This window comes from Mercenaria mercenaria, chromosome 9 (assembly GCF_021730395.1).
Source record: "Mercenaria mercenaria strain notata chromosome 9, MADL_Memer_1, whole genome shotgun sequence".
Lineage (NCBI taxonomy): Eukaryota > Metazoa > Mollusca > Bivalvia > Venerida > Veneridae > Mercenaria > Mercenaria mercenaria.
This window is the reverse complement of record NC_069369.1, coordinates 46852259-46924347: the sequence shown is the minus strand read 5'-3', so window position 1 is coordinate 46924347 and position 72089 is coordinate 46852259. Positions and strand designations below refer to the sequence as shown.

The window sequence follows — 72089 nt, the reverse complement described above, 5'->3', positions numbered from 1 at the left end:
CAGAAAAGGGACATTGCTGATCTCGGACCTGAGAGAGACAATACATTTCAAGACAATCCGTCCTCCAGTATTTACAATGCTTTGATTAATATATGAAATGAGCATGCATTTGTACGCAATTATTTATTTGTTATTACGATTCGCAAATACTCGATTGAAAATAGGGTATATTACTAAACTCCGTCGACACAATGACTTTTAGTAAAGCCATTATTATTGGACAAAATAAACAGTACAATTTCGAATTAATTTATTATGTTCATAGCATAAGGCTACATAGATTTTGCAACTATTGTGTTGATTTATAGGTTTGAAGAATAATAATTATAATTATGGACCATGTTTATTTTCTGAATACAAAAAAAAAAACTGACTAATAATAGTATATAACTTCAAAGTTAATAAACTTTATAAGCAGCTGTTTATTAATGACGATTACAGAAATAAGGATTGACATAAATGCTTACACGAGTTTTCTGTGAAAATGGAAGAATGCCGAAATCGTAAACGAAGAATATGTTATTTGCTGATTGTCATTACGGGTCCACTATCTTATGTCAATACTTTATAGTTTGAAGTATTTATTGAAACAATACAAGTAATTCAGTCTGACGAGCTCAATTTGTGACATTGATCTATCGACCGGCTTTTGCGTTGTGCACTTTGTCTCATCACCACGTACATATGTGCCAAGTTTTAAGTCGACACCTTGTTTTTGAAAGTTATACTAACCTTTATCTTTCTGACATGCAATATCATATTTTACTTTTCAACTCAACTTGTGACCTCATTTCCGAAACTATTATTTAAAAGGAATATCCTGTTACTGTGTTATCGTCCCGCCGACCAGACAGAATAACACTTTTTTGGCGTGTTCTTTTTTTGAAGTGAAATGAAGCTGTTGCACCGACCTTTTTGGAACCGACGAAATATGAATGTTACATGATTGATTCTTTAATACTTGCTCTATTTACATGTTACTCTTTAACAGTTCGATAGGTTGTAGCGAAAAGAAAATATCGCGTTATTCATTATCGTAATCATCTTCATCATCATCATTGTTATTATTATTATTGTTATTATTATTATTATTATATGTGTAAGTGATTACCAATTTTTCTTTTCTTTTAGCGCGAGCTATACCTACTTGAGATTAGCTCTACGTACATACTAAATCAATGTCACATTATTCTGAGCTTAACTCTAATTAATACAGACAGGCAGACAGATTATTGACGTAAACTGTACATTTTTTATCAAACAATATAAACATAATCATAATTTTTTTATATTGCCATGTGATTTTCTGTAAGTAACGTAAAGAGAAAGCATGTTTGAAAGAAATATTTCTTTTCCATACAGATTGTGTAATACTATCTGACAGCATTTGTATTTAATTTGAAATATTCAGGAATTCGGGAGGAAGACCCCAGTTTTACCTCCGTGCTTTATTTCACCACGGGCGGGTACCTGGTAGAACACACAGAACTTCCGCTACGCAAGCAAGCTCGATGGCTTCTTGGCTTGAGGTATTCAACGCCCCGAGTGAAGCTCGAACCCACAGCGCGGAGGGGCAATTGATTCGACGACAGTGACGTCCTTCCCTGCACACACATCATGGATCCGCAAATGCGTAGTTGCACTTTTCTTAGTTATCATTACATGTATATGACATCTGGTGATTTTAACTTAAATACTATTTGCATTTTATTGAATAAATTAAGGGCAAAAACTCTGCATTTATCTAGTCAAGGGGGATAATACGTAAACGTATGTGATCAAATTTTACTTATCATGTTAAATAAGGCGATTCTAGCTTAAATACATTCCGCTTTATAAGCACCCGGACGGACAGCCAGATGGGAAACGCAAAACCAATATACTTCCGCTTTTGTCAGATGATAAAAATGAAACAGTTTGAGATATGTCCCAAATTCAGTAGAGATTCTCATGCAATTAACTTCTCACCTTGCTATAACAGTTATCATTCTCTTTCTTTAACTCCAACGTTGTATATCATATTGAATCTAAGGGTTAAGGAGATATACGATACATAATTTACTATTTTTTATCGCTTCTTTCTTCAAACAACTATTTCCCTTTGAAGACGTATTGCTCAAAATCTGTAATATAAATCATGAGGAGTTTGTTTCATCAGCGCAAAGATCAAGTTGCAAGAACTACCTAAAATACATTTGTGATTAAACATGCGCAGTAACAGTAATATAGTAGGCTACACGCATATGAATATAACGATTCTTCAAAAGTCTGACATACGATCTTGGAGTTTAAAGGGAAGTTGTCCATAATTTCAACATCACAATTCCAATAGGCATAGAGAATCACAATTACAATAGGCATAGAGAAGTACCACATTGTCCTTTATGACACATTACGTTGCTCAAGGCAACTTCCTTGTCCGTAATACTGGTGTTCTGACGTCAAAAAGTCCTGTTAAGGTAGTTGAAATCTTAGTTATGATTTTTCGGCATTGGATCACTGGATGTTGCTTGGGGAATCGTCCAATTTTTGGCTGAAGCCCACTTTTATCCATGCTCACTAGCTTAGTCCAAAATCAATGGTGAGAAGTTGATAGCGATAGCTTGAATGCTGTCGGCATACGCTTACTTTATAATGTACAAGCAGTTTTTTCGCTGTTTTCGTGCGAAAGTTGATAACTTATTTGATAATAGTATTTGTACCGCCTCGATAGCCTAGTGATAGAGCGTCCGCTTCGAGTGCGGGAGGTCGCGGGTTCGATCCCAAGCCGCGTCATACCAAAATGATACCAGTAGCTCCCTTGCGCTCAGTATTAAAAGGGAAAATGGCCTCTTCTCTTATACCTTCTTGGCGATGGATTCCATCAGGAATGGGGTGTCGAGAGTGATTTGTAGAACTTCCTTCACAATCAACCTAAAATTAATTATGACTATTATAAATAATGTATAAATTATTATTGTTTAGGCGGTAAAGTATTACATATGTGTTAGTATTTTGAGTTATCATTGACATACTACTATGCCTAAAAGGTAAAATTCTAATCGCTGTTATGCCATTTTGCATTAAAAAAATCCCTCGCTTAAATCATAGATACATGTCTAAAGTTCTGTCTGGTGTAGTGTTACCTGTGTGTATTTGAGTGTGGTCTCTGACCTAGGGGGGCATGTTTTTGTTTACTTCCGGAAATTTGTTTTTTTTAAAAAACGTATTTTAAACAGTTTAACAGTATCCTGGGGAATTTTTAGTATAAACGGAGTAATTATGGAGTTGATAAGAACCTTTTTATTGCTGACTTTTTATCTGGTACGTTCCAGAGTATGTATATTGGAAGAAAGATATGGGTATCCCACCCACCCGCTTCAACGATTTTCTGAACATTACGTATTGTCGGATAGTGCACTGAATTCGGACAACACTACAAGTATTTCGTACAGTCATCTGACATTTTATAACAAATATGTCACAAGCTTTATGAATATAACAAAGAAGCAGAAATCATCATATTCTTCAGTTAAATGTAATAACTGGTTACCAGTCAGTATTCTTCTATGTGGGGACATACATCAGAATATAAAGTTTTTAATAAACGTGGACTTCATTTTATTCATCTAAACGTAAGAAGCCTTTTACCCAAAATTGATGACATTCGTTTACTTGCTCATAAAACTAGAGCAGCATGTATTGGAATTTCTGAAACTTGGCTGGACGATTCCATCTTTGATACCGAAATTCACATTGAAAACTACAACATCTTACGAAAAGACAGAAACAGGAATGGTGGAGGTGTCTGTATCTACATAAGGAGTGATTTAGCTTTTAATCCACGGAAAGATCTTTTACATGATGAACTTGAAGCAATCTGGTGTGAACTTTTACTACCGAAGACGAAACCCATCATTTTTGGCGTTATCTACCGTCCTCCAAAACAGTCGAACTTTTATAATATTTTAGAATCAGTATGTTTGAATACATCACATTTTACCTCATTTGAAACAGTGATTTTAGGAGACTTCAACACTGATGTGTCTAAAAATAACAAAAAGTGTACTTTATCATCTACTTTGAGAACTTTTATTGACATGTTTCATTTTAAACAGTTAATTGTTGATTTTACAAGGATTGGTAAATTGTCATCTACTATAATTGATCTCATTCTAGTGTCTGACATTGACAAGATTATACAGTCTGTTGTGATAAATACATGTATAAGTGATCATCAAATGACATATTGTACAAGAAAAGTTAGTAAAAGTTTTATAGTTGTGCATAATAATGTTAAAGTAAGATCCATGAAAAATTATAATACAGAAGATTTTCAGAATATTTTATTGAATGCAGACTGGAGCTCTGTTATTTTGTGTGATAATGTTTCTTTTGCTTGGGAATCATTCAAATCTATATTTTTAACAGCTGTAAATAACGTAGCACCTGTCAAACAGGTTAGAATAAAACAACGCACTGAGCCCTGGATTACCCAAGAAATTCTACAAAGTATAAATGAACGAGATAAGTCGTTTCATGTGTATAAAAAGGACAGGTCAGATGTTAGTTTGGAAAATTTTAAGCAGCTCAGAAATAAAACTCAATACTTAATTCATAAGGCAAAACAGAATTTTTTTAAAGATAAAATAGAAGAAAACAAGTCTGATTCTAAGTCTCTTTGGGATGCACTCAAGAACCTTGGCCTACCATCTAAGAAGTCTAATACATCATCTCGTTCTAACATTGGTCTTAAAATGGATGATGATAATGAGATATGTTTTAATAAGCAAAAGGTTTCTGAGAAATTCAATGTTTTTTACACAACAGTTGCTTCTAAATTGGTAGATAAATTGCCTAGGTCCCTCCAAAGAAATGGAAGGAATTTTGTTTTTTCTTTTTACTCACAAAAAGGTGTTTTTCCTAATAATTTTTCTTTTTCAGTCATGTCTGAGAATAAAATTTTAAAATATTTAAGTAAACTCAGTGTAAGTAAGTCTACTGGACTGGATGGTATTCCTTGTAAGTTTGTTAGAGATAGTGCATCTATTATAGCTTGTCCTCTCACACATATCATAAATTTGTCTTTAATTCAAGGGGTAGTACCAGATGAGTTGAAATCTGCAAGAGTTGTTCCCCTTTTTAAGAAAAATGATAAAACAGATGTTGATAATTACCGCCCTATGTCCATACTTAGTATAATTTCCAAGATTTTTGAGAGGGTTGTTTATGACCAAGTTGATTCCTATCTCAATGACAAAAATTTATTGTACAAGTTTCAGTCTGGTTTCAGAAGAGGATTTTCAACTGATACATGTCTCATACATCTTTCTGATTATATCAAGTTTGAAATGGATAAAGGTCATCTCATAGGCATGATTTTACTTGATCTCCAGAAGGCATTTGACACTGTGGATCATTCTATCCTTCTTATGAAACTTTAAGACCTTGGTCTTGGCCCTGATGTATTACGTTGGTTCAGATCATATTTATCTGACAGACAACAACTTGTAGATGTCTCTGGAACCTTTTCTAAGCCTTGTAAAATTACTTGTGGTGTTCCGCAAGGGTCAATACTAGGACCTCTTTTTTTTAATTTATGTGAATGATATGTCTGCAGTGGTTAAAAATAAACTGTTACTCTATGCTGATGATTCTGCTATAATGGTCTCTGGTAAAACTAAGTCATCTATTGAAAATGATCTAGCTAAAGATCTTGAAATGGTTAGTCAATGGTTAATTGATAATAAATTGTCTCTACATCTGGGTAAAACTGAATCTATTATATTTGGTTCCAAGCCTAAACTTAGGACTAATAGGGACCTTAATATAAAGTGTAATGGTCAAAATATTAATCCTACCTCAGCTGTCAAATACTTGGGTGCAACCTTAGATCAGAGTTTAACTGGTGAATCTATGGCTAGTTCCATTATTAAGAAAGCTAATGCCAGGTTAAAATTTCTTTATAGAAAGAAGGCCTATCTTAATGAACATACTAAAAGACTTTTGGTTTTATCCCTTATTCAATGCCATTTTGACTATGCTTGTTCATTTTGGTATCCTGGTTTAACAAAATTTTGGAAGGACAAACTACAGGTTACACAAAATAAATTGATCCGATTTGTATTGAACTTGGAACACAGATGTCATATTGAACAACATTATTTTATTTCCCTAGACTGGTTACCCGTTTCCAGAAGAGTTGAACAAATTACTCTTTGTCATGTTTTTAAAATAAAAAATGGTCAATCCCCTGATTACATGGGTCATCATATCGTTAAACAGGATTCTGTTCACGCATACCAAACTAGATCTAGCCAAAATGGGTCATTTGTGCCACCGAAAGTTAAAGGTTTTGGCCTAAAGTCTTTTTCCTACTTGAGCTGCAAGTTATGGAACATGCTGCCTCCCCACATAAGACAATTGCCCAACATACCTAGTTTTAAAAGGGCGGTAAAGGACCACTTTCTTAACGATAAGCTTCATTGCTGAACTTATGTGTTCTTTCTGTTATCTAGTCCCTGGTTGTAATGCATTTTTTAAGAAATTATATTTTTACAATGTACTGTGATATTGATGTGATATTGGTGTCTATTTATTCAGATGTCTTTCGTTTAATTAAGAATCATAAATTGAGCAATTATAATTACATACGCATAACATATACGTTATTTTATAATAATGAACTCGGTAATTTTTTTTATATATATTCATGTTAATGTTTCATGCCTCTCTATGTCAGACCATTGGTACCAAGGACCACAATGGAAATAAGAGATTTTTTTTTCTCTTTCTTGTGTCATCCTTGATATTGATGTGACTGACATAGTTCATAACACATTACTTCATATGACAACTTTTATATGTGATTATAAATTTTATTATATGCATGTATTGTAACTATGTTATGTTTGCTCAATTATCGAAATAAATCTATCTATCTATCTATCTATCTGTGAGTCAGCCTTCAAGTAATTTCTTTACATTGTCGAAACAATACTGTTAAGTTATTAGAGTTTGTGAAGTTTATCATCTCTTTTTACTTATTGGTTTAGCTGACAAACTTTTTCTTACACTAAAACTTGTAAAAATGTTTATGTCTACCATACAGATCTATGCAGGCCACTGATGATGTGTAAAGTAAAGCATAAACATAACGTAACCGAAAGGTTATGAGCTGAAAACAACGTTTGAAGGCATTTTCCCATAGTTATTGGAAGGCATTTTCCCATAGTTATTGAACGATGAAAAGAAGGTAATCATTTTATATTTTTCAATTTATTTTTACATCTTCCTTACCATGTTTTAGTTTGTTAATCCAATCCGACTTGATTATATCGAAGCTGGAAAAATTCAAACTATGATCGCTATGGGACTGGGTGCTAAACAGATTCATCTACGTTGAGTTACAAAATTCATAGGATAAGATATTTCATTTTTAAGAATATTAAGTATTGGTATATCGATTTTTATTTTATGCTCTTCAGTGAAATACTGAAATTTATCAGTGTAATAAAATTGAGATTTTCACTGTTTCAAACAGTGAAAATATCATTAATATTTTCCACTGGTATGGAACTACACTTGAATGCGAAAAAATATGAATTATAAATAACGGAAAATTCCTTGCAAAATATACTTCAGTAAAGGTAGGCCTATAGATGAATAAAAATAATAAAAGAATATAAATATTTACGTTCTATCATAATAAAATGTAAAAGAAATCAAGAAAGGTAACAGAACTATTTACAGTTTTTCTACTAAGACATCCTGACGTCACGGCATTATGACGTCATGATGCGATGCACGTGATGTTGCGCGGACAAACTGGATATAATTTGGTTAAAATCATTAAAATGCATAAAATAAATAGAAAATTTGTTTGTTTCAGTGAACACCATAATTAACATTTTCACTCGTGAAAATATTGCCTTATAGAGTTCACTCGGTGAAATATATTTCGATCTTACACTAAAACAAACAAATATCCTCTAATACATGGATAATATTTACATTTGAATAGGCATAAGAGTTTTTAAATGAACAAGAATTGTGTTCTGTCGGAACCACGTTGTGTAAAGGCAGGATGTGGTGTAAAGCAAAAGGTTTCATTGTGTACCGATTACGTGCAAATCGAAGAAAAGAGGAGTAACATTTATTTCACATCTATCTGATATTAAAGAAATAATCATATGTCGAAAAATGCTGGCATATGTTCGCTCGACATATGTTAATTGTAAGGCCTCGAAATGCATAAATAAATCATGTGTCTATTACAACCTTTAAACGACAACTTCGATAGGCCAGTGTCAGCTGAATTCGATATTTCCAGTCCTGTAGTTGTGTTTTATGCAAGAATACCGATAAAACATATTTGTTCCGTAAAACAACATCTGCAGAATCCCTCGGGCTATGTTTCCCTACAGGCTCTTGCACAAACCAACCCATCGGGACTCGAAAAGGGTACTTACACACAAAGACGGGAGGTAACCCTAAATTATAGAAGGAAATATATCCTGGGATTACAAATTCTTACCTGACAGGTGCTGAAGTTTGATCAGGCAACAGAGCATGTTCTGTATCTGATGATGTACTGCAGGGAGCCGTCAGCGTGATTGTAAGATTGTTCCATCAAAACACAGTACATCACTATGGGTACGTTTTTCTTTTTGTTGTTGTATTTCGGTTCTTTCGCGTCAGCAGGCAGTGCACAAAGTGTATCTCTGCGGGTATACTATTTGGATGTATTCGGTTCTTTTGCTTCAGCAGGCAGACCTCAAAGTATATCATTGCGGGTATGGTGTTTGATTGTCTTCCGATTTTTTAACGTTAATAGACAGAGCACAAAGAACATCACTGTGGATATGGTGCTTGTTGTAAATTACTTTTGCGTTAGCACAATGTACATAAAAGCGGGTTCGTTGTTTGGTTGCTTGTCGTCAGCATCTTTGCGTCCGAAGAAAGTGTATACAATACATGACAGCAAATACATAATTTGTTTGTAGTTGTAATGTTTTGTAATTATCGGATCCTCCGCGTCGGCAATGCACATAGGAGATTACTGCAGGTACTTTTTGTTTGATCCTTCGTGTAGGCATGCAGTGTACATAGTACATTTTTGTAGGTACGTACTTTTGTTTATTTCTTGGCACCTTCACTGTAGGTATTACTATGTTGTTTGCGCGTTTGTCGGCTTCTTCATAACTGCAGGAATGACTTGAGGCGTTCAATAAATAATGATACTCAGTGTGTAGTTCCGTAACCGGTGGTTATTTTTAAGTGTGGTTTTCAGTACATAAAAAAGCAGTTTATTGGGAACAAAATGCCATATGAATGATAGATATATAATCATTTGAGTGAGGTGTACGGAGGTATACTGTACTATAGGAAAAATAATGATAACTTAGGTTTTGTCCTGGGCATCCAGGGTCTCAGATTAATAGAACAACTTGTAAAATCACAAATTCCACAGCAATTTGTGAAGTGTCTGAGTTTAATTTTAACTGCTTATTGCGTTTTTTTTTTCATTTTCCAACACAACTGAAACATTTAAGCTTTAGGTTGATTCCATCTGGAATAATTCTCGAGAGCAATTAATCTAAGTTGATAAAACTTGTTTCGCAATCGAGAATTAAGAAATTAGTATCAATTTATACAAGGATTTTTCAACGATGAACATCACACCAGACAAAATTGCAGAGGCTTATTGTACTCAACTTATCATTTTTCGAGTAAAAATATACATACTCTCGATTTTATACTGTTATCATTTTTCATTTTAGTTTTCATAATATTTATGTAAAGAAAATTATTTGTTTTAACTGTTTAAACTAAAAGTTGATTCAGAACAACAGTTCTAGTTGTTGAATAGTACAATCGATGAATAGCATGTTACAATCTCAATGTTTTTGACATAAAATGGTTCAGTATACCCGAGTACACCGCACTCAAATGATAATATTTTTGATTTGAATCTGTCGATATTTATCATTCTTATAGCATTTTGTTTCCAATAAATTGTTCTATAACGTGCTCAAAGCCGCAGCTAAAAGTAACCATAAGTTACGGAACTACAAACGGTGTATCATTACTTATTGAACGCACCTCATATACACAGTGTGTCGCTACGTGTATGTTGTTTGCCGGCTCCTTAACATCGGCTTGAAATAAAGAAATAGGAAATACACCACTGCGGGTACCTACTTTAGTTGTTTGCCGGTTACTTCTCGCCGACAGGCAATGTACACAGTATATCACTACGGGTACACTGTCTGGTTTTCGACCCCTTCACATCCGCGGGCAGTATACACATTCCATCACTGCGGGTATGCAGATTGGTTGTTTCTCTGCTTCTTCGTGTCGATATGGAATGTCGAAGTACATATAGATTTCCTGGAAGCATACAGCACAGTATCCACAGCCTAAGCAGTATATCGAACAGTAGCCCCGTCACAAATACAAACTGTTGCGGAAATATAAAGGATACGGAATGCTTCAAAATTCAACAACACGTAAATTCTATTTATATGCGAGGACGCAAAATAGCGTTGGCGTAGAAATAGGTGTGTTGACGCAAGGATGAATATCAAATAAAGGAAGTTCGAAAAACAGACTGCAGCAGTGCAAGTATTGACGCACACAAGACTAACACGAACGCATGCACGTACGCACGCATGTACGCGCGTTAAAATACACGTACACATACATGCACAAAACAAAATATACAGACAAGTAGGACAAAACGAACACACCAAGGAACACAGTTTAACACCGCTCAGAGACAGCCAATGTCAAATTACTTGTTTAGAGCTCCAACAGGTAAATGAAAGGTACCTGACCATGTTTATAGTAAAAATGGAGACTGGCCTAAATTAGGGGCCGGGATAGGTTGACAAGGAAAGTAACACCAACAACATACAAGACAATATAATAATTTACTGTGAAATCATTTAAATTCGCTGGCATGAAATTTCGCGCAAACGTGGAAAAGGACTGTTTCGCGCGGGCTTTAATTCGCGCATTCTCAAATTTAGAAAAGAAAAAATAATTAAAAAATAATAATAGCGCGGTCTTAAATTCGCGCATCGGTCCTAGCGCGAAATACGCTAAAATTCGTCCTGCGCGAATAAAAATGATTTCACAGTATGATAAGAAAGGGGCACCGCCTTGAAACGGCCAGTGACATTAAACAAGGAAACTCGGAGTCAATGCTCGTTTGAAGCATGCCAATCTTGCACTTACTCTATTTTCAACAAGTTAGACAAGACAGTGTAAATAAAATTGCATCGTCTAATTCAGACGAAACTAATGAATATTAAGATGTATTATATTATGTTAAGGGGCGTCAGGGGTGCTGCACTTCCCATTACCTCTCAAGAACAGACTCAATTACACATAGTCTACTATTATTCTGCTTGGTTGCATTCTTAACCTCCAATGGATATTTATACAGATTATATCAACTATAACAACAGCATTTTTCAAATGTTGTGCGGAGGCTGTAAAAAGTCTCCCCGAACTTAGTTTCTGTGTTGTTATATTTTCTGGTCCTTTGTGTTCAAGGAGTCCATTCAATACCTGCCAAATAGAGTTCCGCTTAAGCCGGTGCAAGAGGGCTTGAGAGGTGTTGCACTTTCCATTACCTCTCATGAAGAGACTCGGTCAAACCGAGTCTGCTATTATTCTACTTGGTGGCATTCTATGCTTTCATAGGACTTTTACAGATTTTATTTTTTGTTCATCTCTGTTATGAGGATTTTGAGTGTGATTCTAATAGCTTTTTTTAAACAAGAGCTGTCACTAATGGTAACAAAAGCCCCCGCAGCGCCTTGACTTTTGACCTGGTGACCTTGACCTTTGACCTGGTGACCCCAAAGTCAATAGGGGTCGTGTAACCAATAAGTACTATTAGCGTGTGAAGTTTGAAGGTCCTGGGTGCAGTGGTTCGCGAGTAAAGTGCCTTCATGCAAAAAGTTAACATTGGCCCCTGTGACCTTGACCTTTGACCTGGTGACTCCAAAGTCAATAGAGGTCGTGTACTAAATAAGTACTATCAGCATGTGAAGTTTGAAGGTCCTGATTGCAGCGGTTCGCGAGTAAAGTGCCTTCATGCAAAAAGTTAACATTGGCCCCTGTGATCTTGACCTTTGACGTGGTGATCCCAAAGTCAGTAGGGTTCGTGTACTCAATAAGTACTATCAGCACGTAAAGTTTGAAGGTCCTGGGTGTAGTGCTTCGCGAGTAAAGTGCCTTCATGCAAAAAGTTAACGTTGTGACGAACGGACTAACGAACGGATGGACAGTTGAAAATGTTTTCCTTCCTGCTAGCTTACAACGTTAAGATTGAACATTTTTTGTCATCATTAAGACCTTTGGTCAGCCTGTCTTACGTTAAATGGACATTTGTTGTTTCAGTGGCATTTATATTGAATATCACCAGACAGGGCTAGAATGATTTTTCAGAACTAATGTTTTAAACGAAGAAGTTCTGTGTATAAAAAAAAAACGTTTTTTATGTAACAGTTTTATATCTACAGTTATCAAAATAAGATATGATTTCGTTAGAAAATACTGAAAATAAGCGTAATGATTTTCGGAAAACTCACAAAACAAATACACAGACAACAATGATACATGGCTGTATTTAATACTAAGTTGTATTAGTTGGAATCAATTTGTTGTGATTAATGCCCCTCTCCGTCCGTCCCGTCAAGAATTGTTCTCCTTGAATATCTTTTTAACCCATATATTTCTTAGTCTAAATTTAAATGATTCTTTTTTCTATATATAAGAGAAGTCCACATAACGGGTCCTATAATATTATATATTAAGATTTTCTATTTGGAAAATGTCCATAAACTGATTATTTCTTCAATTTCAATTGTTTGCACATGACTTTTGTTTTAGCTCACCTGAGCAATGTTCAGGTGAGTTAGTGTGATCGCTAGATGTCCGGCGTCTGTCGTCTGTCTGTCTGTCTGTCGTCTGTTTGTCAACATTCAGCTTGTGTATGTAAAAAGGCTGTATTTTTCAATTGATCTTCATGAAATTTGGCCAGAATAATTGCCTTGATTAAATCTAGGTCAAGTATGAATATGTGTTATTTGGGGTTAAAAACTAGGTCACTAGGTCAAATCAAAGAAAAACCTTGTGTATGCAATAGAGGCTGTATTTTAATTGATCTTCATAAAGTTTGTCAAATATGCCTTGATATTAGATCTAGAGTCGAGTTTGAATATGTCATTCTGGGTAAAAAACTAGGTCACTAGGTCAAATCAAAGAAAACATTGTGTATGCGAAGAGGCTGTATTTTTCAACTGATCTTCATGAAATTTGGTCAGATATATTGCCTTGATAATCTAGGTCGTTTAAAATGTAGGTTATCTGGGGTAAAATAGGTCACTAGGTCAAATCAAAGAAAAACTTCTGTTGCGATATAGGCTGTATTTTTCAATTGATCTTCATGATGTTTGGTCAGAATGATTGCCTTGATAAAATCTAGGTCGAGTTTGAATATAGGTCATCTAGGATAAAAAACTAGGTCACTAGGTCAAATCAAAGAAAAACATTGTGTATGCGATAGAGGCTGTGTTTTTCAACTGATCTTCATAAATTTGGTCAGAATAATTTGCTTGGGTAAATCTAGGTTGGTTTTAAAATAGGTATCTGAGGTAAAAACTAGGTCACTAGGTCAAATCAAAGAAAAATTGTGTTGCGATTTAGGCTGATTTTAATTGATCTTCATGATTTGGTCAGAATGATTGCCTTGATGAAATCTAGGTCAAGTTTAATATGGGTTTTCTGAGGCAAAAAGTAGGTCACTAAGTTAAATCAAAGAAAAACTTGTGTATGCAATAGAGGCTTATTTTAGCAGACATTTGAAAATTTGACAGAATGTTTGTGTGGATGAATATAGGTCGAGTTCTAATACAGGTGATCTGGGGTCAAAAGTAGGTCACCTAGTCAAACTAAAGAAAAACCTTGTGTACGCAATAGGGTCTGCATTTTACACTGGATATTCATAAGATTTGGTCAGAATGATTGCCTTGATCAAATCTAGGACAAGTTCGAATATGGGTTATCTAAGCTTAAACATAGGTCACTAGGTCAAATTAAAGAAAAAATTTATGAATGCAATATGGACTACATTTTAGGCAGGATGTTAATAAAATTTGATGAAAATGTTTGCTTTGATGAATTTAAGTCCAGTCCAAATATGAGTCATGATTGGTCAAAAACTAGGTGACCTGAAAAATTCAAGAATAACCTTGTGTATGCAATAGGGGCTGCATTTTTCACTAGATCTTCATGAAATTTGATCAGAATGTTCGTCTGGATGAAAGTTGGATCGAGTTCAAATATGTGTCATCTTGGTTCAAAAAATAGGTCAACCAGTCACTATTATTGTGTGTTACTCAGGTTAGCGGCCTAGGGCCATCTTGGCCCTCTTGTTTATATATATATATATATATATATATATATATATTCATGAATTCAAAAAAGAAGTAAACTGTTATTCCTTTTTTAACATTGGAACCTGACATAACAATCATTGCTCATAAAGAACACTCATAGGTCTGACTCTTTTTCTTTCTGTAAAATAGTCTCCGTTTATAATTGTATTTAATATTTTACATTCCGATAACGGGAACTCCAATGAAAGGCTTGATGTATCTGTAAATTATAACGTTTTGATGTTACGTGTTATACACTCTAATCACACATGGCAATATTTCAGAAGCTGATGAACTTTAGATCCACCCTGAATGATAATGAAATTATCTCCTTTTAGTATCATATTATACTTTTTTATTATTGGTGGCATTACATTAACTTCACTTTTGTATTTATTTTTTCATATTTTATCAATATTGTGTGATTATTATTTCCAGTAAGTATTGACTTGACACTCATGATTATTCCGTATAATTCTCTGTTTCCGAACATTAATTTAGTGATATAACCATTGCTTATGTAACTGTTAATGCATATAATCTGTTAAGGTAGTTGTGCGGACGAAGCGTTGATATGTCAATCTCGGGGTTGTGGGTTCGAGTCCTTCGTCCGACCATATTTTCTTTCTTTCCAAATTTTATATGAAAACTTACCACTTATCTGATCAAACTTAACCTGATTTTTATGGTTCATTTATTCTCATATTTAACCGTAGAAAAATAAAATAAAAATTGCTTTAAAAGTAACTTAGATAAAAAGACAAATTACTTATCTCCTGCGTTTCCAGAAAATGAATACTACAAGAAAAACAATTAAAAATGATGAAATATGATACATAAAATAAGAAAAGGTAAAAGCAATATCGATAACATAACATTACATTACATGCGTTTTGTTAACTGTATAGGTTACGTTAGTAATAAAGATATTTTCAGAATGCAAATACATGTAGTGCGTAAATTTACGAAAACGCCAGAACACATTGGCGAAGATTAATGAGTGCCATACAATACACAGTAGATTTTAAATCACTGAATGGAGTTCTACGGATTGAACATAAATGGTGCATTGATTATTCAAGGAAACTTGATATGATTGTAGTATATGTAGTTTCATGGAAATTTATAGAAATAACTTCCTTTTTGTTTGTCCCTTTGTACCTATTTCATACAATTTAGCATGTCTTGATATGATTTAAGACAATTACTTTTAATGCACACGAGGGAATTTCATGTAGATTTAACACGATATGTATAAGGCTAAAAATTAGTATAAAGGAAGTAGAATTTATTATGATAACGCTAACGAAGAATGTGCATGGATTATTTATAGATAGATGTTAAACCACATATCTGCAAGCGATATCGGTTTGTGAATTCAGATTGGTCCTGGGAATGTTTACGCAACATAACATAGATAACGTATACACCAAGTTTGAACATGTAAAACTTTATATTATAGATTATGTTTACAGTCATATAATATCAGAACAAATATGGATCGACAAGAATTTTCAAGTATAGTATCACTGGCCCTAGATTCTATGGGATATAGTTATGAAACTGTTAAACAAAGGCAAATGTTGGATTTATTCAGATATAACTGATGGGATTTTTATATTTAGAAAATAATTCAGCTTGCAGGATTATAGCTGGAAGTACGGCAGAGGGATTAAGTCAAATTTTTTCTCCGAACAATGACACAGACATCATAGAAGTATTAAATGACATGTCAGTCTCTGAGGATACATCTAACACAAAATCATTTAACAAAGATGATTATGTGCTACAAATGGAGTGTGATAATGTTGCCCAAGAATATACAATGATCAAGAGTATGAAAATGAAAAACAATAGTATGCCTGATTTTATCGAAAAACAAACTCATGAACGCATTGACCTAAAGAAATGGTTTCTATTATCTTCGACATAGTTGGAATGGACAAGATTTTAAACATATCCGCGATTCACAAACATACAGTGAAACGAAAAGAGTAGAACATGGACATGACGAAACAATTGAGATAAAATTTTCCGGACCAGCTGTCAACTTCAACTTCGAAACCTTAGAGTCAAAATTTAAACTTAACCTGATATTGTGTACGCGATTCCGTGTTTTTGTTTCCGTCATATTCGAAACTGGGCAACTCGCACTAAGTACTATGGATGGCCAGACAAAAAACTCACCTCTAAATTAAAGAATGAAATTGGCTATGTGGTTCCTGTAGGTTTCAAAGGAAGTAGGAATTTCGAATTGGAATGGAGGATTTGCTATACTGGAATTGAACTTAATCTCATTCGCTCTTTCAATGAAACACAGATTAAAATGTACGTTCTTCTGAAAATAGTTGCAAAAGCTATCCTAAAACCAGTTTGTAAAGACGTAAAGACATACGTTATTAACAACATGATACTTTGGATTGTTGAAAGGAATTCGAATGAAATATTTACGCCTGAAAATTTAACAAGTTTGGTCATGCTTGGACTTCGTTCACTCCGGAATAAAGTGAATTTAAGACTGTTTGGGAGTTACATGATTCCTGAAAGAAATCTCTTTGCAGGAAACATAATCGAACTTGAAAGGGTGGAAACATTATGCTTGCTCGATGAAATGCTTGCTGAAGGTCCCATATTTTTGATTAAATTCAAAGAGCTCAATGGATTGAAAAAAGCTATTGATGAAACCATACATAAACCTTTACTGGCTGAAATGAAAAAAAAAAAAGTTATGGTATTATTATTCACTCTTGCCTTTAAATGCAATAGGTGACGGTGACGAAACTGATCTCTTTTTCCAATAAGTTTTGCTTGGTACATATCTGGTTGTTAAAGATTCGGAATTAGAAGACCATCATAAAGCAAAACTTAAAAATCTGTGTTTTGAAACAGAAATTACTTATGGACGAACAAGGCTTGAGAAAATAGAAAATGATTTAAGGGAGACATATGTTAGTATGTCTGAAAATGAAATCTTTTCAGCATTGCACGACTTTTGTGCCTTGCAGTGATTTGCAAACTGCAAAAATGTCAAAATAGTACAGACTTTTGTTAACCTTTTGAAATATTTGAAAAAATGTGAATACCAGTTAGTATTGGTATGCAACGGAAATTGAAGTCATCGAAAGATCCGTGTACCTTTTACGACATACTAAGGAAGATAGAAATATGGATTAATTTGGCTCATTGTATTTCGTTTTAAACCTCAAAACCTTTTTCAACATACATCTGTGCGTTGAAACAAACCAGTTTTTCTGCTATATGTATAAAGAAGAAAGCCACAAATAAGATATTTTCTCACAAATCCATCTAAGGTGCTTGAAATGTTATATGTTATATTCCTGGAATAAAAAGCATTTTATTGATATTAGAGTAGTCGGTTCTTTATCTGAAATTATCCGTATTTGTGAATAATTCACATTTTGGAGAGAGAGAGAGAGAGAGAGAGAGAGAGAGAGAGAGAGAGAGGTGTGGGGGGGGGGTCTGGGGATGAACATGACGAACACGCGTACTGGTGACAGTGCTGCCGTGAAGTTACCCTGATATACATGCACTACTTAGTGTTATAGAAGGGGCGGATTACTCTTCCATTGAAGAGCTGATCAGTAATTCAAAACGGAATATTGCAAGAAAGTCATTGGCCGTACAGATCCCAAACAACTGTCAATGTAAATGTGAAATTAACAATCTGAAAGATGTCGTAGTGTCACTTCAAGCAGATCTGCTTCTTATAAAACAACGTCAGGCGGCATCAGAAAACATTCGAGGTAAAGACAGTGCTGAGATAAAATCCTCGGTAAATGATATAAAGTTGAATTTGTCAACGAAACATGAAGAAATTCAGTCGGAAGTAAAAGATATGATCAAACGAATGGATAATTTCAGCGAAACCATAAAATCTGATGTTAACACTTGTAAATCTATGGTGTTGAACAATGGACACAATTTTAAACTTTTGCAAGACAGCTTAATCGAACTGAACCGAACTATTGAAAACATGAAGAGGATCGTGTCCTCATATCATAAAACATTGCCAACAGTTCATTCATCGCATGACGTGGTTAACTCCCAATCACAAATCCTTGAACAGAAACCTCTGTTTCCTACACATGCGGAAACTGTTGCAGACGACAACTTAACATCACGTGATCAAGACTATGAAACATACTTCAACTCCGCAAGTGACCCGGCTGGTCCGTATTCTGCGGAACTGCTGCAGATCAGCGGACATACAATCAACAAGAATGTTGAAAGTACTACATCATTTGGAAATATACCAATCCCTACTCGCGTTAGTGTACGAGAAAATCGGAATAAAAATAAGAAAAAGCAAAAGCGTATCAATTTTGCTATCATAGACAAAAACCTCGGTCCACGATTCTACCGTAATAGGCATATGAACAATACTGAAGACCAACCTTCCGATGATTATGGAGACTTTTCACAATATGTTAAACGTAAAACAAGGCGTTTCTACGTCGGTGGGCTTAAACCAACAATAGCTGAACAAAAAATTGTACCGTTTGTGCGTAATCAGGGACCCAAAGTTACCAAGGTATCGGTTATCCGAAATAGAAAATTCAAAACTGCTACGGTTCGCGTTAACGTCGAAGATGACGAAAATGCAAATCTTCTTGTGGACGACCCGGCATTCTGGCCTTCGGGTGTCGTCTGCAGACCATGGATGCCGAGGAACAAATACAAACAACAGCACGACTACGATGATTCGAGAAAAGAATGGGATCGGCGGAGATCCCGTTACAACCCAACGGTGTGGGAGAATCGCGACGAAACTCCAACATATAATCGGTACTCGTTACTTGAAGACGATGTAGACTATTAAAGTAGCATCTTTTTACACAATCAATGACAATAAAAGATCTTAACATTGCAACTTGGAACTCTACTGGCATCATGTCCAGTGCAAGTTATCTATGTAACTTTTAAAATACTTATAGTGTAGACATTTGCGGCATTTCCGAACACTGGTTATACAGAAGTAATCACCACTTCCTTGACTCTATTCATACTGACTATACTAGTATTGCAATATCAGACCTAGACCTTGAACTATGCACTAATCGTAAAGTAGGCAAGGGAGGTAATGCTTCATATTTCAAATATATATGCCTTGTAAAAACCATTCTTTGCTTAAGTATAGAACTTACCTCGAAGAAATGGAGAATATTATATGTATGTACATTGACAAAGGTCACATTATATGTATGGGTGACTACAATGCTGAACTTGAATCAGAACATTCACTAATTGACTCAAGAAGTAAACTTATAATGGACTTTATGTCAAATTATGATATGTTAGCTATAAATACGAAAGCTGTTTGCTCGGGGGCAAAATTTACAAATTTACCATACAACTGTGATGGAGAAACTTTGATAGATTTTATCATAATGTTTGAAAGTTTTTCTAAAAATATTGTAAATTGCAAAATCTTAGAGGATAATGCATTGAATGTGTCAACGTATCGGCAGGTAATATGCTCCTTTATAATGCCATCTGCTTACTAGCCCAAAACTAATAATAGCCCTAAAACAGATATTATCAACTGGAAAAATGTTACGCAAAACCAACTTAATGCTTATAAATGCTTTCTTGAAAACAGCGAATTATTACTGCAGTTAGCAAGTTCAGACATAATAAGCACGCGTGAGATTGACCAATTGTACGACAAAATTGTGTCTGCTATTAACACTGCCTCAGAGGGATGTATCCCGCGAGTAGGTAATAAGCCGTACATTAAACCGTACTGGGACCGGAACTTATCAGAGCTCCACAATGATATGAAAACTAAATGTGCTAAATGGATGAAAGAAAATCACCTAGAGGGAATACAGCATCTAGTTATAAATCGTAATAAGATTCCAAAAGCAAGTTTAGGTCTGCTCATAGAATCTGTGTTATGAAATATATGCAAGAGCAAGAACATGAAATAGATGTGGCTGCAGGAATTGACAGTTGTGAGTTTTGGAATTTAATTAATAAACGCAGCAATAAACCCAAAAGCAACCCTTCGCTTGAGAAGGATGTCCGTTATACAGATCCGCAAGCAATTAACTCATGCTGGAGAGACTATTTTGCAGATCTTTATTCCCCTGCGGAAAGCGAAGATTTTAACGAGACGTACAGACAGACAATTACGACAAAATATACTATGAAAATGTTATCCATGGCGGAGAACTTCTGTTAAGTGTTATAGTGAAACTTTTTAACTGCATGCTTAAATCTTCGCATACACCTATGGAAATGAAAAGGGTTATTATCATCACATTATTTAAAGGTGGGAACAAGAAGAAGACGGACCCAAATGACTACTGGGCAATCACATTATGCTCTATATTTCTCAAACTATATGAAAAAGTTGTTCTCCTGCTCCTAAATAGTGACGATAAACTTCACCTTAATCCCTCACAAGGGGGTTTCCAGCGTAACGTTAGCTGTGTGATGACGTCACTAATGCTGCGTGAGAATATTAGTTTTGCTGCAGAGAACCACCCTACACTATATGCTTCTTTTCTGGACGCTAAACAGGCATTTGATCGCTGTTGGATTAATCTTCTCATGTTAGAATTGAATAAAATGGATATTGACATAACACTCTACAAGTCTATTCTATCGTTGTATGAAAATAGTTACAGCAGTGTACGATCAAACGGATACCAATCTGACTGGTTCCCAGTCTCACAAGGCACCAGACAAGGCCAGTGTTTAAGTCCACACATGTACTTAATTTTCATAAATGAATTAATGAACAAAATTGATTCTAGCGGTTTCAGTTTTAAAATGAACACACTAAATTGTGGTTGTCCTACTTCAGCAGACGACATGGTGATCCTGTCATATACCAAAAATGGATTATATAAACTCCTCGAATTATGTTTTCAAAATTCGTTAAATGAACGTTTTCTTTACAACCCACTTAAATGTAAAGTGGTTGTATTCAGTGGAACTACATCAAAATATCGCAATTGGAGACTTGGAAATAATGTTATAGAAGAAACAGAAAACTATATCCACCTTGGAATAAACCGTGAAAAAAACTTGTCATTAGACCATAATGTACGTGAATGCTGCAATAAGTTGCGAAAGTCATTCTTTAGTCTTTTTGATGTGGAGTTAAAAGCAATGGCTTAAACCCGATTACGTCAAAGAAAATATATGAATCAGTTGTCTTACCCAAAGCTCTCTACGGCAGCGAGGTATGGAATACTTTAACAGAAGCACATATCACAATGTTGGAAAGAGCCCATGCTCAGTGCGTCAAATTCATACAAGGACTACCGAAATATACTCGCACTGATATAGCTTTGAGCTGTCTTAGTATTTTGCCTATAACAGTTCTTATAGACAAACGCAAACTTTTACTTTTCGGTCAGTTATGCTTACTTGATTCTAAGTATAACATTAAAAAAGTATTTAGCCACAGACTAATATCGTACATGAATAACCCAAGAAAAAGTAAAGGGTTCATGCCTGACATATGAAGTGTCTTAGGGAAATGAGTCTTAGGGAAATATGGCTTATGTAATGTGTTGTCTAATTATGTACATGATGGCTCTTTTCCTAATAATAATAGATGGAAAACAACTGTTAAAAAGGCAGTTAAAATGTACAATGAATTCGAATGGAAATCAAGAATATGTAGTGATACTGTACTATACAGTCTTTTAACAATACACTACGAGTATATTCCTTGTAATCTATGGAAATTCTGTCAGATTTACAGAAACTACCACTATGAATGTGTCAGCGCAATGAAATTAATGTGCAATTTCTTTTCACAAAGATTTATGATGGAGTGCACACAGTGTCGTATTGTAACGAACAATAGTTCTCTACACTCAGTTATGTTCTGTCCAATCAATGACATTCGTAGGTCATATCTTTGGTCAAAATTATCCAATGACTTAGGCATTGAAACGTTTGACCAGTTTTGTAGTGCAGCCCCCGAGCAACAGATGTTAGAAATGTTTAAAGGCTTTACAGCCTTTGACTTGACTGATACAACAAGAGTGAAATGTATGAAACCATGTCTTAATTACATGCACAAAATTTCGAAGTGTTAATCAAACACTACCATCAAATGGCTTGTGGCCTCTATTCTATTATGTCTGCATATAATTACAACTAGCGGGTAATAGTTATTAATGATATGTACAATATTGTAAATAGACTACTATTATTGGATTTCGAACATGGGACCGTGACGTATACGTTCTCCTCTGTTTTTACCGTAGTAGTTCCTAACGTTAAAGGTGCAGTCACGGCAGCTCAATGACTGAAATCGAATTATAGCTATAAATTTATGTTATTAACCATGTTTAAATGTTAATTTCATTGTACAGTATGATTTACAATTTTTCATTTAACACATCTCTTCTGCTTATATTTGTTAACTAAATGCTTATATTTCGTTTCGATAAGCTTTTTTTTACCGTAATAAATGCGCAGATTTTACGAATCGTGTGATGCAATTATTATTTCTCACGTATGTATACCTGTTTCTGTTACTACTATATGTAGATATAATACACATATGTGTTTGCATCTCATTTATAGTTGGAATTGATATTCAATATTCATCTTAATATGCAATTGTGATTTGTACATTGAAGTTATATTGTACCTATTGTTTTGTAATTATGCTTTGTAAATTGAAATGTTATATTATAATATGTACTCTTCAATCTTTGGAGGCAATAAAGATATCTGTCTATCTATCTATCTGTTGACCTTTCCCGCTATTTTCGACAAATTATAAATTACGCAACAAAAGTAGAGTTTTACACCTGAAATAAAAAGATTTAACTAATTATTATTTCTGCCGTTTCTCTATTTTCTGTAACCAGTGAAGAACTCCAAGACATGAAATTTAAGAGAAATAAATATCATTTTTTCCACCAGATACCTGCCTTTTTTTCTCGCAACGTTGGCAATTTTTTCAAAAGGTGTAAATTGTGATAATTTTCGTTTTTTATCCTGAAACGTCTGGTAATCGTTTATCTATTTTCTTTAGTATTTGCTACCTAAAGCATTTGATACTTAAATAAGAAAACGTTTGTTCCCCGAGTATAAACAGCTGTATTCTAGAGTAATTTTCCATGAATTTTGTATGATTCACAAAGTAGGACACCGTTAGCTAATTCAAGTGACTCAAGTTAAGGATATAAACTAATTATTCAATCAAATATCAAGATTAATTGTTGTAGCCTTAAACAGTATTATTCAAGCACTTTGTGTTATTGGATATGTGAGTATACTATTTTGCCATTAAAACATCATTACTAGCATTTATAATTTAGCTAATAGTCAAATAGAGTGTGCAATGTTTGGTGAGGCTTCCAGTTATTATTAAGGTACATTGGAGCTTTCATAGTTTACAGCATCAGTAATTCGTTTGCCATAAAGTCTATGTAATAGTAAACAATAGAAATGTACAAAGTATAAATGCTTGTTATTTCGTTTAATTTCTTTTATCAAATACTTCTAAACTTAAGTACTTCCATATTATTATATCTGTATGGTTTGTAACCTCACCATAGGAGTTTCACGTTTTATCATCAAAATGCCTTTTCAAAATGTCTCGCATACATTGCACCGTGGAAAAAAGTTTTACTACCGTAATAGCTACGAGTTTTGTAAACAGACATCCGAAATGCGTTTTAAACAGGTAGAAAGACGACGTTTTTGTAAATTGTTGGCTTTTTGGTATCTTCACCGATCTGAATGTAAATTGGATACACAGTTTAATGACAAGTTCAGTTAAATAAAACATAACAACGATAACAATTGTAAATAAATTCATTGAGCCGCAATAACTGCAAAAGGACAACCCAACTTTGTGCTGGTTGCTATCTGGCAAGTACAAGTAGTATCACCGGCGGAATGAAACAATTTTGCGGTCAACATTACACTATTCAAGGGATAGAATATGCTCATATCCTGACATCGAATACTATTCTGCAAGTTTGCATAACCGTATCGAAAGGTCTGCACGAGTTCTGAAGTGGAGATAATGCGCAACATTAGTGGCATATTTTTCGATGCAAAGCGCATTATCATTTTGTTGCGTATTCACTTTTTCATACAAGTTAAAGCATAGCAAAAGTTCCTTCTAGAGCACATCTATATAAATATATAATGATCATCTTGTAACATTTTGGTTGCAATGTCTGTTATAAATATTGGTCATCAGTGTGCGTGGCCCCAGGATCGGACACAAAGACGAGACCATTCTACGTTAGTGACATTCCGTATACCCCTGTTCGATTAGGGAGTCAGTGGTGCAGTGGTTAGCAGTTTAGACTAGAACGACAGCAATCCGGGTTCGATTCACAGACCTGGATCAATTCCCGGTTGCAGCTGATATCCCGACTAGTGTACAGTGCTGGGTGACTTACTTTACTTGGTACTGTTTCCAAAAGTATCGGTCTAGACTGGGAGGTAAATATGACGCCTGCCGTGGGCTCGACTGGAAATAAGTTGGTCCATCCATTCCAGGTGGGGACTTTCGTTGACTACCCATGTTAAATAGCGCCCTTGGTGGCGTTATATGTTGCACCAAGGGGGCGTTTATTTCTGTACCAAAATTTAAAGAAAAACACTAAAGATTTTGAAAAAGAACTTTGTTGTTTTATACTGCCAAAAATGTCAAGTAAGTATTTACGTTAGTTATTTAACATAAATTGTTAAATCCAACAACAAAGTAAATCCGTTACTACTTTCACTTGAGTAAATACGGCAATAAGATATTGACCAGGTCAATCCATTTCCACATGTAGTGTGCGATTCGATGCGTGAACTTGTTGCGTATAATTAGGGGGTTTAATTTCACATATAAGGTAACGTAATGTTTAGTTGTTTACAAGTAAATTTGCTGATATATGTCTATCTGTTTTTACATATGTTATGCTCTTCAAGAATGAAGAAAATAAATGAATCAATCAACCATCTTTGGGTTTAGTGATATATGTACTAGTAATCCGGGGAGCGCGTTCAGTCAGAGAGTCGCCTCAATTAGGAAAGAATAATTTTAACATCAGTGGTTATTTCTAAGGTCACGGAGTTTGATTGGCCAGCTTGTAATGACAATAGCTTTCGAGGTCAGTTGCTCAGTCAGGTGGGACTTACCGAATCAAAGTGTTTCTTCTGAAGAACAATAAACTGGTACATATTTTGCTCGTTTGGGCTGAGTAAATTCGAACGTTATTGACGTAAATGTTCTTTTCAACGCCACGTTATCTATCATTGTGGTATCATTAGTGACGTCACAAACCTAATTTGAAATTTATCCTCCAGAGTCAGAAGTTCGATAGAGTCCAATAATCGATGACATAATGTTTATCTCGCGTGTCTCGAATACATTGCACCGTGGGAAAAAGTTTTACTACCGTAATAGCTACGAGTTTTGTAAACAGACATCCGAAATGCGTTTTAAACAGGTAGAAAAACTTATGTAAACTATTTACATGTATTTTAACATTAATTTTACTATTCCCAAATACCTTTCCCTTTAAATGGCCCATTTTATCACCTACTTTGAATTATAAACCTGTCTTGTCAGTTCGTCTGCAATGTTTACAATTTTATCAATGACATGGTAACGAGTTATTATCAATGGCCACCAAATGTTGCTGTTATCATTTATTAAAAATCCAGATTGTTTTTCAAATATTTTAGGCACAGCCACGCATTTAGGAATAAGTATAGACTCGCATTTACCAGCGCACCACCAATGTTCATCTAATGTAAGGTACAGGGATGTCAGTAAAATCATTTAGTTCTGAAAAACTAGACAGTTGGGTAATATTATCAGACACTACTCAGGGAACACATGTTAGTTAGTGAGAGAATTTGTCAACACTAACTTGGTATGGTTATAATATTCCCGGCAAGAGTGTGTTGACATCAGACTATGCAGTGCAGATAGATGAACGGTTTGAGGACAGTCCCTTGACAATAAAATGGATACGTGGTTTCTTGAAAAGATTGCCAGAGCTACGAGTGCTAAATCCTAGAGGTCTTGAATATGCAAGAGCAAAGATGGCATCACAGAAAGTTGCTTCTGAATACTAAGATAAACTTGCAGCTACTCTACAGGAGCATGAGTTGACAGATAAGCCCCATTTATATTTAATGTAGATGAGAAGGGACGGACACAAGCCACCTCACATAGTTGCCAGCTCAGCCTACTGTCCATCTGCAGTGACATCTGGAAAAGGCAAGAGAATTACTCTTCTTGGTTGCGGAAGTGCCACTGGAGTAACTGTTCCCCCTTTCTTTATTTCCCGGGAAAGCGTATGCGTCCAGAGCTTTTGGAAGGAGCTCCCCAGGTGCAGACGGCACTGTAAGCGAGACTGGCTGGTCCAAGTGTTATATTCAGGCATTGCCTTGAAAATCGTTTTTTGAAATTTTTGCCAGCCAGAAGTGACCAGAAGATTCTTCTCATAATGGATGGATACAAGTCCCATGTTTCAGTAGGTCTTTCAGAGTGGGCACAGCAGAATGGTATAGTGTTATTTATATTACCAACTCATACCAGTCATTTGCTTCAGCCAATGGATGCATCTTGTTATGGCCCCTTTGTATGTGTATACCTTGTACAGTGTCATAAAATGATGCAGGAGTCATCTGCTACATAATAGATACAATGTTTGTGAACTTGGATGCAAGGTCTACACAAAGGCTCTCTCACCTTACAGTATTATTTCAGGGTTCAGGCGCACAGGAATATTCCCATTGAATGTAAGTCCCATTGAATGTAAATTCTGTACAAAAAGAATATCTACTGCCAGCAGAAGTATTCAAGGAGTTTTCTAGGATAACGATAGCCAGGAGGCAGTTGAGGGATGGATAAATTTAAGAAAGGAGAATACTGATACAGTTGAAACTAGTGATGAGTTAGCAGTGGAAATGTTTGAACAGAAGGAGAAAAGACTGCAACATGTGAAGAGTGAGTGAAGAGAAAGTTAAAGCCAGGAAAACCATGAGCAAGATAGTTTCAGGAAAGCAAATTAACCAAGATGTATTGAAGAAAATGTCTGATCATATACTATCACAAACAAACAAAAACACTCAGAAAAGAAAGAAATTCCAACGAAGACACAGCCTATCAAGACCCAAACCAAGAAAACACCAATCAGCATGTTAAGTGTGGACCCAGTGCCCGGGACATTACATTATAACTTGGTCAGTGACATTGAAGATTGGCGAGGAAGAGCTTTGTTGTGTTTTTGGCCTGTTTCCACCTTAGGCACTTTCAAGATATACATCTCTCAGTTTTGTCAAGTGGGTCCAATGTGATGGATTTAGAAATAGTTACCCATGCAAACACTGGGTATATTTTGTCATTCTGTACAAAAGTAAGGGTCATAAGGAGGGGAGACAAATCACTTTTGTTCCCACTGTGATAATGAAGAGTAGAAAAATTAACAAAACATTTATACACAGTTGTAACATTTATATTATGATTAAGTGTTTGAAAAGTTTGAAAAAAAAACAAACACTGCAATTTATTCAGTTCACAAATGCTTACTTAACGTCCACTAGCCTCCCTTTTTGTCCATGTCGCAGAAAACTGTCAAATTGCCACTTGACCTCCATAACAGTTTTTCATATATGCCACTGCCTGCGGCTAGGTCTCTCAAGAATAGCTGTACAATCATTTGTAAGCACTGTTTAGATATTGATGATGTATAACACATTTTATTGCCTTTAGTGACCTACATGTTTTTGTAGTTTTAAGGACTATGATCTGTTGTGTTTTTAAGGGCACTGACGGACAAAATTTGTTTATTTATTTTGTTAGGTTTAACATCGCACCGACACAATTTTAGGTCATATGGCGACTTTCCAGCTTTGATGGTGGAGGAAGACCCCAGATACCCTTCCGTGTATTATTTCATCACGAGCGGGCACCTGAGTAGAACCACCGACCTTCAGTAAGCCAGCTGGATAGCTTCCTCACATGAAAAATTCAACGCCCGAGTGAGGCTGGAACCCACATCGATGAGGGGCAAGTGATTTGAAGTCAGCGACCTTAACCACTCGGCCACGGAGCCCCCCCCCCCCCCCCCACCCCCTGGCGGACAAAAGGAAGAAACTAGGCATGCATATGTATTATGGGTGCTACAGAAGCTGACTAAAGCAGGTACAAATGCTGTTGATGGTTGTAATGGTGTAGAATCTATATATTGAAATATGTTGGCTTAAGACGTGTTCATGACGTAGAAGCCATAGGAATAAGTAAAGTTTATATTGAAGGAGTTATACGACTGCAGATAAAGGCTGTCAAAAACGTAGCAGTGATTACATGTAAAGGGTGCTAAAACGTAGGACTGACACGAAAGCAGTTATCAGATTTTTATTTGGAAATGCACAAAAACTGTTATCTCAACACGATACTGCTTTTGATAAAGTGCATGCCCCGTCCCCATACTGCTTCATTTGAATGGATGTCAATTTTCTATTGTTGGCACGTTTCCACATTCTGTGTATTTTGGAAAGACTGGATTATTTTCTAATTGTAACACTACTTCTCGATTTCAAAAATATTGCATATTGCTTACATCCCATAATAAATATCAGGAGTTAAAGTCAATTTTTGGCTTTAAGGTTTCACTGGATATATTTTGTTAAGCTACGGTCACACATACGGATGATATGTCCGTGCGTTGAGGAACGGTGCGGATGGGATCGGTCCGTGGGGGGGGGACGGACACGGATAAGTTCGGATCAGTACGTCTTAGTACGACAAAAATGGTGAGAAACGGGGATCAAAAAGGTACAGGATGCGAATAAGTGCGGATAGGTACGGCGTACTACGTTTTACTGCACCTGGCAAATTGCCCAGCGCGTGGACAGGTCTGCGGTAAACTATGCTTAATACCCCAGTCACACATACGCCACGGATAACTACGTCTTGCGACGGATAGAAACGTAGTAATCCGTATAGATCCGTACCTGAGCCGTACGGATTGATACGATTTGATACGGATTACTACTTTAAGGTACGGTTGAGATACGGATCGATACGGATTACTACGTTTCTATCCGTGGCTAGACATAGCTATCTGCACCGTATGTGTGACTAGGGTATAAGTACGGCAGCCTCGGATTATGTATTAAACCCCAGTCACATATCCGCATGGGTGACTGCAGCTTAAGAAAGGAATCTCTATGTTGGTAAGATACTATAATTGTGATAACGTTCGAATAATTTTAAACAGGCAATCATATTAGCATTTTTTCTGCAGCTCGAAAAGGTTTTTAAAAAGTCATTTATTTTACAAAAGGTTTCTGTTTTCCTGTAATTCAGGTATCAAAACAAAAATATCTGATAATATGTACATTTAAGTAGCTTTTTGCCTCGTTTGTTTTCATGTGATAATTGCCAGAAGTACTTCGATCCGTCGAAAAGGAAACATTGTTCCCAACAGTAATTTTTCCAAATTTGGTGTTTTGATTTATTTTTGTTATATTTAAATTTGTTCTCACATAATTTATGTAGGTGCATTTTGTTTAGCCAATATTTCAAGTGTTTCGTGTAAACATGTCTAACTCTGTTTATAAAGATAAGCAATAAAATTTATATAAAAGTTCTTAGCCTTAAATGAAACAAAGTATACGTATTGGTAGCAAAATACATTAAAATTAAACAGAGATCGTTTCATGTGTATTAAAAAATTTCAATTGATATCAAAGAAAACGGAATATCACTTAAGGTAGTTCTGCACGTTTGGATCGAAATTATTTCTACAATGTAGAATTTGATTAAACACTGATTTTTCAAAACTTCAGAATATACCTAGAAAATTAAGCAAATAAAAAAGATAGGGTCGTGTGCTTGATTTTTTGCTAGACTGATTTGAAAAATAGGGACCTCACGCAATATGTCATTATGAGAGTCTATGGGAAAACCATAACTTTCTTAACATTTTCGCGAATAGAAATTTTTCTACAATGTAGATTTTGATGAAACTTCTCACAGTTGTAAATAAAGACATGGCCTATAATTTGATGAAATAAAATATATAGGTCCGTGTGCTTATTTTTGAGATATTTGACCATGATTAAAGTAAACCGGACATTTCACGCTAATTCTAGGACGTTATTTTGAATTATTTAACATGTGATATGTTTAATATCATGTTTTGACTTTACAATATAGCAACAGTACCATTGTAATAAATTTACTCACAGGTTGCAATTAATTCATAAAATGATTTTCTGTTCCGTACGCCGAATCCAGTCTTTATTCTACGTTTTCCGGAAAAATGGCGTCACGCCATCACTTCCGGTTTATCAAACGTGCAGAACTACCTTAACTCACTAAATGTCGTGGCTGGTGTTGCACATCTGATAGCCTCTCCACCAAACCGAGTCTGTTTTTTACTTGGTTGCGTTCTATACTTGTAAGGGATCTTCATATACCGTGTACATGTCATTTTCAACACGGCTAAGTCCAAAGTTTGAATTGAAAGACACATAGTGTACCCTTGGCCGCGCTGTAAGGTTGTTTTCGGTATGTAATTAAATATATCAACCATTTAACCCTGTATTTTGGAGGCAAACAACATCGCATCAAAACTCAAAACACTCCTTTATTATTTATAAGGATGTTGTTTGGTACTATGTCAAACATATAATAAGAACAGTATGACATTCGTAGGTTTTAACCTTTCTTTTCGCAAATGGTATCCTCCCACGTTCCGTTTAACTGACATTTGATGAATTTTGCTCTGTATGGAAGACTTCACAGATGCGCTGTCACTGCCAATATCAGATGCATCAAGCTTTGTCCATACATTTTGCATAATAGGAAGTCTTCTTTACGCTGTAGGCCTATACATTTAAAGATGTCACGTGTACCGAGCGTTACTTTATAAAATATATATATAGTTTTTCTCAAGCTGTCTGCTTCTGATTAGTTTGAAACCTTTATAAATGATTTTTCTCAAGCTGCCTTGCTTCTGATTAGTTTGATCAATGATTTGTAAATGATAGTAAGAAACATAAATCAACTAAAATCAAGCAGATAATCAATTCAATGTGTAGTCCTTATTGTTCACTAACTGGTATCAAACAACCTAAATCTTTGACCTTTTACCAGCTTTGTTTCAGGTTTCAACAGCTTGTCATGAACCACTCGACCTATAGTGAGTATATGAATTGGAAACCCCTTCAAGTATGAGCATACGCTGCAAGGATGAGGGACTGACCTTTCCACAACCCACCTAGGTCCAAACCAAATGTCTCAAACACCTTTCACCAAACCCTATGTATATAAAACCTTGTCTCAAACACTACCAAGGTTCAGCACTTTAACCTTAAACCATCCGCTTATACAGCGACCCGGACCAATATAATAATATAATTATCAAGAGGACCCAGCAAGGATGAGCCGAAGCTGCAAGTATCCCTCGCCTAAATTATTTATTACCAAAGTCCCAGTAATTATTATGGCTTATTATTAATTATATTTCTCCAGTTTCTCTTCGATATGCACTCTTCGAACTCTCAGGTCGATCTGCCCAAACTGGATGCGCAGTGTATATTTATATGGAGGTATGACGTCACTTGCATACGGACATACCTCCGCCTTTTACATAGACCACTGTATACTAATACAATTTATCGAAATGCACTTAAAACGCGAAAAGACCTATTTCACGACACAAATATATATATATATTCTCCAATGTCATAAGGAGAACTTGTGGTTTTCATTTAAAACTTTCATTTAAAAATATCTGTCTTCAAATTATGTGTTAAACGAAACATGTTGCACAGTTTGAGACCCTAAGGATGAATAGAACCCGAACGCAACTAAGCAAAATAGCAGATCCGGTTTAATGGGGAAGTAACCAGGCTATAGGGCGTTTAGTGACATTTTGTGTACGAAGTATGTGTGTTGTTGTTTTTTTTGTTTTCTTTGATATATCAATCTCAGAATTTATACATACATGAAGCGATCACTGTTTTTCAATATATTTTGTTACCAGTAACTACTTTGTTTTCATTTAACGTTAACAATTTATGTCAAAATTTTATTGCTCATCTTTATAAACAAAGTTAGACATGACTATACAAAAACTTGTAATATGGAGTAAACAACATGTACCTTAATATTTGTGGAAAATGAAACATCGCAACAGTAAATCAAAACACGTTACCAAGAAAAAAATTGCTTACATTTAAAAAAGATTTCCTCCATATATCACAAAAATGAAAATGCTTAATATTAAAAAAAAAACTCACATATTCCATAAAGTGACATTTTAGTTTACGGTCAGGCCCAAGTAGATGATGTAAGGTAACTTAATCACAAAAAGGTGTAAGTGGCTATGTGTTGATTACTTTTAAAGGTGATATTGTAATTTCACTAAACAAAACGATAATAGTATGGATCTTCCGAAAATCGGACATTTCAGTCGGTCCAGAATGTCCTCTTCTATTTTTATAAGAAACTGTCTGCCTCAAACCGAATGTTCCTAATTCCGGAACCGGACGAAAATCGCCAGAAAATTTTCTACTCCAAAAAATAGGACCTAATTTCAGGAAGTTCATTCCACATTTTGTATTGTACACTCTAATAACTGATAACTGTAATAAGTTTTGAGTTATGTTCTGCAAATTTCTACTGCAATATCTCATAGTTGAGCAGCAGGGATAGAAAAATCGGATTTTTTAACAATCTATCATACATGTATAGGCATTAAGTGCTCATACATCAGTTTTGATGATTAGATATTAAAGTTTCGGACAAATCCGTTACATGACTGAAATTCGATTAACTACCTTTAAAAACAAACAGGAAGATATGCAATGTTATTGGATTTAACCGACATATTTTATCTCCCTAATCAATATTCGGTGCAATGTGATATCAGTATAAACCTTGTGTTTATTATTCTTGTCGAATGTAAAGGACATTTAAATGCTATTCATGTCGCAATTAACGTAGCACAGGAACAAAGGAATATAAGTTGTATATAAACGGATTCATAAATATTAACTGTACTGGTTTGCAATAATTGTTTCAAACGAAAGCGGAAAACAGGCCTGCGTGAAAGTTTCAAAGTATACAATGGCGGATAACGACTGTTTCCTTGTCGCTGCTTTTGACTTTGGGACAACATACAGTGGTTACGCATTTTCATTTCGTGATCGACCGTTAAGTATCAAAACAAACTCCGGGTGGAATGCAGGCTCACAGAGGCTGATTTCGCAAAAGACGCCGACTTGTGTTTTAGTGAATCCGGAGAAAGAATTTGATTCGTTTGGTTTTGACGCCGAAAATAAGTTTGCAGACCTTGCAGAGGACGACAGGCACAAAGAATGGCTACTTTTTAGACATTTTAAGATGTCACTACACAAAAGCCAGGTAATGATTGATTGATAAATACTTTTATCTGTCAATGCACATGAATAGTTGAATATATTTAGAAAATATATCTTATCATATTAACCTTTGAATTTGCATAAAGAAATTACAACGACCAAAAATAGATGAACTGTACACTAGGAATACTACAAAGAAGGCATGTGCATTACACGTTTATGTTTTACAACCGAAATTATTCTAACATTGTCAACATATCCAAGCAAAAATATGAAGAAATTCAGATGAGTTATACAGGTTTATAGCTACCATTTAGACAGCAATTGGCAATACATTTAAAAACTGATATTATCGATTAGATCAAGTTTATTTCACATGGCCAAATATATTTAACAATAACAAAGAAGTGTACCATTTACAGCATTGATGTTATTTGTGTGACAAGAGAACTGATTGATTTTCTTATAACACTACAATTTAGAAAACTGTAGTATCATGATTACAGTTTATGAAGATATTCAATTGTGGTTCATATATACTCGGTTACATTTGCGCAAAACTGTTTAAAGACTGAAATAAAAAGAAAGCGTTTTTGTTTTACATTTAGATCATTTTCTCTTGAACAAGCCTTACATGCCAGTTATTTTCTGCTTCAGGACTTTTCAATGGACATAACTGTTGACGATATAAACGGACGAGCAATGTCGGCACTAACCATCTTTTCAATGTCTATGCGGTATCTACGTGAGCACCTACTAAATGCTATTAACAGTCAGACAAATGGAGTTTTAGAGACGGACATTAAATACGTTATAACGGTGCCTGCTATTTGGAGTGATATGGCGAAATATTTCACGAGAGAGGCAGCCATTATGGTAGGGTTGCTAATTTATAATTTCTATATCTTATTTCCTTTGTATGATCAGGGTACGGGAACAGGGATGTATAAATCGCAACATTGTCGTGTTTAGTGCACAATGGCAGCTGACACATTTGTAAGGTCTGTCGGGATCAACAGGGTATTTAAAAAAATAACGCACTTTCTTGTCATAACTTTTTGTACACCTAATGCGATTTTATGGTTAAAGCATTTTAGTACTTTTCATACCGTCGTGGTGTTATCACGATCACAGTCATTACGATACAGCCATTTTTTGTCTAGGCTTTCACATATTTGTCCTTATCCTGATTTTAAACAAATATTCAGCATAAAATCATGGTTTGCGGCATTTAAAATCAATTTATCTATGTTTAGGGTCAAGATCACGAACATTATCGGAAAGATAAAAAATATGTTTGGTTTATTTAATTTTTTTTCTGATTTTATTTTCGTTTTGGAGACAAACTTGTCATAATCCTGAATGTTTGGAACCTATTAGGGGCGAAATGGGAGTTTGATAGTGAACTTTATTTTCCGTCTTCAACTGTATTGCGCTCTCGGACAACAATACAAATTGAAAACTAATTTATTTCAGCGATGTTTTCCGAGTTCTTATATTCTAGTTGTAAATTTTCTTCCCACCAGGCTGGTTTCGATACAAAGCGACTGCAGTTAGCTCTAGAACCGGAGGCTGCATCAATATGGTGTCAGACTGACAGTGACGAGGGAAAAGCGGCTGTATCTGGATTTGAAACAAAATACGCGGTGGTTGATCTAGGAGGTGTAGTATCTTAACCCTTTGCCTGCTGGCGGCAATAATTCTGCCTTTGCGACCAGTGCAGACCAAGATCAGCCTGCACATCCGTGCAGTCTGATCATGGTCTGCACTGTTCGCTATTCAGTCAGTAAAATTTCAGTAAACACCCCTTCGAATAATAAATGATATTGCCCAAATTGAATGATGGACCAGTCCATTATAGAAATTTAGCAGGCTAAGGGTTAACATTCTTATTTCTCACTTATCGGACAGAAAAATCTCTATTTTTAGAAGTGCTGGAAAATCTTATCTCACATGGGTTATCCCACACTCCTGTGACGGACTCCTTCATGCGCTGAATATACATATTATTTATGTAAAATAATTAAAAATCAGGTACCTTTATCTTTTCTCTCCGTTCCTTATAGTGTATTTCTCGATTCAAAATTTATTACTTTATGATAAGAACGTACCGTTACGTTACAAACGATAAAACTAAAGCGGAACTTTGTTATTGTGCGTCACTGAAATATCACGACGTCACTTCTGCTTACGGACGCCAATTTCCCGCGTTTTAAGTAGTTTCATATTTTCGATAGATTGATAGACTGATATTTGAGAGTAAATGGAAATGAAACAGAATTGAAATATAATGCAGCGTCCATTGAGTTTAATAAGCTTATTTTAAATGGACATTTTGTTTACTTTCTATTTTGATAAACAGGTTTTTCTTTCGTTATTGTATAAAAAGTACGGAATTTTATTGACTAGCAGTATTTGTGGTTATATTTGTTTTCTTGCATTTAGGTGGCACTGCAGACATCACGGTGCATGAAATAAATAAAGATAAGACGCTGAAAGAAATACATAAGGCCAGCGGAGGTCCATGGGGTGGGATTTATGTTGATGGAAACTTTTTGGATTGGATGACAGATCTGTTCAGCGAAAACACGATGCAAAGATTCAAGGAAGAGCAAATGGCAGATTATTTTGATTTGTTAAGGGATTTTGAAACTAAAAAGCGGAATGTAAATTGTGAAGAGGAAAGTAAAATTACATTCAGACTAGCTGCTTCATTAATGAAAATTTACGAAGAGGAAATCAAAGACGATTTGCAAGAGAAAATATCTAATGCTGGTCTAAATGAACAAGTACGATTTACAGGTGATAAGCTCCGAGTGGATGTATCAATCGTCAAAAGCTGGTTTGATAAGCCTATTAATAATTTGATAAGTCATTTGCAAGAGATTTTCCATGAGAAAAGCATGAAAACTGTTAGCACTGTTTTGCTTGTCGGTGGTTTCGGAGAAAGCCAACTTGTTCAGAAGAAGATGCAGGAGCAATTAAAAACTAAAAGAATTCTGACGCCGCATGAGGCCGGATTGTCAGTGGTAAAAGGAGCTGTGGTGTTTGGTCAGACACCTAAGAAAATATCCTCTAGGGTCGTGTTGCATACATACGGCTTTAAAGTTCATGTAGCTTTTAATAAAAGTAAACATGCCAGGAATAAAATGGTCGTTTTAAATGGAGAAGAAAGAATTTATATCTTTAAAGCAATAAATTCGGCAGGTGAAAACATGGACGTTGGTGAAAGTAAAATTATGAAAAATATGCAACCCAACAAGCTAGATCGTACTGTTGTACAGATTTATTCCTCGGACAAATCAGCTGTTGAATACGTTACAGATGATGGATGTAAAGAACTTGGATCATTACATGTTGTTCATCCAGATGGAAAAACACTTGCAGACAAGAAATTCGATTTGATTTTTATATTTGGAGAGACGGAGTTAATTGTGAAAGCTAGAATGCAGAAAACTGGACGTGAATATATAACGAACGTTAATTGGCCTCAAAAAAGTGAAACTAAAAGTCAATAAGTAAATGTTAATAATAACAGGGTTATTATGATAGAAGCTTGATCTGGAATGTTGTTTTCGGCTCTAGACTTTGCCAGGTCGGATCACACGAGGTGCCTTAAGTATATTATATAATATGTCGTCATTGAAACATTTAAAACAGTTAAAATTATATTAGTAAAACAAATCAAAAATGTGTGCCACTAAATGATAAAGTACCATCTGTATTTTCTGTTTAGAGTTTCATCATATATGTGACACTATATAGCGGCATTATTACTAATTTTGCAATACAATACGCTATCTGGATGATATTGTTAATATGGATAATCCATTGTTTGCTGCAATAATTGATATCATACACCAGCAGCTCCATTTAAATAAAACTAAGAATGCGAATACTATTGATTCTTATCTGTTTCCCTCATTTAAGTGTAAATGTACCCGTGCAACATCTTATGTAATACATTTCTCACTTGATAGAACTTGCAGCCGTGTAGCCGTGTAAAATACTTCAATTCCTCCGATAGGGCTAATCTAAACTATGTATTATTTTTTACTAAATTTTACTTTCATAATTAAGATCAGGGTTCTACCTTTATAAGAAATCTACAGACACCTTTGCAACAATTAATTTCAAAATTTGAATTTTTGTGGATGTTATTCACAAACTTCACAAGATTCTGGACCATGGCACTTTTCCAACTGTACTTTGACAAATGCATAAAACGGTTCACTTCCAACTAGTCTGAGATAGCTGAACGCTACGCTTCCCCTTTACATTGTGCCTGACGGCACAAAATAGCACTGCATAATTATGCAGTTCTTAACTGAGACTGAACTCCTGTGCTGTAATTTTTCGTCCTTTATGGTGTTTCTCTTGTTGCTTTGTCTTCTGTACAGATATTGAGTAGATGCGTATATGGTTTTTATACATGTTACAGTATATGTTTACATTAGAATTAAAATTCTGTGGTTTACATATCGTTCCTCTTGATACCACTACCTATGCAAGAGATTTAACTTTTATTTACGCTGTCGTTTAACTAGGAATGAGATTGATTTTCTATTAACCGGTTTAAGCTCCCCACTGTTTTTTGTCATTGAATGTCCCATTGTGTATTCAAGTCTATATAACATACACTGTTGTAGAGTATTGGCTATAGGAGTGGCGTTTGGGCGCGGGGTGCATTCTTGGAAAGTGGCTTTTCGTCTTAGTTCTTTGTGTCGATGCTTTGTAACAAAGTTATTACAATTTTACAATATGCTTACGGCCATTTCTAACCCGACATTTTTTTGATGACAGGTGGTTTGATTATTTTTTAAAATTTTCGTTTAAATATGAATAAAAATAATTTAACTCTATAAACTTGCTTCCTCGTAATTTCATCCCAACTGATAAGTTTAGGTATACAAATACAAAATATCACTTTAAAATCCAAATTCACAAAATGGTACAACGCAGAATTCAAAACAAAGTGAAAAGCCATTGAATTACAGAACAGTTTGTACGTCCGAGTAATCAATACTTCGTGTGTCCTCCCATGGCTCTCACAAAACGCACACACCTCTGCCTCGTTTCGAGTGACTCATTTGGGAATATTCCTTCATTCCTGCACATGGGCTCAAGATTGGGGCAACCTGTTAAGAAAATAACTCAATATTACAATTTCACTGATAAATGTAAATTAATTTTGTATTATAATTTATTGTGAATAGATTTATTTTGTAAATATTTGCAGTCAAAATATCGTTATGTAAATGGAATCCGATTTACTTACGTGTCTCAGAATATGTCTGGTCATGCTGATTGCGCGATCGCGCTCTTGTATATTCAACCTAACCATTGTAATTTCAATAGCTAAATAATGTTTATGATGTTTACAGGGTGAACAGAATTCTAGAATACCTAAATGAAAATAAAATTCGATATTTTTGCTTACCAACATTTCACGTGCAAAGTGCTTAAATAGTGCAAGAGAAAAACGGAGTTTAAAGAAGTATCGTGTAAGAAATGGCCGTAAGTGCATATTTGAAATGGTTATGTACTTTCTTAAAAGTTTTGAAGACCCTTTAATTTGAAAGCTATCATTTATCTTCATTTGAAAAGGTAATACATTTGCATTGTCATCATCGCATATGAAGATTCACAAGTTAACCGCGAAAACTTATGCTTTGAACAGCCAATTAAGTACAGTGGGTTTTAATTACCAGACCGGGAAGCTAATTCAAATTATGAAAGGAGAGGTTTGTTGCAATGAATGAAAAAGAAAACAAAATCTTGGTATCTTGGTTCAGGAATTTGGATTTACAAATGTCATGCAACATTTTTTACGTCACTCGTTTGTTTGTAGGACGCGATCGGAGATCGAACTTACGGTATACCGCGCTAGAAGCGGATGCACTGCCACTAGACTAGCATGGCAGATTAGGTATTGCATTTTAAAAACTGCATAGACATTATTGTATAAGAAAACACAGTATTGTGGCTGTGTACTACCAGGTTTAAACAATTTGCGATTTTAAGATATAGCATTTGCTTTTGTAATTGTTGCTCAAAATACACATGCATGTTAAAATGACGATTTTCTAGATTCAAATCAATATCTAATTGTAGAACATTTTACTAAAAGATGAGCATAGTACATGATGTATGATGCATGATGTAAAACGATAGAATCTAACTGACGGAAACGCCCGCCATGCAATATGTAGTACAAATTGGGTTTAGTAAGGATAATAACTTGATATAAAAAAAATAAAACATGTCAATCGCTTAATTCTTATAGTGAGCTATGTCCTTTTTTTCCATTTCGAGAAAAATGGCTTCGAAGTTTCAACATCCCTTATTTTCGTTATGGTTGGTCTTTTTGAAAAATTAAAAATGCTTATTATTCTGTCTTGACACATTAAATATAAGGAAATTATTTCAAAAGATAAAATGGCAATTTGATTTTTTAATTTGGAGATAGCTCAAATATGAAAAATGTCTATCGAGATTCCTGCCTATTATAGTGCGCTAAGTGATCATAGCGCAATATGAAGTTAAAACAATTGCCTTCAAGTTTTCTGTTTTTAAAAAATGATCTATCTCCAGTGGATTTTTACTAAATAATACTAAGTAAATAATACTAAATAATAAACTTTTGAATGTACATGTACTTCAGATTTTAACAACGAATTATTTCAAATGCTGATTAAGAATGTTGTTGTTGTGTTAATTTTAACGCCATTTTCATCAGTCCTACAGCTAAACACGGCTATTTTAGCTTCAATTTACTCGTATTTATTTACATCGATCATGAAACAAGGTTTATATTAATCACGCTCGACACTGCTTCCTGGTTTTCCAGTACTCGCGCCTATTTAGGGATTGGAGAGGCAGTGGAAGAAACTCGTTTCTGGTGGGATTCGAACAGACGACCTTTGGAGACGAAGTCCGACACTCTATCCCTGGCCCACGACGCTTCCTTCATTTAACCACATTACAAGATTCCATTGCAGACTAAACCGACCTAAACCGTTTACCAGAACTAGGTATTTCCAGATGTTCATATTCGGATAGACTTTGTGCTTCCGGAAGACCATACTTCCATCATTTTGTTAATTTGTTTGTTTTTGGAGTTGAACACCCTGTTTCAACAAACTTTCAGTCATATCAAACCGATTAGTTCAGCACATACCGTTTTGGCCAAGTCAAACAGATTACTATTACTTGGTACACAATTTCCCACGCAAACCTGGGGTTAGGGGCAATGTCAGTGTTGCTCTCTCCATTACTGTCAATGAGCAATCTAAATTTAACTGAAACTGCTATAATCTTCATGAAATTTCGTAGAATTAGCATTATTTTAACAGCTAGGAGAGGCATTAATTATTCAACACAATAAAATTGCCTAGTACAAATAAAGATATATAATATAACAACGGCTTCTCAAGAACTATTTTTTTTTTAAATCTCAGGTCAGTATAAATGCAGCTATTGTACAAAAAGATAATTCTAATACACGTCAGAAAGAAAACAAACTCTGACAAGTTTGATTTTCTTAATGTTTCATGTAATAATTAGAACTGATTGCTTTTTAATGATTTAAAAAGGTATGTTCATATCAAAGACTTATAAAGTGTAAAAAAAATCCTAAAACACCACAGACAGAAACAGACAGACACGTTAACTGTTGCTTGAAACATATAGTCCTTGTTAGGTGCTTCGAGTTCTACTTACGGCCTATTTATAGACCGAGCATCTACAGGATTCTAATTGTACCCGCACCTCAAAAGATAATAGGTAAGGGTAGATTTCTCGGAAGAACAGAGCACCACAAACAAATTCTCAGAGCAACGCATTTAAAAACAAAATATGTAAAGCAATTACGACTAAATTTTGATGATATATCATAGAATCTGGCACATGAGATCGAAAAGACAGAGAAAGTAATAGAGACATGATGTGCTTACTAACATGTTAGAATCTACAATAACTTCCATTTATTTCTTTGTTCTTAAAAATGTTCACCGAATTCTCTTAATCGTAAACGATATACATAGCATTGAAAAAATATCAAATATTCAATGGAAAGATAGTCGTGCAGAATATGGGGAATCGGCGACATCACGTGATTTTTTACAGACTTATCGCGATAACACAGATCGGTTCAATTATATATTTCTATTAATCTGCTTTATATAGATAAAGAGAGGGAAACTGGTCTAGAGCCATGTCCTCCACTACTGTTGAGTTTCACTGAACAAACAGGAAAAAGCTCTGTTAATACTTAACCTCAAAGTGTGGCCTTGACCTTCAAGCAATGGACCCGGGTGCTGCCCATGGCACCACGTCTCACTAAGGCAAATATTTGTGCCAAGTAATATTAAATCCCCTAATAAATAACAGAGTTATGGACTGAACACAAAAATATGTACGCTAGGATGGACGTACTTACATATGAGTATTGATGTGGCTACTTTTGTTATTTTCTTCTCTCTATTCTGCTTTTATACTCTTGAAGGAAAAATAGCCACAAAAATGCTTATGGAATGAATGATATCGAAGAAAAAGTGCAGTTATCTATTGTTCCTACAGCCACCTAAGTATGCAAATAAAAGCTCGTAATAACGAAGTGACGGACGGACGAACAGACGTTCCTATGTGGCTACTCTTTTGTTCTCTTTATGTTTCTTTTACACACATAAAAGGAAAATAGCCACATAAAAGCTTACAGAATGAATAACATAAAAAAAAATACAGCTAACTATTGTTCCTATAGCCACCTAAGTATGCAAATGTAAGCTCGGACAGACAAACAGATAAGAAATGAAGCAAGGATATCTTAAACATCTTAAGCTGTATTCCCTTTATACTTAACCAGATAGTACTTCAAAACGCAAATAGGATTTCTTGCCAATGCATTTATGGGTTCCAACAAATTAAGGCAAATATTTTCTTAAAATTAAATATAAACGTAAATTAAAATATTTTCCTCCTTGCCGGACATCACGCTGGATTGTTTGCACGCGAAACGGTGATGAACGTTTAATGGATGTGTTAAATAAATTAATAAAATGTATAACAGTTGGTATTGGAGGAAGTACCTAATAATGAATAAGCAAAATACTTTTGACACTGGCAAGAAATGCTCTACAAAATTATCTTTTATCTCTTGTACAGGAAGTCGGGTAAAGACATTGTTGACCGTTGGTCTTAGTTCAGTCCTCAATACAACGTCAAATCTAACAATCTTTTCCAAGTTAACATTATCTTGAATTATATTAAATTCTTGGCAAAGCTGAATATCAGTTTTTATATTGCTAAGACAATGAAACCCGATTTGACTGATTCTTAAATATGTTATATAAAATGTGTGAAGCAGTTTTTTAATTATTTAACAGCATGGCAACCAATTTGTGGTCGTCACAGTTTCTATATCAGATAACACGATGAAATGGACCCGTAGCACGTTTTGTACTGAATCTCAAAAGGTTCATCAAAGACATTTGGTCCAAGTTAGTGAGCATTCTTTTACAAGCAAAATAACTGGCCTACAAGCATTCAGTTTTGTTACAAATGTACTAAACACAACCATCATTCCGACAATATGTCACATTTTACAAGTATTTACTAGATATGCGGCAACTTGACGATTATAAAAAGTTATATCACGCCTGGTAAACTACAGAGCTACCTCTTTAAGAGGTATACGGTAAACTGTTCTGTCGCCACTTCCGAGGTAGTGCACGTCGCGATAAAAGAACATCAACAAAGGTGAGTGTCATTATATTTTTTGCATTTTTACAAGCAGTGTATCGAATATCAAAAATCGGTGAATGGTAGGCCATGTAGATATGATTTAACTTTACAGAGAACTTTAAATTTGCTAATTCATTCTTAATTTATGGTCGTGGTGATGTTTACCAACAAGCTGATTTAGCAGTAAATTTGGCCATTTCGTCATGAAAGCACTTTCATTGTCAATTATTTACATTTTAACTAATATTAAGAAGCAAACCGAGTAGGTCTGAGATAGCTGTAAAATATTCAATGCATTTGGAAATAAAATATGTACCAAAAATGGTTGGGGAGTTAAATTATCTACTTTTTATTGTGAGAGATAGCTCTGTCGTGAAGGAGATAGTCATGTCACTTAGGAGATAGCTCTGTGTTGCAGTAACAGTTTTGAGCAGTGTTGAATGTATCCGGATAGTAGTTATGTCCACTTGCGAGATACATTTCAATTATCTCATTTTTATATTTATACATCATTTTGTATAATACATATGGAATATTTACTTATATTTATTTTGCTTGTTTTTATGTAGTGCTGTGTTAACAAGTACTTCTGGATTCAGCACCAGTACTAACTTGTTCTCAGCAACTAACTATAAAGTCCTCCTACATACACCTTGTAAAATAGTCAGGGGTTCAAACTCAAAGCCCATGATCAGTAGATCTGCACTTTCACTATTGATCTAAGCGAGCGGGCTATATTTTCTTACAATTGGCATGTGCTACTTTTTCTATAAAAAAAAGAGAAAAAAGGATACGTGAAATTATCTTTTGAAAAGCAAGGGTTGCCTGTAACTTTAGTGGAGGTGGCTCTGATACTTGTTTACACTACCTACTACACTATATTATATTCAGATATGATTTTACAAGGCTTGTAAAATCATATCTGGGTATAATGATACCTTAATTATTTTTCGTTGAGGACACGGTCAGTTTGTTTGTACGTACCGGTAAATAAAATATACTTTGTACAAATATCAGAGTCGCTGTGACTTCATCATTGTACAAGCACGTTCAAATGCACTAATGAATCTACAATCTGAAAGTTTAAAACAGTCATGCTGATTTACGAGCCAGATAAACTTTATAGGACAACTTTACGTGGAGGCTAATCATAATGCATTTAGTGTTTTAACAATGTACGCATTTAATTAGCAACCTCAATTAAACATACAATTATTGACATAATTACTGCAGTGATCGAATTCTAAATTTAAGAACTTTCTTTATAATTGAAATTCTAATATTCTCGGCTATTTTCATTTCTATCAATTTATCTTTTATCTGAACCAATCAGACGCGTTTGTCGAAAGGGTCGTGACTTCAGATTTTGAGTAAAATTATCTTTCTTTAGAATTTGAATTTTTGTCATATTATGACGTAAGAGCATAAGCATCTTTAAACTGCGAGATTAGGAGTAAAAAAAACATGTACTGTGAAATCATTTATATTCCCTAGCATGAAGTATGAAATAGTTTGAAGTCGCTTGTCCAACCACTCTTAAGCAAACAATGGCAGGTACGAATAATTACGAATGGACAGATCCAAAACTGCCAATCATTAATGTTTACATAACACAGACTGTACAATCAGGACTGCCAAATGCGATCGACCTAGTTTACACAACCGAGTAGGAGGTGTTCATGAATTGAAAATACCCGCACTCGTGCGAATCGTGTTTCCGCACGACCGCGAGTATTTTTAATATATGAATACCGATCTAGGAGGTAAGTAACTGACTTACAAAATGTCATATTGATTTGTTACTTTTTATTAGCTCACCAGAGCACAAAGTGTTCATGGTGAGCTATTGTTACCGTCCATTGTCCGGCGTCCGTCGGCGTCCGTCGTGCGTCGTCCGTCAACATTTGCCTTGTGAACACTCCAGAGGCCACATTTGTGACCCAATCTTTATTACAATTGGTCAGAATGTTAGTCTTGATGATCTCTGGGATAATTTTGAAACTGGATCAAGTGGGGTAAAAACTTAGGTCAGTATGTCAGATCAAAGGATAAGCTTGTTAACAGTCTAGAGGACATCAATCTAACTTTTATGAATATCCAGTGTAACATTCAGCCCCTACTGCGTACACAATGTTTTTCTTTTCAAATGACCAGGTGACCTATTTATTTATGCAAGATGATCCATACTTTAATTTTACCTAGATTTCATCTAGACAAACTTCTGATCAAATTTCATGAAGATCCGGTATAACATACAGTTCCAACTGCAAACACAATTACAGGAGAAGACCTTTATAAGCTTAGCTTTCGGATCTAATCCTTTTTCAGCATGTATGATTTCAATATTGTAAATTGTAAATTGTAGTATGCACATATGTTTGAAATAAAATATGTTTAAAAATTAATTGCAAACACAATTTGTGTCTTCTATTTTTCCTAGTGGCCTAGTTTTTGATCCAAGATAACCCATATTAAAAGTTGACCTAGATTTCATCAAGTCAATCATTCTGACCAAATTTCATGGAAATCAGTTGAAAAACTTCAGCCTCTATCACATATTTAAAGCTTTCCTTTGATTTAGCCAGGTGACCTAGCTTTTTATTCCAGTTAACCTATATTCAAATTTATCCTAGATTTTATCCAGACAAACATTCTCATCAAATTTCATAAAGATAGAGTGTAAAATGCAGTTCCTATTGCATAGATAAGGTATTTCTTTAATTTGACCTAGTGACCCAATTTTTGACCCCAGATAATACATTTTCTTACTTGCCCTAGATTTAAACAAGACACTTTTTTTGACTAAATTTCATGATCAGTTAAAAAATACAGCCTCTACTGCATACACAAGCTAAATGTTGACGGAGAGACAGACAGACGACTGACGACGGACATCGAGCGATCACAATAACTCTGAACAATAAGGTTAACAGAATGTACAACTATTCAAAATTTACAACTGTAAGCTCATGAAAAACCTTTATCAAAACAATACAACCAAAAGTAAATATTAAAACGTTTTAACTATGAACACAGAACTCTGTTCATGCAACACAGAGCTATCTCCTTAGCGACATGACTATCTCCTTCACGACAGAGCTATCTCTCACAATGAAAAGTGAATAATTTTACTCCTCAACCATTTTCAGTACATATTTTATTTCCAAATGCATTGTATATTTTACAGCTATCACACGCCTACTCGGTTTGCTTCTTAATATTAGTTAAAATGTAAATATTTGACAATGAAAGTGCTTTCATGACGAAATGGCCAAATTTACTGCTAAATCAGCTTGTTGGTAAACATCACCACGACCACAAATTAATAGTTAATTAGCAAATTTAAAGTTCTCTGTAAAGTTAAATCATACCTACATCGCCTACCATTCCCCCATTTTTGATATTCGATAAACTGCTTGTAAAATTGCAAAAAATATGATGACACTCACCTTTGTTGATGTTCTTTTATCGCGACGTGCACTACCTCGGAAGTGGCGACAGAGCAGTTTGCCGTATCCCTTTTAAAGAGGTAGCTCTGTAGTTTACCAGGCGTGTATATATCCAATAAAGTTTAGAATATATACCAACAAAAATATGCATTTCCGACATATTCTAATTAAGCCTAAAATAACACGTAATTAAACTAAGTTCCATTAGGACTGTGTAAATAATAAATCTTGCAGCATTCAATTAAGACAATGAAGAAAGGATATGATTAATAAAATGAATATAAACAACTATATTTATTTGAATGAAAATTCAACTGTGTGGTTTCAGTCAGTATTAAATTGTTTATAGCTTTTTACTTTCTCACACAAAAATGAATTGAAAGTTAACCTTGAGAGCTTTCATCCATTTACTATGGTGATCTTCTTTATATTGGTATTAGTTGCTTTAAAGACACCGGCCTCCGGATCGTTCGACATCAAAAACATAGAACACTTTGAAGTACCAGGCAATTAATGCTAAATTTCTTAAGAAAGCTTCGAAACTTATTTACTGACAGACTATATGTAATGGAAACATGTGAGAATTTTTAGACGTTTCTTCTATTTTTTACATTGAAAATTGAAAAGCTTTTTGTAAAGCTTTACTCGAGGTAAGCTGCCTTAATTATAAATATCTATATTCAATAATAAATGTGGTTTAAAACGTATTCCTTTATATTGGTCAACACGCGAGAAAGATTTTATTGCCGCGAAGGTCCGGTTTTGATTCCCAATTCGGGCGTGTTTTTTCTTGATTTGGTTTTTAAGATAGTTTATGAACAAAAACATATATTCTACTGTTCATAATATGACCAAACTTCAATTTTCAGGAAAGATCATTTTAGCCGAAATCTGGAGGTCAATGCCTTTAACAAATAAATATGGTTTGATCTCGCTTTGCATCATCAGCTTAATAAAAGAAATGTCAAATATGAATATTACACACAAATTCGCAATAAAAGTGAACCATGGAGATAAGAGAGATGTTGGAAATTCATAAATCAATCGTTACCCAGTAAAACTTACATTAAAGTCTGAAGCGAAAATAAGTGAAAACTTTGTTTCTCGTGCACTTAAAGTACTACATCCATTACCGCACAAGTACAAATGCAAAAAAAACTATCTACTTCTATTTTTTTTCCTACATGTACTAGTGCTTAATAATATGAAAGAGACAGTGGCCCATACATTTCAGACAAATTTAACAAAAAAGAACGCAAAGAGACAAAAACTAATGTAAGGACAGAAAACTTACAAAACATTTACAAAATAAAGGATAATTTTATAAGCAACATAACTTGATGTAGGGAGCAATAAGATTTTCTTTCAAAATAACAAACTGAAAGAAAGAAAAACATATTTTACTAGATTCTACATCCGAATATTGTTTAATTTAAGACGACATGTTTTGCACTATTTTTAATACTGAACATGTCAGCATTGTGTAAAAGTCCACTTTCCAACTGAGCCGTTATTGTTTCTTAAGTAAATATTCTTATATACAAAGCGCACCCGCAACCCACCCTCCCCTCTTTGATTTTTTTATCCAATTGTATCTAAATGGTGATCAATTTAGTAGGGACACAAATAAATAGGTATTATCATAATCTTTCTACTTTTTACTTCACTTGATTTTATTATTTTTATTAAATTTTTATTTATCAGTACGGAATGGGTTTAACAGGGGTGTGGGTGGTGACCGCAGCGGTAAAACTTAACAGGGGTGGGGGAGGGTCCGGGTATGGGGATGGGTGTTCTACACTCACATTCATTATCTGAGATAATGATCTCTATTTTGTAGAATTTAAGTTTACTTTATTTTCCTATAAATTGAAGGTTGTTGCGTTCTAAGCACGGTATATCTCTGATTATATGTAGAATATAAAATGATCCAGAATATAAACATGAGATTGAGAATTTCCCTAAAACAATTAAACACCAATAGTTATTTAAGTCTAAGATACGATGCAGATCTTACAAATTTATATTTGTTTTCAATATGAACATCATTTTAAACGGAAATTTCCATCAAAGTTCTAAAGAATCTTTTATATTTTTTATTTCCAATTTTAGATAAGGTCTTTTGATTTAAAAAGCTACACTGCCATGTGATATATTTGCCCGAGTGCGTACTAGTTATAGCATTTACGAGCCAAAAGTCAGTAAGTCACATCAAAGACATGTTATATGCATCAGTAACGTTTATCACCCGTTCTAATTAGTTGACATCCTCAAAATCACAAACAAGTCCAATGACACCAAGGTGACCTATGTTTTATCATGTCAGTTGCACAGTTATACTTATATAACTATTATTTTTACACTAGATTTATAATTACAATAATTACGTAACAGTTTTCTGTATATTACTAAAATAGCAACTTCAATGAGCCCGCGTCCTTTAAACTTTTATTTTTAGTATCATTCAAGTCGGAGAAAATATATGTAGCTATTTGAAGATTAAAACCTTATAGACAGATAAAATGAAAATAGATATGACATTTTCAAATGTAAGGAAGACGTTTTATGCTTGTTTTGTGAGTGGATCTAACCTCGAGAATGCTTGCGGTCGGACGAAAATAATAATTAGGCTAAAAGCAGCTCCTCAGGTAAGATATAATTAACAATGTTTCTATCTTTAAGTGTGATGTGTTAAAAATCTTTCTATTGTGAATGTGTAATGTAGTGATGTTTTATGTATGTTTACTTATTGTTGAGCGCGTAAAGTGTGCATGAAAATAAAATATCCCTTTAAACAACAGAACAACTAACGGCGTTGTAAATTCGTCTATATCGGTATAATATCGACCGAGCTCCTTTAGATGATATTAGCATCAAGTCGGCAGACACTCGGCTACATGTATGTAAACGACATCAAGCCGATGTTAAGCCATGTTACGCTCGGCCGATATGAAATGTTTGTTTGGTTGATGGTTGCATAATCTTTACATACAAATGTAAACATATATGACTTTCATAGGGCACTAATAGGAAACATTGCATCGATTCTAATGAGGTGTGCCATTATTATATATTGGGTTTTTAGAGATCCTCTATGGAAATAAGGTCAGTATGATAAATGGGTGGCGTGGCGTAAGCGGAGTTCAAATGGGTCACTAACAAACACTATATATGATTTGTTTTATCGTACACTTATTATGGCCTATATCAACAGGAAAATCAGTGTTTAACTACGGTCAATCCGCCCTTTCAGACACAATGCAACATAAATGCTACATAGAGTGTAGACCGTGAACATGTCCCTATTGTGTGTTTTTCATACCAAATTGGGATAGAGATTTCCTCTCTGCAATTCCCAGAGAGTTTTGCCAAGACAATATAAAATTTGTTGCCAAATAATATAATGTTATTAATCAGGCAATTTCATATTGGCCTTGTTATTTGTTCAAGGGTTGTCGTATCAATACGACTGCCCGAGGACAAATAACTAGGCCAATATGAAATCGCTTGATTAATGATAGTATTATTATTCAACTTTCAACTGTTGGCGGTAACAGTATAAGAACTCTGTGAGTTACCTTGTGACAGCTATGCACGTTCAGGTGAAAAATCTTGACAAGTTGTTTAGACGTATTTTAGAAATCATGATCATTTTCGCCAGTAAAACAGAATGAATTGTATGTAGGTACTTGAGAATAATTTTGAGAGATATTTTTAATGCGACAAAATCAAGAGTAACTAGAATTTACCTTATTTTTTGGAATTCCTATTAATTTCCTTTAGCGAGTATCTTATCATTTGAACTGTGATAAAAACTGCTTTAAAAGTCATTTCCTTTTAGGTTGCAAGCAACGAGACACAAAATTATACACATATGTGTTGATCAAGATAATACAACCAACCAAGCACATATTATATAGTCCCATGCCTCGTTTAATTTTTATCCGAAATTGTTTGCAGTTCACAATTGACACTCTTGTTCGCCAATTTATTTATGCACTTTCCAGCACTTGAATTATCGCTATTTATCATTGCACAAATAGTTCACACTATCAAAATGTTTGTTAAAGATAAGTCTCATCCTTTTAATTAATCTGAGTTTCCATATTTTCTTATTATTTTCCTTGACAATTGCCACAATTTCTGTCAGGAAACACTTGCATTTTACACAATACCGAATAAGCGAACGTACCGTTGTAATCTCTGAAAACGTACATCCCGCTCAGTCATACTTGGTTATTAAATGAACATGTTGGATGATTTTTTTTGTCAAAATGTGAAAAAAATGTAATCTATAACTCTGATGTAAAACAAAATGGCGTTATTTAAAAATCTAACGGAAGTGGCTTCTCCGTATTGGCCCTCTCTTTTGAACCAATCAAAATGCTTGAATTCCGTATTGGCCCTGTTTTTCTCGTATTGGCCCTGTTTTTCTCATATTGGCTCAGTTATGTTTTGTATTAGCTCTGTCTGTTTCATATGATGTTTGCAATTGATCTAATACAATGTGTAATATTGTAAAGTTGAATAATAATGATGAATATAAATACAGCGGCAAATGGGACCTGCATGTATTTTTTTGGTGGGGATGGCGGGGGGTGGGGGGGGGGCGGGAAAAACAAGATATATAACATAACAATGGACTAACCCATAATGTTGACATCAGGTGATATATAACATTTGGCTGACATTGGCATTGGTCCTATATCAGTAAACAGTGTCACAAAATAAAGAATCAATACTTCATGATAAGAGGTTATAAAATAGCAAATTTATATTAAACATGACGAAGTAGGATATAATGAAACAATCAACAAGGTCGTATTTCCGATTTCCTGAGAAAAGTCATACTATTAGATATTCTATACAATTATTGGTACTACGTAATCGTTTTTGTTTATTCTTATATCAAGGCACTTTAAATCAAATATGACTATTTCCCTCTTTCTTCGATTATTATTTTCCAGCAACGAATATTTAGTAGTATACAGTACAGACCCAGGGGTGGTTGTTGGATGGTGTAAAGTGAACAATTCATTTTCTAAAAGAAACATTTCTAATTATAACTATGTGTGCAGTATGGATTCCGTTCTCTCTCATACTTTCATGCAGTGGTAAAAAAGTTTTATTCTGTAGATAATTATGTCCAATTATGTTTACAAAATACTCCGTTTACCGATAAAATATATCATACTGAAAAAGAATATTTCACATTGTTTTTACATTTTTCTGGGCAAAAAAGTTTCCAACCGGAAGATAAATTTTAAAAACAAAAATGTTTTTATAGAAATGCATGTCAGTAATATCTATGAAAATGTATATAATTAAACTTTTGATGATATTTATAGTAAACGTGCACAAACTAATTGTTTCGTATTCTTTGAACTAGATGCGGATATGGATACCTCATTTATATTCACTTACATTTTGCAATACTATTTGTAAGAGTAACCCTCTACGTAATAAGAACAAATTCAGCCTTTCTTTTAACTCAAATGATCTATATGTCTTTAGAATTATAACTTGTAGGTATGGTGATTGGATACCAGTTTCCTGTCCCAGACTTTGAAAGTCCATGGATTCTTTTGGAAGCCCAGGCTGGAATAAGTAAGGCAAAGAAAGAAATTGATCACGGATTAAATGAAGTTCCTTTGATAGTAGATGTACAAGTGAAATCACAAGATGCTCCGAATGAAGGTTATATTTTTCAAGCAACAGGTATGTTTGACTTGGACAAAATGTCTTTAAAAATCCTGTTACTTTAGAAATCTCACCAGTTAGCGCTTTAGTGATGCAGGGTATTACTTGGAATGGATGGAAGCTGAATTCCGACTACTTTTTGCATTGTAAGCTTGTTAAATAGGAACGTTGCAAACACGTATTGCCGTCAGCGCTTTGACAAACAGACCTTCGGCAAAAATCGTTGCAATGTTAAAAAACGAATAAAACAAATATTTCAGAATGTTTATCGTATTATCTCGTTGTTGTGGCTCATAAGTCATCTGTATTGTAGATAGAAAAGAAAATGCAATTCTTGTCTTGTTCATCTCGTACATTTTGAAACCATTGGCGATTCCTTATGATAAATTCTTTTTCAAAATACTTTTTATATATCAGGGGGAATAACTCGTGATGATGATGAACCAGAACCTTACAGCGGCGTGACCTATATTTACGATGAGTCCAAAGTAACCGTTTGTGCTCCGCAACGTTACAATGGCGCCATGAATGGATACGCGATCTACACAGGTCAATACAGTTTAAACAAATGTTCTTACACATTTTACATATTACTTCATGTGATTTTAAAGTGTCTTCAGTATAGAACAATCCACTAAATGTGCTCCGAAAAGGACATTGCTTGTAATATAAAATAAAAAGAAATAAACTCTGCTTTCGAATTTTCGACATCGTGTTCTTTTTCAAGATTTTCATTTCTTCATATATCTATGTAACATCAAAATGAATGCTTAAAATACCATATAAAGAGTGATCTGTGATTTTTTCATATCTCGTAATTGTAACCAATGTACATTTAGGGTGGGGTTCCGTAATGACACACGGAGATTTCCGCGTGATAACCTACTCTCATTAGGCAATTCGGCAGTCTTCGCACTCGATGTATGCATGGTTTTCCGTAAGAAAGGATAATGCCGAACTCGCATACAAATACGTAATTTGCTGACTGTCAGTACAGGCCGCCACTACCTTCTGACAGTTATATAACATTGTGACAAGTAGTCATAGGCGACAGAGAAACAGGATGAAAGTTATTTCTACTCCAAAAATGGAATAAACATAGATTTTTGTGCTTAAATGAAGGTCGATCAATAAGAATTGTGACAAACCACAATACAAAACATAATATAATCATATTAGCGCTAACGTTTTAGTTGAGCAGATCGATATACAAATAAAGTTCAATGATCTGTCAATATACGGTACAACTTCGCTCGCTCGAACTCGGATAATTCGAACACCACACTTTGCTGGAACTCACCGGCCAATTCCTGCAAATCCCTTAATAATGTATATTGTTAAAATTGTAGTTTGGTCATATTATGACCATCAGAACATGAGTATTTTTCTAAACTATCTTAAAAATGCGAAATCGGGAATTGAACCTGGTCGTCTCACTTCTTAACCAATACACCACGGAGGAATTTGTTCATAAAGACTGTTAAATATAAACATTTATAATTACGGGAGTTTACAGCCTGTATTGTTTCGTTTTGAGGCCAGCGATGTTTTTGTACTTTTAATAAATGGAGCAGTCTATTATTTAGGTAATGGTATTCAGTATGATAGCGGTTCTTACCTAATTTAGACAAAGTAAATCATCCCGATTTTCCCAAATCGGAACTGAACTCTCAAACGTCAAAATCAAACTGTACCCCGCTTTTCAATTGTGTTTCTATAACATATAATAGGAACTTAGTTCCAAAGCTTTCATGAGAAATATAACAATAATTTCCCGATTTCTAAAACTTTTCTTTTTTTCTGTTATCGTACTATCAAGAGATTAAATTATGCGTTGTTTACGATTTATGAATGATAAGTTCCAGTCAATTTACAATAAATATTTTATAATCAATTTAAGATATTTCAAAATATATCAAAAGTTAGTCATAATCGGTCAGATATTACACCGATTAATCTATTAAGATTTTGGACCGATTGCTGGTTCACGGATGGAAAAGGGGTCTTTTCTGCAGGCAAAGATATTTGGAAACCTTCATAGGGATCTTGCTACAAATAGAATCGCAATTGTAAAATTTCGGAAAACCTGATTACTGAATAGCTGAATATAATAAAAAATGGAAGAACAACTTCAAACCGTTATTAGATTCATTCCCAACTAGTTTCGGCTTTCAATGCCTTCATCAGGGGTATAATGTTTACAATGAATAACGTTGAATCTAATAGCTGTGTTTGCTGTTCCTTGTGCTTCCGGGAATCTACCCTTAAATTTTGTTTCCCTATCTAATGCGACATACATAAATGTTTTGTATAGTTGGTTTAAAAGAGAACTAAATGTACAGTATAGAAGTAAGCTGCGAAAAGACGGAGGCTACAAATAAATAACAAATGTTCATATGCTTAATGTTTCGGGTGGCGCCTTCACAGATAGGTATAATTTGGAGCGGTACCTTCAGGTAGTCAAAAGAAATAATTGGCTATACATCTACATAAGAACAAGATGTCAAATTAATTTACCTATTAAAAACAGGAAGTAAACCTTTACTTGTGTATATTCTGCAGAAGATGGAGATTATTTCATCGGTGCAAACAGTCAAAGAAGTTACAATGTAAATGTTCGAGTTCGGGCTTGGCGGAAAACATCATTGCCTCCCGCAGATTTTGTAAAGACTGGTATTCCAATGGAAGTTGGAAATACTACAAACGGTAAGCATTTCTTTTGGTTAATATTGTTGATGATTTTAGAAATTTCTTATTTCAATATTATAACATGATATTGCCTACTGTCTCTTTGTATCCGCTATACACACGCCTTTAAACCCTCATCCCAATTACATCCCCTGGAAATCTATCTTTTTATTGTTCCTATATTAATTGATATTGTTTACTTAGATCCTCATACTCTCGTCCCCTATTCCCTCTAGGAAATCTTCAATATTTCAATGCAACCTCCCCAAAACCGCCCCTAGAATGTCTCTTACCATTATCGGCATATAGCAGCACAAAATTCCCCTTAAAAAGTCTTCTACCGATATCCCCATACTCCCGCCTAGAATATCCCAATACACCTGCCCGCAACTTCCCCTGGAAAGTCTTCTATGAATATATCCATACAGCTGCACCCAACTCCCGCTAGAAAATCTTCCACCAATATTCCCATACACACGCCCCAATTTCCCCTAGAATATCTTTTACCAATATCCTCAAACACCTGTCACGAAGCTTTCCCCAGAACGTGTTCTATCAATATCCCCATACTCTCGCCTACAATATCAAAATACACCAGCCCGCAACTTTCCCTGGAAAGTCTTCTAACAATACACCCGCCCCAATTTCCCCTAGAAAGTATTTTACCAATATTCCCATACACCCACAACAATTTCCCCTAGAAAGTCTTTTACCAATATCCCAAAACATCCGTCCTAATTTCCCCAAGAAAGTCACTTACCAATATCCCCACACACCCGCCCCAATTTCTCCTAGAAAGTATTTTACCAATATCCGCATACACCCGTCCCAGTTTCCACTAGAATGTTTTCAACCAATATCCCCATACGCCCGCGACAATTTCCCCTAGAAAGTCTTTTACCAATATCCCCATATACCCGTCACGAAGTTTTCCCCAGAACGTGTTCTATCTACACCCGTACACCGGCCCCAAACTCTCTTGAAAGTCTTCTGTCAATATTTAAATATACCAGAATCCAACTCACTCTAGAAAGTCTTATACACCCATATAATGCCCTTAACTCACTCTAAAATTTCTTCTACTAATAACCAACCTCTTATTACACCCCGAACCGATAAAATGTATGGTCATTTTTAATTTACCCCATATTGATTTTGTCACATTAAATATCCCCTGAGCAACTGGAATTCCAGCATGCACTCTATCCCATCCGACATATTTATTTCCACTTTTTGTATTGCTTCCTAATACCCCTTATGCACACCCTCTCTTCCCACTTAGTATGCTCATATCCCTTGCTCAAGGGTTTTCTACCAGCCTTGCGTCTGTATCATGTCCCTATAACACCCAACCCGAAATTAAAAGTAAATAACTTGTAATACTGGTAATAAATTAATAACTTTAGTTCCAATCTTCCGTAATAATTCCATGCGTAGATTTTCAAGCCCAAGAAAAAATATTCTGTGTAGAGTAACAATTCTCAAATCTTTCTGAAAATAAGTTAACAACATTTTAATCGGAATTAGAATTTTTGACAGTTAAAATTTATAATACATTTATATATTATATGATTTAACACCTAAGACAACTTTTTTCATGTTATTTAAATGAAATTGACAGTTAACCAGTTATTTAGCATCAGTATAATAAAGACGTTGTTTATATTCCAACAAAATCATGTTCAAAGTATTTTTTTACAAAAGAAAAAGAAATAAAGGAAAATAAAATATTTACGAAATGCATGCTAAGATAGTCTTAGGCATTTTTGCTCAACTATAAAGAAGCAGGTATCTGCCAATACTTGAGAGTTTATTGAAGGCTTATGAGGATTTAATACCAAGGTAATTTCAATCCAAAATATGCATGAAAAAAATCATCAATTTTAACTTAAGAATGGCTATAAGAAGTCATTATTGGTAGCAGATCACTGTTTTAGAAGAAACAACAACTGTATAACGAGCATATCAGGAAATGCGCTGGGGTATAATACATTTTAGCAATCGAGGTAAAATATTGGACAGATCATACCAATGGAGTATTTTATTTGTGACCAGTATTGTGTTTAATTGTTGTTACAATTAAACACATCTTATTATAGACAATTTCTTTATCAACGGTGAAAATATTGATAATATTACAGATTGTAAGATTTTTTCACTGATATAGATGTAGATGGGAATATCTGGCTCGAGGTTAACTGTTACACGAGAGCCGGATATTTCCCTCTGCAGATACAAAAAGTGATCTTTTTCTTGCATGCTGTATTAAAAATAAAAGAGTGACGCAATCCGGAGAAATATATGCATGAAGGTATTACCATTGACACTTAAGTGTGACCTTGACCTGGAAGGGAGCTATCCCGATATGGTGAACATTTGTGCCAAGTTTCTTTGAAATCCGTCAAGCAGTTCAAGAGTTACAGAGCGGACACCAAACAAAGCCATATGACCTTTGACCCCTAAGTGTGACCTTGATCTCGAAGCGAGCTATCAAAAACATGCGCTTTCACGTCATTTCGATGTGGTGAACATTTGTGTCAAGATTCTTCGAAATCCTTTAAGTGTTACAGAGCGGACGGGGACACTGGCGTCAAAACAAAATACGCTCCCTTCGGGCGTATAATGATAGAATCAAACAAATGATTTTATATGACTTCTTCTCTCTCCAAATAGAGTAGAATAAAAGCCTTTTTGCGTTGGATTAATTCTCAGAAGTTTACAAAGTTTGTCATGTTTGATAGTTTCAGACGTTTACTTGGATGAGGTCCATGGTTTCCACGAGTATCCGTCAATGACGATTGTTAGAATGAACTTCATAGATCATACAAGAGGGGCGCTTACCGCAATGTCAGATGCAGTTGGTATGAATTTTGAAATACAAGCTATATAATCATTTAAGCTTTATATGACTAAAGTTTTTGAAAACACCGAATTTTACGATGTATAAATTACAGAGAAAAAGTACCTGTGAAGATTCACCGATTTTCGACTGTCTATATACTGGAATTTGAAACAGATTTATGGAACGTGAACGCATCCGTTTCCTCAAATATCTTAAGTGTTATCAGTACACGACAGTATGTCTGTAGATGATACACTGTACATTAAAACAAATTACGCAAGAATAAATTCTATGTTAAACAGTAAAGAAAACAACAAGCACAGTTAGCAAACTTTTAAAACAAATTCCATTTACACCATTGGTTTTGTTTATTTCTGTATATTTATATCTATATACATGTATTTTGAATGGAAAGAAAAAGGCGTGTGTTTTTGTATAAACAACATTGGTGTTATACTATCAAGGACAGTCCTTCCCGCGGGATTATGACGTCATTCACAAAATACATGAACACAATGGTGTCGATTGAAAAGTTCTTTCAAAATTTGACACTAAAATTTCAAAAAGAACTGTAAACTATAGTTAAAACTAAATTCTCTGACGGTAAAAACCAAAACTGAACGGGCACAACTATACGATTTTTTTACTGGATTTAAACGGATATTTCAGATAAAAACCATGATCTATATGTTTATCTGAAGGCGAATTATAATTGACGATTTTTCTGAAGTAAGCATCTTTTTTAAATTAGATATTTTTTAAACTCATTTTTATCATGAATTAAACTTAAATGAATCACAGAAACTTTAAAAATATGAAAAAAAACAACTTTTTTTTACTTAACGCGCCAAAAACCCACGTACTATATTCATTTCCGGTTGTAAACAACGAGAAACGAGTCAACAATTATACTTTCTAAATCCAACAAAGTTATCACTAGAGAAATTGGAATCAAAGGAAGTTTCACATAAAAGTCCTGATTTAGAAAACTTCGATATCGACGCTTAATTATAGCTTCTAGAAGAAAACCATTATGAAAAATAGGTTGTTTACACGTTGGAAACCCGACGTTGAATCGACGTCGGGTGTCGACGTTGTTTCGACGTCGGGGTTTCGACGTCTAAAAAACTTACATTTTCAACCAAAACACAACGTCGAATCGACGTCCGTATCCGACGTCGTATCAACGTCGTTACGACGTCGAATGCCCACTGGGTCACAATTTTGATAATTTTTTTGCGAATACAATTTTTTTTCTACAATGTAGGTTTCTCACAGTCGTAAATAAACATTATATGGAGAAATATAATGTATTTATGCTTGTGCGTGTGTTTTTTTTTTTTGAGATACTTTCCAATAATTATTCCAAGCTGATTTCAAGACATTATTTGGATTTATTAAATTAGCAAACGTTTTGATATAGTATTTTGTCTCGATACATGTATTAACGGTGCCGTTTTAATAAATTTACTCTTGGGTTGCCATTAATTCATAAAATGCTTTTCATTTATGTGTGCCAAGTGCAGGCTTTATAATTCTACGTGATTTGAATAAATGCCGTAACGGCACTACTTCCGGTTTTTCAAAATATGCAGAAACACGCCAATATAGCTGCTAGATGAATATTGAAATTTCAACGACCAGATTTCCGTTCTTTTAATCTTGTGAAGGCTTTATGATCTGAATTAATGATGTAACGTTGTTTATTTGGAAATTGTAGAATAAAGCCTTGACCAAGCATACGGAGACAAAATCACCCTACGAATTAATTATCTTGAGAAAAATCGAAGTAATAATACTGTAAACATATGAAATTATTCCAAATATTGTCTTTCTGTTATCATGGGCAAATCTCTCAGAAGTGAGCATACGGACCTATATAATTGTAAATGACCGTACAGCAGAAAACATGTTAATCGTCTGTTGAAAATTCCGTAAATTATCAGATAGGCAGACATTTCTCTTTTGCTCAATGTCAAGTGTATAGTTATTCGCTACGACAAAAATAATAAAAAGTTCATATATTTTCGCATTTTGATTGGTCAATTCGACGAGAAGATTATACGTAATTTTGAAGATTTGGAAACACCGCGCGTCGCACCCTACGCAACACGCGCGTGACAGCTACATGTAGATCTATTTGTTTTAATGTTAGCTGTAGAAATAGCTTTTTATGTAAAAAGGTTTATTTTAAGAAGTAATATATCTCATCCAGTGATTTGTCGTTGAATAAAGTCATTGTTTGGAGTTCAGATACGAAGGAATTAGGCTAGATCTATATCAAATATTTGCCTTTTTTGTTGTTGTTGTTTCTTTTCCAACGCGTCGCTATGCCGTTTTACTTTGTGACGTATAATTGTGACGTCAGTGAATTGTTGTAAAATAACACACAACTTTCAGCCTTCTTTGTTGAATAGGAAAATGAATCAAGTCGTGTTAGAATTTGATTTATTCTGACGTTAAAACAGTTATACGCCACGTACATGTATAATTCACTCTGCTCACACCCTCTTGAAATTATTCCGCAAGTGTGTAACCTCATCGTATTATTGCGATATGTAAAACATGGTTCTGCAAAAAATAATTGCTTAATTTAACATGCCATTTTTTAATGTGTTCGAGGAGCGAGTGTGTTCCAGTTTAATTTGATATACTTAACATGTTCAATACAGGAGCGAACTTTGTCACCTACAGAGTCAAAACTTGGAGACATAACAGTTATACTGTACATGGTGTAAGCAAAGATCGAATACGGGTTTGGATTGATTCACAATATGCAGGTAAACAAAATTCTTTCTCTATTTGAATGCAAGACCCCAGCTTATAGGTACTGGTCCGTGACATAAAAAATAAAACATAATATGTAACAGGAAAACTGTGATGCATAGTATCATACCACAGCGAATAACTGGCTACTATTGTAAGGTAAGTTTGAAATGTTTCAAACGAAAATATGAAATAAATGACAAAATTATTGGTTTGATTTTTATTTGAAGAAATGTTAACTTAAAATGCTGTATAGCTATTAGTATTGAAATCAAAATGACACACGCATTTCAAGCAAATTTTGAGCAAGAAATACAAATAGTAAGCTTAGACATATAAACAATCAAGTAGGGGCATATAAAGCTGGTGTTTGACAAATGGTTACAATTTATGTCCCTTAAATTGCGGTAATTTTGTATTGGTCTTAAATGTTTTGAAATACTGTTACTAACAAACATTTTCTCGGATTAAAATGGGCCTGTGTAGTATTTAGTTTTAATCACTCGGTTTTCGAACGTTTATATAATTTATTAATATATAAATGCTTATTAATTTATACTGTATTATACTTTATATTACTATTTGTAAGCCCGGTAAGGTACTCCAAATTTTTTAAGATTTCTTATGTTGCATTCTTCTAGTGAACAGATTTATTTCCCGAGCACAACTGCAATTTTCTTCAAACATGTTTCAAACCAAAAGCATCAGTAGCAGTTATATATACAATACAGCCTCTTTCTTACTTTGAAAAACTGTGTGTTTGAATACTGTGCATCTTTCGCTAGTTCTGTGAGAACATCGTTCATCTGTGCACATTGTGGTGCCCATGTGGCTGAGAAATGCACTACACACAGATTGCTGAAATACACAAAATACATACATCATGTATCATACAATACATAGAGTCCCAGTGTAAACAATAAACAATCTCATCAAAACAATATAATTATCTGTTTTAAAGGAATGAGTCATTTTTGCTTAATTGGTAAAAATTATGCACATACAGTATGACATTGTAGTGTTTGGAGTAACTCCGACTGTTTTCTCATGTACTAATTACCAGGCAGTTTTAAAGAACTTTTTTAGAAGAAGTGATAACTAGAAAATTCTTTTGTAAAAAAGCGCATGTCTCCCCCAATGCAAAGTCCTATAGGCAAGAAGTCAATAGGGGTCAGGAGCGAAAGTCAAAGAGACACTGATGGTTGGCTGCAATAGGGATCATCTACTTGGCAAGTCCAGTCATCCCGCTAAATTTCAACACTCGTGGCCTAGTGGTTCTCAAGTCACTGTTCAGGCTCCTGTGACCTTGACCTTTGATCAAGTGACCTCAAAATAAATAGGGGTCATCTACCCTGCATGTCCAATCATCCTATTAAGTTTCAACATTGTAGGTCAAGTGGTTCTCAAGGTATTTCCAAAAAATGATTTTACATGAACAGGCCACTGTGACCTTGACCTTTAATAGACTGACCCCAAAATCAATAGGGGTCATCTACTCTGCATGTTCAATCATCCTATCAAGTTTCAACATTCTGGGTCAGGTGGTTCTCTAGTTATTGATTGGAAATGGTTTTCAATGTTCAGGCCCCTGTGACCCTGACCTTTGACGGAGTGACCCCAAAATCAATGGGGGTCATCTACTCTTCATGACCAATCATCCTATGAAGTTTCAACATTCTGGGTCAAGTGGTTCTCTAGTTATTGATCGGAAATGGTTTTCAATGTTCAGGCCCCTGTGACCTTGACCTTTGACGGAGTGACCCCAAAATCAATAGGGGTCATCTACTCTTCATGACCAATCATCCTATGAAGTTTCAACATTCTGGGTCAAGTGGTTCTCTAGTTATTGATCGGAAATGGTTTTAAATGTTCAGGCCCCTGTGACCTTGACCTTTAATGGAGTGACCCCAAAAACAACAGGTGTCGTCTACTCCAGCAGCCCTACAACCCTATTAAGTTTGAAGGTTCTAGGTCAAATGGTTCTCCAGTTATTGCTCAGAAATGAAGTGTGACGTACGGACGGACGGACGGACAAGGCAAAAACAATATGTCTCCTGTGGGAGACATAATTAGGAATGAATGTCCGAGTAATTTAAGATGCTGTCGATGCCAGTCTTAGTAACGTGATTATTATTCTGAAATATCGATGATGTTACTGAAGAAGCATTTATTAATATGTTGATCATAGCCATACTGTGCATTCTTAATGTACTTCAGACCGAATGTTTTAACTTTAATAAGTATTAAAATAAAAGCAGTAATTGTTCATGTATTTTCTTTTCACTGTATGTTTATATACGTTTCCATTTTGAAATAAAAAGGTAAAGATAAAATTATCGCCAGGAATTTTGTCTACCTTTATATTTTTACAAGGGGAATTTTGTCCACCTTGATAATTTCACAGGGGGATTTTGTCCAGGAAGATCAGAAACAGCAGGGATGGGGTGGGGGTGTTGTGCAGGGGTGATTTTGTCCTAATTAATTTTTGACTACATTTTACCTTTACCTTTTCATCGCACCTTAACAATATTTGGGTGAAGAATTGTGATTACAAAATGTCTGTCGGTCTATACTTAATTTGACAGTACAATAGAGGCCTGTGTTTTGACGAAACATTTAAGTCTGTCCGTCAGTCTAGTCAGTAGTTGGGACTGCAACTTTTTCAGCTTTGGGAGTCCCAGGACTGCAACTTGAAATTGCTAGTGAGAACCCTGCATACTTTGGCTAGAGAACCGATTCCAGACTATTAAGTTTGCTGTCTAGGGAGCCGGTTCCGGTTCTCTAGCAACTGCCATAAAAAAATGTTGAACTTGATCCTGATATTCAAAATTAAACCCCCAACTGCCATATAAAAGCCACTAGATGGTGCCGGGGCAGGTTTTTATATAAATTATGCATGTTTCACATCAGAGAGCCCTTTTTCAAAATTTTAAATAAACCACTGAATAAAAAGTTATGAAAAATTGCATAAATACACATTGAAATATTCTTTATCAATTGGTGTTTTTATTTTTTAAAATAAAAAATGTTCAAGTATAGTTTCAAAAAATTATTTAAACCTAACTGCCAAAAATTTGAATTTGCCGGGAGGAGCTAAAGAGGTCATGAACCGTAGAGGAACAGAGAATGTAAACAATTCCCACGTGGTTAATTTTATCAACAAACCTGATCGTCAGAAGGCTTCATATGTAATAGAATTAACACCTAGCTAGAGTGCATTGCAAAACTTCTCCAGAAAGTAATTTTGAATTTTTAAACCAAATAGAATATCATAGTCATTTCTACAGTTATATTTTTATATGTCATATCATAAAAAATGTTTTAAAGAAATAGGGAACTACTAATTACAGACATCCAGTGATAAATATAATTTCAAATAGCTTATCATTTTTATTAGTCCTTATCACAGCAGCACTTGCTAAATTGTGTGTATTGTTCTGCATCCCAGACTTAAAGTTTATTATTTCTACATTTATTGCTAGGTTATCTCAATTAATGGACCAGCCAGCAATGACAGAATTTTAGTTAAATGAATGTTTGATTTTGAGTTTCATTGCTAAATTTACATAAACAAGATACAAAATCAGGAATGCTAGTCTTGACTCAATTTTTCATAGGATTGATACTGATATGGATGCACAATATGGATAATAATAGTTTTTTACCATCAAAACATGCAAACTAGTTCAAATTTCTTCTTCAACTGACCATTGTTTACATTTGCCTGTGAATCATTTTAAAGTGAGCTATTTTTAGCTAACAGACAGCCTAGAGTAGCGTTGTTATTTGATAGGCTCCTCCTACAAAACTTACTGCCAGGGTAGTAAAAGTTGGGGCTTTAACCATGTGCTACGAACTTTGCATGACATCATCAGTTTCTCATGAGAGTCAGATTTTGCAGTTCGACCAAGTTAGGTAAACAAATGGGGTTATGCCATAACTTAATGGGCAGTTTAAATAAAGTTTAAACTTCCACTTACAGTAAGTCAATGAAATCAGGCAAAGTTTTTAACTTACAACAGTCTAAAAGCAAGTTTAGCACTTGTAATAGACATATTCCGGGTATCCAAAATTTTATATCCGGATATGGTTATACTTTTTTCTAAAAGTCGTCGAATGTCCAGTTTAAACAATATTTTTGAAAAATTATTATGTTGCAAAGACAGTTTAACAGCATTTTACAGTATCTGACATTAGAGTGTACCCTGTCATTACATCTTAGTAAACTAATTTCAAAGAAATCTTCATGAAAAATCGGCAATTTCATAAAGCAGACGACAACCTACTTTCGATTTCAAAAACTTGTAAAACGATCAAAATATTTTCCTATTTAAAAATGATTGTGATCGATTTTTATTAATTACATATAAATGTCTGTTGTCTGGACTTAAGTTTCAGTTGTTTACGACTATATTACCAAAAACGAAAGTACACTTTGACAGGTGGCGCGAAATGATTTCAGACTGGTTTGCAAACTGTTTTAACACTAAGGTTCAATGATTTTAATGCTAGTGGAGCAGTCTAAAATATTATGGTCTGCCTCGGGCACGATCACAGCAAGTAATTTGCTAACTATGTCAATGCCCCCCGGCGTGTATCACTCGATAAAAAGGGGGCAATAAAGCAGTGTATTATAATCATTGAGGCAAAAAAGGGAAGTTTGGCTAAAAAAAGAAATGAATGGTTGTAAAACGGGCAGGGTGCCTGGTGGGGCAACAGGGCGGAACGAATTTAGGAACGGGTGATGCGCCCTGCTGTAAATAGCTAGCTGGAACACTGGGGCACGACCATCAGAATTTAAAAAAATAGTGTCAATTAAGTTATGGTAGCCAGAACTATAGATAAAGGAGTTATCGTCTGTCATAGATGTTCTTTGTTAAACAAGAGATCACAGAGTGATCTTGGCGCCCACCAATGTGCCATTTTTGAATGTTCCAAATTTCAAGACTTACTGACTAGCTCAAGGTCAAATTTCATTTCCGTACACAACACTTTGAATGTAGTCCAAATTCGAAAGCTGTAGCTTTAGAAATGTGAAAGTAGGTCACTAGATCAATTTCAATGACGAAATGTGAAAGTAGGTCACTAGGTCAAAATCAAGGTCAAATTACACTTCAGAACACAAATTTATGCATGTGGTCCAAATTTAAAGCCTGTACCTTCAAAAATGTGAAAGAAGGTCACTAGGTCAATGTCAAGGTCAAAGTTTGTTTCGGTACACAATCCTATGCATGTGGTCTAAATTTGAAGCCTGTAGCTACAGAAATGTGAAAGTAGGTCACTAGGTCAATCTTAAGGTCAAACTTCATTTCAGTACACAAAACTATGCATGTGGTCCAAATTTGAAGGCTGTAGCTCGAGAAATGTGAAAGTAGGTCACTAGGTCAAAATCAAGGTCAAATTTTATTTCGGAACACAGAACTATGTATGTGTTCCAAATTTGAAGCCTGTACCTTCAAAAATGTGAAAGTAGGTCACTAGGTCAATGTAAAGGTCAAAGTTTGTTTCGGTACACAAAACTATGCATGTGGTCCAAATTTGAAGGCTGTAGCTTGAGAAATGTGAAAGTAGGTCACTAGGTCAAAATCAAGGTCAAATTTTATTTCGGAACACAGAACTATGTATGTGTTCCAAATTTGAAGCCTGTACCTTCAAAAATGTGAAAGTAGGTCACTAGGTCAAAGTCAAGGTCAAAGTTTTTTTCAGTGCACAAAACTATGCAAGTGGTCCAAATTTGAAGGCTGTAGCTACAGAAATGTGAAAGTAGGTCACTAGGTCAAAATCAAGGTCAACTCATGTCAAGGTTCATCTTACCACTCAAAACCATACATGTGGTCCAAATTTGAATGTTGTAGGTTATTGACAAGAAGATTTTAAAATCTTTTCCCTATATAAGTCTATATGAACCATGTGACCCCCCAGGGCGGGGCCATATTTGACCCTAGGGGGATAATTTGAACAAACTTGGTAGAGAACCACTAGATGATGCTACATTACAAATGCCAAAGCCCTAGGCTTTGTGGTTTGGACAAGAAGATTTTCAACGTTTTTCCCTATGTAAGTCTATGTAAACCATGTGACCCCCGGGGCGGAGCCATATTTGACCCTAGGGGGATAATTTGAACAATCTTAGTAGAAGACCACTAGATGATGTCATATACAAAATATCAAAGCCCTAGGCCCTGTGGTTTTGAACAAGAGGTTTTTCAAAGTTTTTCCCTATATAAGTCTATATAAACCATGTGACCCCCGGGGCGGGGCCATATTAGACCCCAAGAAAATATTTTGAATCATCTTGGTAGAGGACCACTAGATGATGCTTCATACCAAATATCAAAGCCCTAGGCTCTGTGGTTTTGGACAAGAAGATTTTCAAAGTTTTTCCCTATATAAATCTATGTAAATTATAGAAATAAACAAAGGGCCATAACTTACTAAACAAGAGCACCGCCTTGCGGGTGCTGACGCTCATCTGATTTTTTTTGTATAATAGAAATATTGTCCTACCCATGATTTTCTAAGTCTAAAAAGGGCCATCACTCTTGCAAAAAGCAGGATAGAGTTATGTTTCTTGATGTACAGTGTCCACTTATGATGGTGAAAAACTGTTGCAAGTTTTAAAGCAATAGCTTTGATAGTTTATGAGAAAAGTTGACTTAAACATAATATTCAACCAAGAAAATGATTTTTCTAAGTCCAAAAGGGGCCATAAATCTTGCAAAAAGCAGGATGGAGTTATGTTTCTTGCTGTACAGGGTCAGCTTATGATGGTGAACAAGTGTTGCAAGTTTTAAAGGAATAGCTTTGATAGTTTAGGATAAAAGCTGACCTAAACATAAAACTTAACCAAGAAAACTGATTTTCTAAGTCCAAAAGGGGCAATAATTCTTGCAAAAAGCAAGATGGAGTTATGTTTCTTGATGTACAGGGTCTGCTTATGATGGTGAACAAGTATTCCAAGTTTCAAAGCAATAGCTTTGATAGTTTAGGAGAAAAGTTGACCTAAACATAAAACTTAACCAAGAAATCTGATATTTTCTAAGTACAAAAGGGGCCATAAATCTTGCAAAAAGCAAGATGGAGTTATGTTTCTTGCTATACAAGGTCAGCTTATGATGGTGAACAAGTATTCCAAGTTTCAAAGCAATAGCTTTGATAGTTTAGGAGAAAAGCTGACCTAAACATAAAACTTAACCAGGCAACGCCGACGCAGACGCCGACGCCGACGCCGACAACCGCTCAAGTGATGACAATAACTCATCATTTTTTTTCAAAAAATCAGATGAGCTAAAAATTGTTGAACCAGTCTGATTTTCAGGGGGACACAACTAGGGTACCAATACATCATTCTGACAAAGTTTGGTCAAAATCCCCCAGGTAGTTTCTGAGGAGATGCGATAACGAGAAATTGTTAACGGACGGAAGGACGACGGACCACGGACGCAGAGTGATTTGAATAGCCCACCATCTGATGATGGTGGGCTAAAAATTTCAGCTCAGAGATGTTTATATGCTGTTACGGATCTCTGAGCTGAAACGAATCCCGTATTGAAACCTAACCAGAAGTCTGTCACGCTATATTTTCATCAAATGAAATGCAATGGACTCACCTTTTACTTTAAAATATTTCTAATCCATTTTTCTTTTGATCTGACATAAAATAGTCCATGCAAAATAATTTGAACACAAGTTATATACACAAGTTTCAAATGGGTAACCCTGTCTGCAATATTTTTTCCGCCATTGCAGTTGTGACCTGATCAGGGTACTCTTCATTTTGAAAACAAATAGGCATTATTTATTGACCTTTTCTGAGAATTTAAACCTTCTAATATATGTTTTTCATGAACTTTGTTGAAAATGGTTATATTTATAATTCAATAAAATTCAAAAATACACTAAAATTAAAATGTTGATCTTGATTTTCAAACATAAACTTTGCATGAAGTCATCAGTTTCTCATGAGAGTCATTTCAAGATGTTGAGGTTCAACACAGGTTAGGTAGCCAAATGGCGTTACGCCATAACTTAATGGACACAACCATCAGAAAATAAAAATAGCGTCAGTTAAGTTATGGTAGCCAGAACTAAGTTGCTCTATGTTTACTCGTGATATATCATTTTTTGTGACTAATAACGATATGCATCTTTGAACTTTGAAATTTCAGGATTCCATAAAGGAAGTGTCTAGCTGTCCAGTAAGCGGACTAGTAAATCCTCGTGGGATTTTCTAGGCGTCCTGTAATTGATTTCTTAATGAGCAAGAGCTCGTAGAACACAAAATGCTCCCCTTGATGCATTCAGTAATTGCACAAGGAACAGAAATCATTTGGTCACTGTGCACTGGACGTTTGACATACTGACCTCAAATCAATAATTATGGGTCATATACCAGTCATAATTAAACTCTGTATCAAATGTAGGGTTTGTCTACTTTTAGCTCTGGCGACCCCTTAACTCAAGCAAACCTATTTGAACAAACTTAAAAGAGGACGTTGCTAGGGTGTTACAGACCAAGTTTGGTGTCATTCTGAACAGCAGTGTAAGAGGATAAGATGTTTAAGTAAATATTGAGGCCGACGGACACAGGACGATAACAACACTCGCCTAAACAAAATGTCCATGGACAGACATCGTCAAACAGACGGAAAGTCTCCGATGATGAAGTGTGATTGGGTGCAACATTCCTATTGGCCAATGTCAGGTGTGTGTTAAGAAACACACAAAAAAATGTAACCAGTCAGGTGCTAGTACATTTTGTACTGAGAAACTGGTTTTCAAATGAAAAGCGCGCACCGATTCTTTGGAATGTATTTGCAGTAGAAAATCGTAAATAAGTAAGAATCACTTCGTAAGTACGAATCACGCTGCGCACGATGTTCGTAACTGATAATGAAAATACATACATTTATATAACAGGAGCATCACAACTGCTATTACAACAAAAACGCACACTCCAGCTATAATCTCGTGAAGATGACCCTTGGATACAGCAACCGGTGGTTTCTTCGGAATCTCAGCAGCTATAATATAGTAGGTAAACATAAGTATTTTACAAACAATGGTTTGTCTAGTCATAAGAACACCATTTTAGGTGTCATACCAGTGTGTCTGAGTTGCAACATCACTAAATTTACCTTATACCCCAGTCACACATACGGCGCGGAAAGCTACGTCTAGCCACGGATAAAAACGTAGTAATCCGTATCGACCCGTATTGAAACGTACCTGAGACGTACCTTATATGTAGTAAGCCGTATCAATTCGTAGCAATTCTTACGGCTCAGGTACGGATCGATACGGGTTACTACGTTTCTATCCGTAGCTCGACGTAGCTATTTGCGCCGTATGTGTGACTGTGGTATTACGTAACCTGTGAGACCAACAAACTTGCCTTCCGAGTCACGTCACCAAATTTATTTTAGGTACAATTGCACTATATTTTTTAAGAGTTATACCACTATTGTTGACGGTACCGTCATGGAGTAAAAAAAAGACGGAGTAAAAATTTCCCCGCGTGGTTTGACTTACTGATTTCCCATTTGCTTGATATGCACGCTTTACACGTGCCTTCGTCATCCCTACAAACACAAAGGTCCTTGTCAAATGGGTTTTCGTTGTATGGCTCCATCTAAAAGACAAGTGCATATTAAGATAAACAATATGACCACAATGGCTCTATATCGGTCATCTGAGTTTCACGGCCATGCAAGGAAAATATCTGTGAATTTATTTTGAAATAGGATCAGTGTCTACAGACAAGAAGATTTTCACAAGCTAAATAAATATGGGTTAGTAATGCGTGTAACACTGGAAACTATCACACGATATCAATAAAAAGTATTTAAAAAACCGAGGTCGGGGGAGGCGGGTTGAGGGGGTGGCGGTCATATGGAGGGGTCTGGAAGCCGTGAGATAATATTGGCAGGAGGGAAGACGTGAAACAAGGAGACAATATCATGAAACGCAACACACTGAAGAGTATGTTTGTTTAGGAGATTGTTTTAGGGGGAGGGGATGGAGAGTGATAGACTTGGGGTGGTAGTAAAGTAGTCAGAGGGGTGATGTGATTCTGACAATTTCAGGTAACACTAGAAATAAACAAAAACAACTCTGGGGGAGATGTAAGGGTGATGTGGTCGGGAGCTTGATGGAATTTGGTTGAGGGCCACCCAAGGTACATCTATGTGAAATTATCTGAAAATTGGACCTGAAGTTTCAGAGGAGAATATTTTTTAAAGTGTTCCATATAGCCATGTAGAGAAAACTAGCCTCGTCCACAGGCAGCCATTTCTAATGATACAGAATGAACTGAAGGGATTTGGTAAAAGCTCATCCATGGAACGTTGCTGTCAAATCATTTTGAAACAAGAGAAGAAGACTCTTAAGTTTCTCTTTAAGCCACAAGGCAAGATTACTACCGCTCCTGGCGGCCAACCTTTGCAAAGATACAAAATTATTTGAAAGGATTCGGTAAAGGATAACCCTAGAAAAATTTCGCTTAAATTATTCCACAATCAGTACAGCAGTTTCTGGAGAGAAGGTTTTTGAAGCTTTTTTTCTTTTGTAAAATCAGTTTCGAAAAATCTGAATGGAAGGCACTGTGAAGTTTGACTGAAACTTGCTCGGTAGTTTTAGAGGAAATGTTCTTTTAATAAACTTAGCACTACGGCCGGACAAACGGACAAACGATGGACATCCATCGTTCCTAAAAGTTCACAATGAACACATCGTTACCTTGTTTCCGTTTGTTTAGTTGTATTTCAAATGTACTACCGGGATTTGTTTCAGCTTACTGGATTTGCTAAGAACAGACATAACAAATATGTATTTGCTATAAAATGTCATCCACTTTAATGTGTATGACCCATATAAATAGTAGTTAAACCTGTCTGTACAGACGACCAATTGGGGAATAAAAATCGTGGTCTTAGGTTACAGGTGGTCTCTAAAAACAGGTAAATTTACGCTTCTTTTTGTTTAGCAGGATGGATGACCTTTAAAAGCAGGACTGTTAGTTGTGATTTGTCTTAGACTCTATAAGAAAATGGTCACTACGAATCCAGCTTAGGTAACAGAAACTGTGTATTGTTATCTTGTCGTCTCACTGAG

General features: G+C 35.0%; 3 protein-coding genes across 3 annotated transcripts in view; 2 read left to right on the top strand and 1 right to left on the bottom strand.

Annotated features, from left to right (window-relative positions):
- Positions 1 to 33312: 33312 nt before the first annotated feature.
- LOC123547040 (heat shock 70 kDa protein 12A-like) lies at positions 33313 to 37684 on the top strand. Its single transcript, XM_045333792.2, has 4 exons — positions 33313 to 33831; positions 34446 to 34664; positions 35315 to 35450; positions 36234 to 37684. Exons 1-4 carry the CDS (start codon positions 33535 to 33537, stop codon positions 37304 to 37306), a joined length of 1725 nt encoding a protein of 574 aa, XP_045189727.2. The 5' UTR covers positions 33313 to 33534; the 3' UTR covers positions 37307 to 37684.
- Positions 37685 to 51639: 13955 nt separating this feature from the next.
- Positions 51640 to 61017, top strand: LOC123547932 (uncharacterized). Its single transcript, XM_053550538.1, has 6 exons — positions 51640 to 52095; positions 52511 to 52699; positions 53099 to 53230; positions 55244 to 55387; positions 58111 to 58230; positions 60884 to 61017. Exons 1-6 carry the CDS (start codon positions 52050 to 52052, stop codon positions 61015 to 61017), a joined length of 765 nt encoding a protein of 254 aa, XP_053406513.1. The 5' UTR covers positions 51640 to 52049.
- An 8807-nt stretch (positions 61018 to 69824) lies between these two features.
- The window catches only part of LOC123547043 (uncharacterized), a 22423-nt gene continuing 20158 nt past the window's right edge, over positions 69825 to 72089 (bottom strand). The window contains exons 8-9 of the mRNA XM_053551333.1: positions 70509 to 70608; positions 69825 to 70000 (exon numbers count right to left, since the gene is read on the bottom strand). Of these exons, the coding sequence (XP_053407308.1) occupies positions 69840 to 70000; positions 70509 to 70608 (261 nt within the window). The 3' untranslated portion in view covers positions 69825 to 69839. The remainder of the gene's footprint in view (positions 70001 to 70508; positions 70609 to 72089) is intronic.

Bases quoted from the DNA above. Each gene is read 5' to 3' on its own strand.
- LOC123547932 (XM_053550538.1), top strand. From the start codon at position 52,050: ATGTGTGCAGTATGGATTCCGTTCTCTCTCATACTTTCATGCAGTG. The intron at 52,700-53,098 runs GTATGTTTGACT...TTTATATATCAG, and splicing joins TTATATTTTTCAAGCAACAG to GGGGAATAACTCGTGATGAT. The intron at 58,231-60,883 runs GTATGAATTTTG...TGTTCAATACAG, and splicing joins CGCAATGTCAGATGCAGTTG to GAGCGAACTTTGTCACCTAC.
- LOC123547040 (XM_045333792.2), top strand. From the start codon at position 33,535: ATGGCGGATAACGACTGTTTCCTTGTCGCTGCTTTTGACTTTGGGACA. The intron at 34,665-35,314 runs GTAGGGTTGCTA...TCTTCCCACCAG, and splicing joins CGAGAGAGGCAGCCATTATG to GCTGGTTTCGATACAAAGCG. The intron at 35,451-36,233 runs GTGTAGTATCTT...TCTTGCATTTAG, and splicing joins CGCGGTGGTTGATCTAGGAG to GTGGCACTGCAGACATCACG.